Below are 72,089 nucleotides of genomic sequence, written 5' to 3' on the forward strand. Positions count from 1 at the left end.
AAGTCTGGTTCAATTTTCTATCTTTTTGGCTGATTTTCCCTATAAATAGCTACCTAAAAACTCCGTTTTGATTCATCTACAACTACCAATTCTCACCAACTCTCATCAAGAATATCTTGATTACTTTCTTTCTCGCTCTTTTCTAAACTAGTGTAGGGAATAATTTCAAGCGTTAACTCCCTTGCTTGAACTCCACTGTGACCATACACTACAGTACGGTGGCGTCCAAAGGGAAAGAAGATAGAGTAAAAGAGTCTCCAACAAGTTTTTTAGGAACTTGTAAACCGTTCACGAGGTGAAGGTTACACCCCTTAACGATCCAAGAGATCGTCAACTCCATAAGGTCTTGAACCAAATAAGGGTTTGGGGATGAAGGTACAAATCCAACCTAAAAGAGATTGAACCAGCCCTAATAATAGGCCTCTACTTTATTCTAATCGTATTCATGTGCGCTTTCTAACTAACATGCAATCAATAGGATTAACCCTAAATCTGTTTATCTATGTTGGTTGAATATTAATGCACAAATAAAACTATTATTGGCGATCACTTGAATTATAATCAAATTTACCCTAAACAAGATTATTAATTATCTTATTAAGCGTAATTACAGGTACAAATTCCCTTAAAACATGCATAAAAGGTGTGATCAAGCAATAACAATAAATATAATATATCAAGCAACATAATAATAATCAATAATAATATTCATAATCATCAAAACAATAATCATAATAATAATAATCATCATTATAAAATTATAATCATAATCAAAACAATTATAAAAATCATAATAATAAATTATAATTAAGATAATCATGTTAAAGCATAATAATAGCAAGATCCTAGGCATGATACTAACAAGATTAATAACAAACCCTAGCATGTCACTAAACAATAAAAATCAAATCTTTAACCCTAACATGATACTAGAAATCATAAATATTAGGAAGAACATAAACGACATCATACTTTTAATCATAATTAATATTAAAATTACCCTAGACATGATACTAGGAATCAAAATAACAATCTAAGCATGAACTCTATATCATAATATCAATAAAAACCATTAAATTACTTACTTTGATGCCTCGTACCTCTTTCTAATAACAAAATACACATGTTAGTAACTTCAAGGAAAATAATAATCAAACTATTAAATTAAATAATTGAAAGAGAGATTTGGGACCAAACCCTCAGAAATTAAACCTTTCACGTCTAGGGCGAAGGCAACTTCGAATATGGCTAGGTGTTTCTAGATCTGATGAATGCGGAATTTTTATATTTGAGAAAAGCTAGTTTAGAAAAGAAAGAGAGAAAGAGAAATCAAGGAAATCTTGATGAGAGTTGGTGAAAATTGATTGTAGATGAAAATTGGTTGTTGTTGGTTTTAAAATAAGAATTGATGAAAACTGGTTATCGAAAACGGAGTTTGTAAGACGTTATTTATAGACAAAATCAGCCAAAAAGATAAAATATCAAAACAGAGTCTGGCGCACAAAAAATTGAACCAGCGCCAACGCTGGCTATTGGCGCCAGGTGCCAAGCGTAGTGCCAGGCGCTACAGCTGGCGTTTGGCGCTGATTTAGAAAATCACGCGTTTTCTTAAAATCAGATAAAAATTGTCGTACAGGAGGATAAAATCGTATTTTTCTCAAAAAATGCTCTTTGATTTTAATTAAAATTCTGAAAAGTCAACAAAAGTCAATTTATCAATGCTAATTAAATTAGGAATGAAAAGAACCTTCTAGAAGAATCTAGAAGACTAAAATCATTCCTAATTGCATTAGGAATGATAAATCATATTAGGCCCTCCCCTAGATCATTGGGCCGCACATAAGGCTCACACCGGGCCCAGTTTAGTAAATTGGCCATAACTTCCTCAATATTCATCGGAATTGGGTTTATAATATATCGTTGGAAAGCTCTTGTCAAGCCCCATCCAAATACACTACTATTGGACCCATATCATGGACCAACCAAACTAAATTGGCTGTTTTATTAAAATAAGTTTTCAAAAACAGAGAGAAGAAAAAAGAAATTAAAACTATCCGCAACACTAAACTTTCCACACTTTCGCTTCATTCGATTATGATTCAACGTGAAAGGTACTCATCACTGTGTTTGGTTTTGGGGAGACATAAATGGGTGTCTACAACTAGCTTTTCTCAAAATAAAAAATTCCGCATTCGCAAGACTTTGATACACCTAGATATTCGAAGTTGCCTTCGCCCTAGACGTGAAAGGTTTTAATTTCAGAGGGTTTGGTCCCAAATCTCCATTTCAATTATTTAATTTAATTGTTGTTTATTATTTTCCTTGAAGTTACTAACGTGTGTATTTTGTTATTAGAAAGAGATACGAGGCATCCAAGTAAGTGCTTTAATTGTTTACATTGCTATTATGATGTAGAAAGCATGCTTAGGTTGTTGTTATGATTCCTAATGTTATGTTAGGGCGTTTTGATCTTCCTAGTATCATGTCTAGGGTAACTTTAATATCAAGTATGATTAAAAGTATGATGCCTTTTATGTTCTTCCTAATATTTATGATTGTTAGTATCATGTTAGGGCTAAAGCTTTGATTTTTATTGTTTAGTGACATGCTAGGGTTTGTTATTAATCTTGTTAGTATCATGCCTAGGATCTTGCTATTTTGCTTTAACATGATGATGATGATTATTATTATTATTATTATTATTATTATTATTATTATTATTATTATTATCATCATTATTATTATGATTATTTTTATAATTGTTATGATTAATTATGATGATTATTATTATGTTGCTTGATGCTTATTTATTGTTATTGCTTGATCACACCTTTTATGCATGTTTAAAGGGAATTGGTACTTGTAATCACGCTTAATAAGATAATTAATAATCTTGTTTAGGGTTAATTTGATTATAATTCAAGTGATCGCCAATAATAGATTTATTTGTGCATTAATATTCAACCAACATAGATAAAAAGGTTTAGGTTAATCATATTGATTGTATGTTAGTCAGAAAGCGCACATGAGTACGATCAGAATAAAGTAGAGGCCTACTATTAGGGCAGGTTCAATCTCTTTAGCTTGGATTTGTACCTTCATCCCCGAACTACCAGTCATGGTTCCAGACCTATTGGAGTTAACGATCTCCTGGATGGTTAAGGGGTGTAACCTTCACCTCGTGAACGGTTTACAAGTTCCTAAAACTTGTTGGCGACTCTTTTGCTCTATCTTCTTTCCCTTTGGACGCCACCGTACTTTAGTGTATGATCACAGTGGGGTTCAAGCTAGGGGTAATGCTTGAATTATTCCCTAAAAAGGCCCAAGTATGTCCATGCCCCATTTAGCAAAGGGTATTGGGTTGTGGATGGCCGTCAGGTCTGTAGCCGGATGATGGATGAGCTTGCCAAACTTTTGGCACTTGTCACATATTTTTACCATTTCCATTGCATCCGACTCCAGAGTTGGCCAGAAATAGAGGCGTAGTAACCCGCTTGCAACTCTTTGATGACTTCTTTACCCTTCTCTTGGGTAACACACTTCAATAGAGGTTACAAAAAACCATTCTTGAAGAGTTCTCCTTGTCTCAGCTCGAAGTTTGCCGCTCATTTCTTTAGAACAGACGCCTTTTGGGGTGAATCAGGGAGCGTGCTGTCTGTAAGATAAGCCCAGATGTTGTCCATCCAGGTTGATTCGGTTGAGAATTCCAATGGGGTATTCATCAAATATACTTCTTTTTTCCATGACCTTCCAGAAAATTGACTGAGGCGTTTCACAGAAGGCGGATGATGCCAGTTTGGACAGAGCGTCCGCCTGATTGTTCGAAGACCTGGGCACTTGACTTAGATGAAATTCCTCAAGTGTCCCAAATTCATTTTTGACCGCCTACAAATATTTTATCATGGCTGGGTGAGTGGCCTCGTATGTTCCATTGACTTGGAGTACGACCAGTTGTGAATCAGAGCAGGCGTCAATTTTCTTTGCCCCTGCCGCCTTGCAATACCGGATGCCGTCTAACAGGGCTTCATATTCGGCCTCATTATTAGAAACCTGGAACTTGAACCGTAGTTCATATTCATACTTATCTCCCTCAGGAGATTGACAGATAATTCCTGCACCACAGCCGTTCGTAGTGGAGCTCCCGTCCACATACACTTTCCAAACCTGACTGGTTTTGTCCGGAGCAACCGGCCTTGTCATTTCAACAATAAAGTCAATGAATGCTTGCCCCTTTATTGCCTTCCTTGGTTCATAAGTGATTTCCAATCCTTGTATTTCAGTTGCCCATTTGAGCATTCGTCCAGAAGACTCCAAGGTCGTAAGTGGCCGCTTGATCGGTTGGTTAGTATAGACTAATACCGCATGCGCCAAGAAGTAAGGTTTTAACTTCTTGATGGCCACGTAAAGGGCGAGGACAAAATTTTCAAGCATGGGGTACCGAAGCTCTGCGTTCCTAAGAACATGGCTAATGAAATAGACCGAGAGCTGGATATCGTCTCTTTCAGTTAAGAGAACGACACTGATACATGAAGAGCTTCTCTTTGGGAAAAGGGTTAACAAGCCTCGACAAAGAGTGCAGATGAGTTTTTAACTTTTGAAAAGCCGCCTCTGCGTCATCCCCCCATTCAAAGTTGGTCTTCTTCCTGACTTCCTGGAAGAAGTAGAGGAATCTCCCTAAGGCCGCTAGACAACCTGTTAGCTTTTGCACTTCTTTCACAGTACGGGGCGACTGCATGTCGATTACCGCCTGTATTTTTTCAGGGTTGGCCTCTATTCGCCTTTGGTCAATCAGGAATCCGAGAAACTTCCCAGACTCAACACCAATGACACACTTTTTTGGATTTAGCATGACCTTGTGCCTTCTGAGTGTGGCGAATGTTTCTCGGAGATGTAAGTTGATCCGCCTGTTGTTTGGATTTGACTATAATGTCATCAATGTACGCCTCTACATTCCTTCCAATTTGATTAATGAAAACCGTATTAATCATTCGTTAGAAGGTAGAAGGCGCATTCTTCAAACCAAATGGCATCACAGTATAACAGAACAACCCCTGATCAGTGACGAATGCCATCTTTTCTTGATCTTTTTTCCATAGGGGGATCTGGTGGAAGCCTGAATAGGTGTCCATAAAACTCATCAGGGCATGTCTGGTTGTTGAATCGACCAGACTATCGATCTTTGGCAGTGGATAACTATCCTTCAGACATGCTCTGTTCAGGTCAGTGTAGTCAACACACATGCTGACGCAGGTGCATGGAACTTAGTGGAAGAAGTGGAAGACATGCCACGTGTCATGACACGAAGTAGAGCTAAGCTCCTTGGAGGTCACCTTTCGGGGCTAACCATCATCACACTTGAAGAGAAGAAGCTTATCAATATATGATGCAGCTACTTCATTCAGCCATATCTCCTTCGTTACAAAGAATTTTTAGGTGATTCAAGTTGGAGGTGAAAGTAAAGTTCAAGAGATTTCCAACGACTAGTCACATGCCAAATTTTAGCGATAAACGAAGAAGTTATGAACATTTGAAGTTGAGCTGTCCAGGAGCAGGGGAGTTCGACCGAACCTACACTGTGGTTCGCCCGAACTCGCAGGCAGTTTCAGAGCTGATTTTTGCATCTTTGTAGGAGTGGCCGAACTCAAAAAGTTTGACCGAACCTACCCACAAGTTCGATCGAACTTACCCAGAGTTCGGCCGAACCTTTTCCCGTTTTTTCTGCCAGTTTGTGCGAACTATTTAAGTTGTTTTAAGACGTTTTTGCATATTAATTTTTGTTGAACTTTGTAATCAAGAGACTTTCACTCTCTACCATAATCTTTGTGATTATCTTGCTTTCTTTGTGATTGCATCTCTTGTAATCTTTGTGGTTACACCTTAATCTTAGCTTTACTTGGTGTTGGCTTTGATTAAGACCCCTATTTCATCTATCTTTGTGAATTTGAGATAGGTTATCTTGGTTTGTTGGTTTGAACTTGTTGTTACTTGATTTCTCCTCCTTTTTACTTGTCTTTTCTTGGTTATTTCATATCACATGCGCCAAGTTCCATTCGGCTTTCTTACTAACACAATGTTAGCCACCCACTCAGGAAAATTGCATGGCCGAATGAACTTGGCGTCCTGCAACATTTTTACTTCGGCGGCTGGCGCCTGACTTCTTTCCTCGCTGTGGTTTCTTTTCTTTAGCCGAATGGGCTTCTTTTTGGGATCCACGTCGAGTTTGTTGACAGCGAGATCCGGGCTGATGCCTGTCATCTCTTCCACTTCAAAGGCAAAGATGTCTTTGAATTCTTTCAGTAGCAGGTGCAGGTTCTCACCCAGCTTAGAAAATGCAACCGTCCCCACCTTAACCGTCCGTTCTGGCCGACTGTCGTCCAGAGGGATATCAATGTGTTCGCCAGCAGGCTGGGGACGGAGGTCATCTGACCGTTCCCCGATCAGTGATTGCTATTACTTTTCTTTTTTTACCACCACCATCTGATCAATCTTTCTTTTCTTACCGGCTAGTGGGGTCGAATGATCTTCCTTGATATCATCAAGGTCGATTGTCTGTTTGCCTCGACCGGCTGCTGCGGCCGCGGGCTTGATGTCCGAGAGGTAGCACTCCCGAGCCGTCTTCTGGTCCCCGTTGAGGGAACCGACTGTTCCATCATCCTTCTCATACTTGAGCAGCATGAGAGTAGGAATGATGACGGCCTTGAACTCGTTCAGAGTGGGTCGGCCAAAGATGAGGTTGTAGGCAGTGATCTCTTCAATCACTAGGAAGCGGATGGTCATGTGTCGACCGCTTCCCTTATTTCCTAGGCGGACGGGCAAATCAATTCGTCTGACTGGGTGCACAAGTCCTCCCCCAAACCCAACAAGTGTGTGAGAGACCTCCATCATGCTATCCGGTTTGTACTTGAGGTTGGATAAGCATTTGAGGTTGATGAGGTCAGAGGAGCTGCCTGTGTCAATCAAAATTAGACCAACCAGTTGGTTAGCCACTTTGCATTCAATGACCACAGGGTCATCATGCGGCCGACGGACTTTGCCTCTGTCCCTTTCGGTGATGATGACTTCAAGGAAGGCGGATGTGCTTGCTGCCTCTCCCTCTTCAACAGAATTGACCATCTTTCTCAGATGGTCCTTGGTGCCCCGAATGGTCAGGCCACCCCCGACGAATTCTCCAGCTATTGTATATACCAGATCTTCATCTGTTTCGGTATTAATAGTAGGCTGGGAGTCTTCTTCTTGGACTGGCTCGGATTCGCCTTGGAAGTCACTTTGGACTTCACATAGGAATTCAGCTGTCCTTGTTCGGCCAGATGATCAAGCTCCCGCTTGAGACTAAAGCAGTCGTTCGTGTCACGGCCGACATCCTCATGGAAGTGGCAGTGTTTGTTTTTGTTTTGATTTTCAGCGGAACCTTTCATAGGAGTCGGCTTCTCAAGAGTCAGCCGATCCTTGATCTCGAAGAGGATGGAGCAGCAGTCTTTGTGGAACTCGTACCTTGGAACGTACGACTTCCACTCTTTTTTCTTCTTCTGGGCCGGTTGATCGGAGTTATCAACGACCCAGGTCTGTTTTTTCTTTTTGCTCTCTTTTGCTTTAGAGCCAGTTGAGCAGGCCGACTCTCCTTTTGTCGGTCGGACTTCTTTGAGTTTGACTGTTTGCTGGAGGAGAAAAGTTTGGTCGCCTGTATATAGGCTTTCGCCTCTCGCAGTGCTCCTTGCAAAGTGAAGATTTGTTTGCGGACGAGTTCATACTTGAAAGTAGACCCGTCCTTCAGACCCTTAAAGAAGTCTGTGTAGGCGACCTCATCAAACAGCCCATGGATCTGGATTCTCACCAGATTGAACCGCCTGACATAGGAATGCATCCCTTCTCTATCTCCCATTTGTACATTGCCTAAATCAAGGCTTGTCTTTTTGGCAGGGATGTTCATAGAGAAGTTAGAAGCAAACAAGAACGCAAGCGTCTTGAAGTTATTGATGCAACCAACCGGAAGGTTGCCAAACCACTATTAGGCTATGCCCTTCAGGGTGGCTGGAAAGCAGCGACACCATGCGGCATCATCCAACCCCTGTAAGTACATGAGGTGGGTGTATACTAGCAGGTGGTCTTCAGGGTTGGAGGTCCCATCATAGGTCCCAACCAACACATTCTTAACCTTGGCCGGCTGTTTGGCTTCGACTATTTCCCGGGAGAATGCAGAGGGTTGACCTCCAAGGTGTTGTAGTCTAAGCTGCCAGTCCATGGGCTGATAGCCACATGTCGCCTGGCCTCCAAAGAAGGCAGGCTGAATGTATGGTAAAGAAGGCGGCTGGTACAATGGCGGAGCCATATACTGGGCCGACTATATCACACGAGGGCCAGACTGAACCCGAGGGCTGCTTGCTGGGGTCTCATGTACAGATTGGGAATACCTCAATTCTGAAAGCTATCATGGTAGGTTGACATAGAGGTCGACTCTGATAGTTGGGTTCTCTTCTGCTCGATGTAATGTCGAGCATCAGAGAACGTTTTCTTGCTACCATCCGGCTGTAATTGCCGAATGGCTTTTCTTGTACCCGTTTCTGGGAAACGGATTCTGGAGATGTTAAATTAAGGCCGAGCCTTCTCCTTAGGGGCAGGATGAGGAGTCGAATGGCGGTCCCTGGCCGACTTTTGTTTGCCAGTAGACAACTTCTTGGTGGCAAGCTACTTGATTTCACCCCTGAGACCGCTCACGAGTATCCTGAGTTCGCCTCGGGTGACTGTGGTTGATCTTGTCGCCTGGGAAGGATCAATCGGTTGCCCTGAGGGCTTTCTTGGCTGTCCAACAGTCTTGCTTGGACCCGCCTGATCATGGTGACGCACCCGCTTTTATTTACTGCAGATGCGTCTAGAGATGAGGGACCCGTCACGGCCCAGGTAGGTTTCGACATCAGCATCGTCCCCTGAATCATGGTCCGTCTAGACCACTATGTCTTCCAGAGGCCGATTGGTCTCAGGAGTCGGAACAGGTTCTTGTGAAGCCATCTTAGAGGTACTCTCCCCACAGACGGCGCCAAATGTTTCGGGGTTTTTTGTGTCCCTCGGGAGAGTTACAACACTAAGCCTGGATCCAACAAGGGGCGCCTGTACCTGCAAAACAACGGAGCACCGAATGGTCGGTGGTCCGCCTCCGAAGATTAAGTTAGTATAGATTCGGAGTGAAAACGTGCGGAAAAGAGGTTATCTGCTTGGATTCCAAGCTCAGGTGTACTGTTTCTTGAGAGTGACAGTTCAGACAATGATTGGTATTCAATCAAGGTTATGTCATAAAAGTTGTAAAAAGATCTGATCCCTATAAATGAGGGGAATGTTCCCTATTTATAGGGTCCTAGGAATGTGTGCCCTTTCTAGGGTTTGGTGCCCTAGGAAAGTGCACGCCGCTTTTGCAGGGACCCCTTGGGATTTGGGCCTTGAAAGCCGCCATTCCCAGGGGGCTAAATCTGCCTGCCACGTGTCACCATCTGGAAGATCCAAGGTGGTGCCCCTTCCAGTGACACGTGGCTGGCTCAGATTGGGCCAGCTGGTCGGGTAAAAATACCCAAATCAAAAATCATCATTCAAACCCTAGAAGTCTTACTAAGAGGCATTGGAAAGTTCGATAAAAACAAACATTAAACTATTATACCATAGCTAAGTGGTCTAAAACAAGTATAACTTATTACAACCCAAACTTAGTATAAAACCTAAACTAAAAGTATATTAAGTGACAACAAATACAAATAGTCTTATTCTATGATACATCCTCACTCGAACCAACCCGTCTTACCAACCTGCAAAAGTAAATAGGAAACACAAGAAAAAACTCCAAAATCATATAAAGTAATTACGACTCCATCCCATAAAATAAATAATTTATTTTGAAAACATTTTTTGTATGTTTAATAATAAAATAAATGAATATAAGTTAAGCACTCACACAAGTAACAAATGACATAACCAAGCAAATTTACTTATAACTTATATATAAGAAAGGGAAAGAGAACGCTAGTAGGTCGGGACTAATCCCAGAGTAACCACCTACTTACAAGGGTTGTGCATCACCTTGTGTTGGCCAAGTATATTTTCAATTCTTTGCAAATAAACACTTAATCATGGAATTCACATATAATAAAAGATTATACTTATAAAAATGATAGTATCCAAGTCACTTTTTAAAAGAAATCAAGTATCATAGTACACTGTATAAAATCGTCGTATCAAAACATCATATTCGAAAGGAAAATTTGTCAGAGACAACCTTTTATAAAGCAATTTTTGTCTGGGACAACCTTATAAATTTTTTTTGCCAAAATCAGACCACTTTAAAAAAAAATGTAAAGGGAGACCAACCTCCACTTTCAGGCCATTGACCACCGGATTCTGGCGTTGACTCCCACGTGACTAGCACGTGATCCTCTTTTCTTCTAATTAAACCCACCACCACTAGCAGCCCCAGACATTCCCTGCCCCAACTTTTGCTCCACCACCCTCCACGGTGACCGATCCACGCGACACCCAGCTTCACCACTCTCCAAGGTGACCCACCCCTTCCTTTCCCACTTCCTCAACCTTCTCCTTCAATTTCTCTGGAAAATAGACAATAACAAAGAAAACCCATCAATCAAAAACAAAAAAAAGGGGCAAATTAAATAGAAACAAATTTCGGGAACATATCAAAACCTCGAATTGGGATGAAAGGCATAATAAGATGGGCGCAATTGGTGGCAATATGATGAGAGAAAGTAGTATAGAAGAAATTTGGTATATAACCAACTGTACAATTACTCTTGTGAATGAATTCCAGCTCCTAATATCATCAATTTCAAGTAATTTGTGAAAATTTTATTGAAAAAATTGAAGGGAATTGAAAAAAATGAATGATGTATACCTTAAAAACTTGTATGGGAATAAAATTAAGAATTATTTGGCGTGGATGATCGTTTCCCTCTTACCCCTTTCTTTCCCCCTTACCCTACGCCCACGGGCTCACGGCCATTGCCGCTGCCCGAGCTCATGGGATCGAGTCATGGTGGTGAAAGAAGGGGATGGGGTTGAAAGGGTTAGGGTTTTGCTGGGACGTTTGGCGGTCACGCGGCAGGTAAAGGGGAAGGTCGAGGTAAGGGGAAAATGGAGGGGAAAGGTCAGCAAGGCGTCGGAGACCGCTGGCGTTGCCGATCGCTGGCAGGGTGGCGGCAGGGAAGGTGGTAAGGCTGGTGGGGGGAGGGGTTTTTATGTGACAAAATTGGAGGGAAAAGGGTGTAATTAGAAGAAAAAGAGAAGCACGTGCTAGTCACGTGGGAGTCAACGCCGGAATTCGGTGGTCAATGGCTTGAAAGTGGGGGTTGGTCTCCCTTTGCAAATTTATTTTTTTAAGTGGTCTGACTTTGCCAAAAAAAATTTATAAGGTTGTCCCAGACAAAAATTGCGTTATAAAAGGTTGTCCCTGACAAATTTTCCTTCGAAACAACATATACAAAGTATAAATGCCAAAGATAAATCAATATTATCATATGTGTAGATACTAGTAGTAGTAAAAGTATTATCATTCACTTTAATAAATAGCCTCCGATCCTAAAACCTTTGTTTTCAATCATCAATTTTCATCAATTCTCTCTATCACCCTTTCTCATCAAGAATCTCTTGATTACTCTCTCTCTCTCTTTTCTAAACTAGCCTTTTGCATACAAAATTCCGCATTCACAAGATCTAGAAACACCTAGCCAAGTTCGAAGTTTATTTCGCCCTAGACGTGAAAGGTTTTAATTTCTGAGGGTTTGGTCCCTAATATCTATTTCAATTATTTAATTTAATTGTTTGTTTTATTATTTTCCTTGAAGTTACTAACGCGTGTATTTTGTTATTAGAAAGAGGTACGAAGCATCCAAGTAAGTGCTTTAACTGATTTTATTGAAATTATGATTTAGAAATCATGTTTAGATTGTTATTATGATTCCTAGTATCATGTTTAGGGTAATAACTATAATTTCTAATATCAAATATGACAATTGTGATTCCTGTGATGCTTCCTATTTCTTTCCTAATATCATGTTAGGGTTAAAGCTTTGTTTTTTATGTGTTTAAAGACATGCTAGGGTTTGTTATTAATCTTGTTAGTATCGTGCCTAAGATCTTGCTATTATTATGTTTTAACATGATTAAGATTGTTATTATTATTATTATGATTATGATTATGATTATTATTATGTTGCTTGATTATATTTATTATTATTTCTTGATTACGCCTTTTATGCATGTTTAAAGGAATTTGGTACTTGTAATCACGCTTAATAAGATAATTAATAATCTTGTTTAGGGTTGATTTGATTATAATTCAAGTGATCGTCAATAATAGTTTTGTTTGTGCATTAATATTCAACCAACATAGATAAACAGGTTTAAGGTAAACCTATTGATTGCATGTTAGTCAAAAAGCGCACATGAATACGATCAAAATAAAGTAGAGGTCTATTATTATGGCAGGTTCAATCTCTTTTCGGTTGGATTTGTACCTTCATCCCCGAACTACCAGTCATGGTTCCAGATCTATTGGAGTTGACGATCTCCTGGATCGTTAAGGGGTGTAACCTTCACCTCGTGAACGGTTTACAAGTTCCTAAAATTTGTTGGCGACTCTTTTGCTCTATCTTCCTTCCCTTTGGACGCCACCATGCTTAAGTGTATGACCACAGTGGGGTTCAAGTTTGGGGTAATGCTTGAAATATTTCCTACACTTACCATTACGGTAAACAGGGAGAACCAAAACAAATAGGAAATACGGATTAGCAAAATATGCTAAGTACGATAAGTGCAAGATAATGTAAACTCAATTTATTTGCAAACATGCTTTGAAAATCAATTCCAATAATTAATCCAATAAATTCCAAACTCATTATTCCAAAATCAATTTTAATGATTCAATAATCAAAATAATTAATAAAACCAATTCCTTTAAAAATCCAATTCCTTTATTAAGAACCAATTTCTTTTAATTCAATTCCTCACCCAAATGTGCACACCCCTCCAAGCTAGTCTCCTTATATTACAAGGTTATTCTTGAGGAAAGACCCGGTCATACAAAGTACAAGGCCTTATCAATAAACCAAATCCGTATAGTGGGATTACCAACATGCTTTTAAAGCAATAATAATAATAATAATAATAATAATAATAATAATAATAATAATAATAATAATAATAATAATAATAATAATAATAATAATAATAATAATACGCATGTAGGGCAGGAACGAAAAAGATAACCTAGCGAGTAAACACCCCGCTATTTGAGATAATAATAATAATAATAATAATAATAATAATAATAATAATAATAATAATAATAATAATAATAATAATAATAATAATAATAATAATAATAATTCAATGGTACAATAAATCTTTTAATATCCAATAGTTCCAATATAATTCAAAATCTTTTTATTAATTCCACATGCTTTCAAAATCAAACCTTGTAAATAAATACTTGAGAATAAAATCTCATATTAATTAATAGCTTTTCAAAATCAACAACTCTTCCTTGAAAAACCTTTATTTAATTCAAAAAACCTTTTAAAACCAATTCCTTTATTTTAACACGATAATTAATCCAAACCATTCAAAACATGAATAAAAAACCAATAATTTCAAAATACTTTTAACTCTTCCTTGAAAAACCTTTATTTAATTCAACAAACCTTTTAAAATCAATTCCTTTATTTTAACACGATAATTAATCCAAACCATTCAAAACATGAATAAAAAACCAATCATTCAAAATACTTTTATTAAGATCATAACCTTCAAACATAATTTATTTAAAAATCATAATTCAAATCAATTTAATTCAATCACCAATCAAATCATGTAAAACATATTATTCAAACCAATCAATTTCAAAGGTATCTAGCCACCTAAACGTACCTTGATCCTTGTTAGAAAAACCACACAAAAAGAACCTCAAGAACCTTGATTCCGAATATCAATCAATACATCGTACTTTCAAAGTTCAATCACGAATACACCTTGCAAACACTACTAAAAAACAAGCATTTAACGACGGAAATTTTCCGTCGAAAACATCCCGTTTTCCATCGGAAAACCCGTTTCCGACGGAAATTTCGTCGAATGGTTGTCGGAAAACCTTTTGTCGGAAAATGGGCCTTTTCCGACGGAATTTAGTCCGCCGGAAGTGATTTAAAGGCCTGAAATAGTCCGTCGGAAATGTACAATGGACTGTATTCCGCCGGAAATTTCCGACGAAAATTCCGTCGGAAAATGCTTTTAAAAAAACAAAAAAAAATGCCTACCCCCACCAGATCCTCCTCAAGGACCTCAAGAGAAGAGAGGAATTCAAAAGTAATCCGAGAGTAAGTAGGAGCATGAAGGCTTAGGAATTCCTCTAACCCCAAGTTTTGAGCCAAAAATCTCACATCATCGTCGATACCCAACAAAGTAGTCGCCAACAAATCATAGAATCTAGTAGAAAAGAGTGTCCGAGTTGAAATCTTTGCAAATTTCTCCCAATGCTCTTCCTTTGTGAACTCAATTTCATAAGTCTCTGAAATGTGGGAAGGAGCAGGAACCACCTCTTTATAGGTAAAGCATCTAGCTCTCTTAGCTCGTCGGAGAGGAACCATTCTACACACATAATTGAAAAATGCTCTAGTGAGTAAGGACAATGAGTCACAAGTATGCATCATGAGCAACAACACTCCAAATCATCATAAAAAACAAACTATGCACATTAACATTCCCATATCAATATAATCAAACTATAATTCCAACAAAGGTGGTGCCAAAATTATGGTATGGTCAAGCAAAATCATCAAACACAAGTTCATATAATCACCAAAATTTCATCATTAACACAACAAATGAAGTAGATAGTAGGCAAATGCATACATTAAAGAGGCTATAACCAAATCAATCTAAACACTCATCAACAACCAAGGTAGAAAATTTATCATAAGTATCAATAGAAATGAAGAAATCATACCTTAGATTGATGAGAGTTTACAAAGAAGTGGAACACAAAGCATTAAAAACACAATTATGCCAAATTGCAAGCAACAAACCCCAAACCAAAGGGATACCCAAAAATCCCAACTTCAGGAAAGAGAAAATCACAATGAAAGTGTTAGAGTAGGGATTAAGAGTAATAAACAACTAGATGAAGTGAAAATGGTGAAATTTCAGTAGTAAAATAATGAAGGAAAATGGTGATGATGCTTGAACAATAACCAAGTAGAAATGAAAAGAAAATAAGAGAGAGAAAAAGAGAGAAGGTCGGTGCGTTTAAGGGGCATCAGCAGGGGGTGCACGACCGCGCCTTAGTCGCCCGCACCCGCGCCCTTCTAGGTATGCCATCTTCCGAATCCCTTCTCGTGAGCACATCGGTGAGTACAAGGGAAATGATCATGATAAAGGTGGAGGCAAGCAGTTTCTAAACCCCAAGAATGTGGGTTCAACACAAGATTTTATGAGCCCACCATTTGAACCCACCAAACTTCAACTTTTAAGCATACTTCCAATTCACCAACTTGAGCACTTTCTCTTCAAAATAGGAACCAAAATTGTTGGAAATCCAATCAAAACCTCCTAAAAACACAATCAAGAAAAGAAATCAAATAAGAATAGAAACAACAAAAAGAAAACAAAAATCAAGGAAAATAGAGAAAATGGTTAGAAACTCGGGTTGCCTCTCGAAAAGCGCTTGTTTAAAGTCATTAGCTTGACATTCTCCACCCTTTAAGGTGGATCAAAAAGATTCATATCATGAACAACCCCCACACAAAATCCATCATAGTAGCGCTTGAGCCTATGACCATTGACTTTGAAAGTTCTTGAAAAATCCAAAGGAGATATTTCAACCGCACCATTAGGAAAAACCTCTTGAACAAAAAAAGGACCACTCCAACGAGACATTAGCTTCCCGGGAAATAATCTCATCCTAGAATTGTAAAGGAGGACCTTGTCGCCAACATTGAACTCCTTCTTCACAATGAGTTTATCATGCACTTCCATAGTGCGAGTTTTGTACATGCTTGCACAATTATAAGCATCCAATCGAAGTTCTTCCAACTCATGGAGATTATATATGAAGAACAACTACACTAATCAACAATCAAACATCAAAACACAATTGATAATCTCTCAACACACCCTACACAAAGCATAGAGTAAGTTGAGGGTCGAACCACTAGGAATGGGAAATGAATGCTAAAGTCAAAGCTAAGCTGTTTCGAATCAATAAAGTGAGGTGTGTGTATTCAAAACAATCCAACAATCTCAATGAAATCAAGTTTAACAAGCACTAGGGTTAGGATCCGCATGTACTCGGAATGGACATAGCTAATTGTGATTGGAGATGACTAAGTCAAGTGTTGCGAGGGAAAATCAACTAGCAATCAAGAGAGTAAGGTAGGCTAATCTCATAGAGGTCAAGCTAGCGCCAACTACGAGAGACTCTAACTAGGAACCTTGCAAACCTACTCAATCGACAAAAGCAAGCCACAAATCAATTTTCCGTATCAATGCAAGCTTACAATGCATTCTAGTGTAACAAATCAAAGTTAGCTACTCTTCAATTAATCACACACATGCACTTAATCATCAACCAATTTAATAACAACATCAACTCCATCAATTTCCCCCAATAGCATCAATCCATCCCTCATACATGCTTCACCATTCCCCTAGCAAGAGAACTACTCACAATCCATTGAAATTAAGATCAAAGCTAAGCTAATCAACAATTTCATTATCATCACATAAATAGAACTAATTCAATCACAAATTCAATTCAAACTTGAAAAATCAACAAAGCAATTGAAATGATAAGCTAAAAATTGCATTAAAGTAAAAGAAATCCTTACAAACTTGCTTCAATTCAATGGAGGAAATGCTAGAATTAACAATCTTCAATCATCAATCAACAATCAAGAACTTCTCTCTCTATAATCTAGAGTTTCTCTCTCTAAAATTCCAAGCCTAATTTAAGAATTAATTCTCTAAAATCTTCTCTAATGATTCTCTAATCATCATCCCTCTAAAAATAGAAAGAAAATCTATATATAGTAAAACTAACTAAGAGAAGTTAGTTAGATCGTCCCCAAATAAACCCATACAGGCGCAGCCAACCATAAGGAAGAGCGCGGCCGCGCAAATCTGGGTACAGAACAGGGACCCAGACAGGCGCTCCCGCGCCATAGTCGCGTGCGCCCGCGCCTAGGAGCAGGGCAGCCTCCTTCCCTATCATTCTAATGCTCCTCGTACGTTCCACTTAACGCTCTTGATAAACACGGGACCTTGTAGTTTCTAAACTCCATGTTTGCGGGTTTAAGACTAGAAATCATGCCCCCACGGCTTGAATGCACAGCTCAAGGACTTTAGGAACTTGCACTTCTCCATGCTTGAGCTTCAAATGGAGAACACTAGACATCCTAATCAATGCAGAACTTGGGAATAGGCCTCGGGAAACTTGGATAACGACCTTAACCTGAAAAATAAAGGAAAACAAGCAAATAAAAGAGAAAATAACAAAATAAACCAAGAAATGCATAAAGAAAGAAATCAAACTAAGAAAATGCAAACTAAAAGAAATAAAGAGTAAAATTAAGGAAAAGCTAAGTAAAAGAGCTCTGGAATAGAATGAAATTCATCCTAAAAAGAACCAAATGAGTGCCATAAATGACACTCATCAAATTCCCCTTCCCAATTTAAAGATGAAAGTTATTTTATGGAATCTTCAAGGTGCAAATAAAAATGATTTTCTTCTTGATGCTTCTCAAATTATTGATAATCACAAGCCAACAATCTTCATCTTCTTAGAAACGAAGAGCGATGATATTCGTGCTCGACAAGTCATGTTACAACTAGGGTTTCATGACTTCAAGGCCATTCAACCAACTGTAAGGCGCAGTGGCGGACCCAGGAATTTCCGACTGGTGAGTCACAATCGATAATCAAATATGTAAAAAAATTTTTTTACCAAACAACCAAATAATAGTACTAAAAAATACATCCAAATATTCAAACAATACAAAATACAACCAATAGGCAGCATCCTTTTCCACACTATACTCAAGCCAAGTCCAAGTACCAAACCACTTAGCACAAAAGCGACGGTTTTTGCCAAAAATAGAAGTTTGAGAAAATACAAAGTCTTTGGGCTGACAAGGCTTTCTTTGAATGTAAATTCTTCTCACTAAATCTCTATCATCTTTATGAAATTCACTCATCTTTCTCCTCTTTCCTGGATCTTGTGGAAGATTAGCAAATTCATGTTCACTTAATCTTTCATCAAAGATTGGGGCATTAGGAGAACATTGGTCTTGTTCATTTTGAGGGGAATTTTAAGTTGAATAATGAGATGGAGATGAATGTTGTTCACTTTCTTGAGGTTGAGATATAGTTTGTTCATTTTGTGTTGGATGTGGAAGAGAAGTTGGAGTAGGATTCTTTTTAGCAAAAAAGCTAGTAATGTTTTGCATTTCATTTGGAATGCGTTTTCTCTTCATTCTGAAATTACAAGACTAAAATTAACAAACTAATAACTAACAAGCTAATAAACACCCTAACTACTGTTCTCCGTGTAATAACAGTTTAAACAATTTACAGCAACAATCACAAGAAAAAACTTAAGAATGATTTAAGGTTTATGTAACCACAATTCAGACACAATGTTTTACAATTCCTGAATCCGCCTAGTCTATACGGAACTTCCAGCCAAATATGCGACTAGAACCACTAACCAGTCCACACTGTAATCTAATTATAAATTTATAATCCTCCTTACACTAATAGCTGTCTTATACAATGTCCGGCATCAAATAAAATAATAAGTTCAATTTAACAGTCAAAACACAAATAATGCAAATTCAATGAACATTCATCGTATATACTAATTTTAAGCAACAAGTAATGCAAATTTGATCAGAAATTCACACAAAAATAAAAGAATAAATTGATGATTACCTTGCCAGACGACAGACGCTGATTGAGGCGAGTAGGCGGAGCAGCAGGGCCAGCACTGGAGGCGACGAGGCGTGAGCCGATGAGCGAAGAGGAAGCGTTAACTACAAATCAACCAAAGTTTAAACCAAAGTTTAATAAAATTAACTAATTAGGCTGAATTAAATTGAAGATAAGAAATTAAAAATAAAAATTAGAAATCAACTTACTAGTGAATTAGCAATTGCGTCGAAGCGATTGCGAAGAGGCGAAGAGCAGTGACCACGGAGACGGAGCAGGAAAGCATCAAGCAGGCAAGCAGCAGAGGCAGAGCAGGCGACTGGAGGGTGGCTGGGTGGAGGCAGTCTGGTGAAGATGAAGCGAAGAGGAAGTCAAGAGGCGAAGAGGGAAGAGCAGCTGAGGAGGCAGTGGGCTAGGGCTTGAGGAAGTGGGAAGTTAGATTTTTTTTTTATTTTTTTTTTTAAAAAAAAAAAAACTTAAAATTTTTTTTGGGCCCTGGTGAGTCATTTGACCCACCAGGCACAAGGCCCAGTCCGCCACTGGTAAGGCGTGGAGGAATTTGGTTGTTTTGGAAAAACACGGTTGATCTTCCCTCTTACTCTTATGATCCTCATCGTTTTCATGCCTTGTTTCATTTTAAAAATGGAGCTCCTGAGGCCCTTATCACCGGGATGCATGCTCCAAGCAATCCCTCTGATCGTCATAATTATTGGAACGAAATGGCTGAGGATGTTCTTCCCTATTCTACCCCATGGTTGATGCTCGGAAATTTAAATGAGGTTACTTCTCAATCGGAGAAGTCTGGTGGTCGTAGCTTTCGTCCCTCTCAATGCCATGATTTGAACAATTTCATGGATAAAGCGAGTATGATCGACCTTGGCTTTAATGGCAATCCTTTTATTTGGAATAATGCTAGGGATATCATTGATCACATTTGTGAGAGACTTGATCGAGCTCTTGGTAGTGCAAAGTGGTTGGAGTCCTTCCCCAACACTAAGGTAATCCACCTTCTAGGAACTCACTTTGATCATTCACCAATTTTAGTTTGCTTAAATAATTTTACAAAAAAGAAAAAATAATTTAGGCTCAAAAGGCAAGGATTAATTGGAGGACGTTTGGGGATTTAAATACAAAGTATTTCCATGTTATAGCTTCAGTAAAAAAAAAATCTCGTGGCAAAATTGTGTGCTTAAAAGATAAAAATGATAATTGGGTTTTGGATCAATCTTTACTAAAGGATATGGCTTCAGATCATTTTCAAGATTTATTTTCATCTTCTATCCCTACTGATTTTATCCAGCCTCATTTTATCCCTTCTCACAAAATAGATGCCTCTACCGCTTCACATCTTGCTGCCATCCCCTCTTTATCTGAAGTAAGGAAGTGTCTTTTTAGTATGCAACCAATGAATTACCCTGGTCCCGATGGCATTCAACCAAGGTTTTTTCAGTTCTATTGGGATGATTTGGGAGGCATTCTTCATAAATTTTGTGTTGAGTGTTTCACTTCTAGAGCCCTTCCTTCACAAATCAATTCTTCCTACATTTCCCTTATTCCCAAAAAGGCTCAACCGGATTACATTACGGATTTTAGGCCAATTGGTCTTTGTAATTCAATACATAAATTAATGACAAAGATTATTTCTTCTAGAATTCGTCCTCTCCTCTCTTCTCTTGTCAATCCTGTTCAATCAAATTTCATTCAAGGGAGGGGGATAGAAGATAATATCATAGGGATTAAGGAAGTTGCCAATCTTTTTAAAAAGGCTAAGAAAGAGAAACAAATCATGGTTTTAAAGCTTGATCTTGCTAAAGCTTATGATAGTCTTGAATGGAGTTTCATCGATGTTACCCTTAGAGATTTCGAATTTCCTGACTCCTTGGTTGATCTTATTATGGCTTGCATGACCACTCCAAAAATATCAGTTTTGTGGAATGGTCAAATAACCAATGACTTTTCTCCTACTCGGGGAATAATACAAGGAGATCCAATTTCTTCTTATATCTTTGTTCTTTGTTTAGAAAGATTATCTTTGATGATTGAACATGCTGTGCACTCAAAATCTTGGAAGCCTCTCAAAATTTCTAGGAATACATCCCTTTCACATCTTTTTTACGCCGATGATGTATTCCTTTTTGGCCACGCTTCTTCTAATTTGGACAATATCATGAGTGTTATCAAAGAGTTTGGAACGCTTTTTGGTTTAAAGGTCAATACGGTTAAGTCTTCTATCATTTTTCCTCCTTCAATGGCATATCAAGTCAAACAACAAATAGCCTGTTCTTTCCCTTTCAAGATTTCTTCCACCTTTGGTAGATATCCTGGCATCGAAATCAGTCCCAATAAGCTTAAAGTTTCACACTATTTCAACCTTCTTCAAAAAAAAAAAAAAAAAAAAAAAAAAAAAAAAAAAAAAAAAAAACCTTGGATAGAATCAAAGGATGGCAAGCTAAGCTTCTCAATATTGCTGGTAGGAAAACCTTAATCAAATTTATTCTAAACTCCTACCCGGTCTATGCTAGGCAAACTAACTTGCTTCCTATTTCTATGATTCATTCTCTTGAAAAAAATTGTAGAAAATATTTATGGAATAAAGTTGATAGATCAAGGTACATTCCAAGGACTAGTTGGTCTACTGTCACTAAACCTATGGCTATTGGAGGATTGGGGATTTGGCGTTTATGAGAGTGGAACATAGCCTTTATGGCTAAGTTGGGGTGGCATATGCTTACTGACCATTCTAAAGTTTGGGTTAGGATCTTTAATGACAAATATCTCCATCGTTAAGCTCTTTTCGATTGTGAACCAAAAACCTATCACTCCCCTATTTGGAGAGATTTGTTGAAAGGAAGAGTTGTTCTAGCCTCGGGAATGATTATTGGTATAGGAAATGCTGAGTCAACCTCCCTTTGGTATCGCCATTGGATTGGTAAAAAGCCCCTTTATCATTATCTCAATGGTAATGTCCCCCCTTCCAAAGCTCATTGGGCTATCTCTAATATTATAAGAAACAAAGCCTGGTTTCTTGATGATATTAGGCATCTCCTTCCTGATTCAATCCTTAATCTCATTCGCTCAACTCCTATTTCCACAAACTCGGATTTGGAGGATTTTATAAAGTGGGCACCCTCTAAGGATGGGAATTTCTCGATCAAGTCTGCTTATCATCTTCAATGTTCCTTATCTCATTCTAGTGACATTCGCCAAGCCTCTCAAAATTCCATATGGAAAAAGATCTGGAAAATAAAGACTCCTCATAAGTATAATATGCTTTTATGGCATTGTACTCACTCTATACTTCCAGTAGCTGCTTCCCTTTCCATCCTTATTCCTGCCATTTCCCCCACTTGCTGCAGATGCAGTTTATTTGAGGAAACTCATCTTCAGCTCTTCAAAGATTGTATCTCTTCTTCCATCTTGTGGAATTATAGTCTACAAAGGCTTCCGGTTCCAAAAAATTTTGATTTCTCTTCTTTTTAAAAACTTGGATTGGGATGGTTGGATATCTTTTAATTTATTTTACTCTGATAATTGGAAGATGATCTTTTGCACTTGTCTTTGGCATATTTGGAAGGATCGAAATGCTGCTGTGTTTGAGCTAAAAATGTTTCGGCCAATTCATACTTACGGCAAATTCTTTGTTGACTACCACACAAATGCTCATATTCTGCAGGGGAAAGGAAAAATGGATGCTAAGGATCGGTCAATCTCTAACTGGATTCCCCCAAGAGAAGGTTTCATGAAATTAAACACTGACGAGGCTTGGAAACATTCAACTTGCTTCTGGTGGTGGGGTTATTCGTAGGAGCAATGGTCATTGGTTCTTTGGATTTTCTAGTAAGTATAATGCTGTCTCTTCTCTGGCAGCTGAGTTATTTGCTATGCGTGAAGGTCTCAACATTGCTATTGAATTCAGAGTTAAGAAAATTGAATTGGAAACTGATTCTGAGTACCTTGGAAAGCTTTTCAACTATGTGGATCATGTTCCACATAATGAATTATATGCTTTGATCAATGATGTAGCAGAAATCTTGAGGACTAATGGTAACATTGTTATTCGCCATGTTCCAAGAGAAAGAAATACTTTGGCTCATAGCCTTGCTGCCTATGGCTTGGAGATCAGATGAACCTTGGCCACAAAGATCATTTCCTGGTTCCTCCATTTGCAAAGCACATCTATGATGGAGCCTCTTCTTCATTAGGGTAGTTGTTTTTCCAGTTGGTTCTCGTCGGTGTGGATGTCTCCTTTTGGTGTTGATGATGTTGAAGTTAGTGTTGTTCATAATCTACTAGAACTAGTTTGCTTTACTTTGTTTATTTCTAAGTGTATGTTTGTATTATAATTATCTCTCTAGTTCCTATCCTTATGATAGTGATACTAATCGGATTTGTACTAGGTGTCAGAATCAATACTCCTATCCCAGCTTAATGTTTTGGACTTGTGAAGTCTGGGCTAATAGGATATTGGCTTTTGCTGTAAAATACTTTAAGGCTTTTATAAGATCTTCGTTTTGTGTTAAAAATATACAAGACTTTTATCAATATTTTGCCAGTAATATAAGATCTTCGTTTTGTGTTAAAAATATACAAGACTTTTATCAATATTTTGGTGCTTTTTGGAATTAGTTACGTAGTAAAATAAATTTCATCTTATAAGTTTTGATTTATTCGACTTATTTTTGATTGAGCTTTAAGGCGAATTATCTTAATTAAACAAATAAATACTTATTAAAATATCAATATTTATATTGTCTTAAAAAAAAAACCTTATAATTTTGTGAGGAAAAAATTATTGTACTTATTTTGTTTGGGATAATCAAAAGGTGTTTTATTTTTGTTTCACTGATGAAAGGTCATATTATTCTTCACAATTTTCGCAAATTTTAAGATACACCATGGTGCCTATACTTTTGAACATTTAGTAAAAAAAAATCTGAACAATTGCAAATTTTGAACATGTAATAAAAACATTTGAACATCGCATATTTTGAACATGTAGTTAAAAAATCTGAACAATCGCAATGCATCACGACTATACTTTTGAATATTTAGTTAAAAAATCTGAACAATCGTGAATTTTGAACATTTAGTAAAAAATCTGAACATTGCAATTTTTGAACATTTAATAAAAAAATCTGAACAATCGCAATGCACCACACACAAATACTTTTGAATATTTAATAAAAAAAAATATGAACAATAACAAATTTTGAACATTTAGTAAAAAAAACGAACAATCGCAAATTTTGAATTATTACGAGTCAAACAAATTTTGAAAGAAGTTTGTCTGACTCGTAATAATTCAATAGTTTTATAATATAAACTGAACATTTATTGTATAAAAAATGAACATTTCTTTAAAAAATATGAATATAAAAATTGCATGTTTATGTTCAGTTTTTGTGACGGGTTCATATTTTTTTTTTTTACTAAATGTTCATTTTTTTTGTAAAATGTTCAAATTTTTTTACTAAATGTTCAAAAGTATAGATGTGGACCGGAAATTTCAGAAAAAAATATAAAAATACCCGGTAAAATTAAGCCGGGTCAGCGGGTCGTCGGGTCGGGTTAGTCGGGTCAGGTATTTTTGAACACCCCCAGATGTGGTGCACTTATTTCTAGGTGCACATATACTAATTGCACAATTTTTCCTTTTTAGTTTGGTTTTGTTTGGACCTAATTTTCTTACACATAAAAGCTCATATGATTTTGAGGTGAATTATTAAATGAACCTGATTCACACTAATTTATTAAGAGCCGCTAATATTAAAGAAAATATGGTTGTTTTATTAATAAATAACAAAGGTCATTATAATAAAAATAAGGTCAGTATATTGAAATAAACTCATTTTGGTAATATATAGGCAGATAGGCTATAAGAGGTTAATTTTTTTAATGAAATATTTTATATACTGATCAACATGAATAATAAAGGTCACTATGTTAAAATGAGGATCATAACGTCGTATTCAAATTCACAATAATATTAAACGTTCTTTAATAAAGGTTACCACCTTAAAAATAAGGTTACTATGTTAAAAATAAGGGTCATTATGTTGAATATAATGTCAGTTACGTATGTATAAATCTCGGGTCCACAATAATATTATTTTGAACCAGGTTCACGCAAGATTTTTTGATGATTTTAATCGCATCAAATTATAATCTAATTCAGGGTATCAACTTTTACTTAGATTCTCTTCATCCTTTATTCTACACTTCCGATTTTCTGTTCCAAAGTAACGAAGGAAACTAAACAAAGATCGTTCAAAGATCAATGCCCTTACATGTATAAAATATTTTGCTTAAGATGCAAGATTCACAGTACCAGGCAGTCTACATGAACAATTGCATCATACAATCAGATTAGACATGATTTGCATAGCCATGGCCAATTGTTATTTGCCAAACACGACAAAGCAAACAAAATGACTTCAAACAGCTTGCATAATGTCAAGAGTGTAAAATCATACAGATCGCAAACCTTTTTATTCCCTGTAAAATACATTTTATATTGTAACCAATTGAATATGCATGAACTATCTACGAGTTCATATCACATCTGATAAATAATAAAAGCATAAGTACATCATTGCTCATAACATGAGCCTGGACCTGTAGGTGGACGTCGAGCATAGAAGTTAGTAAGAGGAGCAGCTTGAACACCACGCATGTTCAGGAGGCATCTGAAGTAATGCAATCGGGGTAGTGCTGTTTTGTTAATGTTTTCTAACGTTGTAGCTTCTCTCGTACTCCATAAGCGTTCTAAATAAAAAGGTTGGTTGACAATCAGGAGAAAATTAGGCAGAAGCATATACACGTATAATTCAAACTGCAGCCACTACCCTGTCAAGCGGGGCAGAATTTATGATATTGAGACAATGGATGAGCAATCTAGCAAGCAGATTGCTTTATACACAGATTATGACAGCTAAGGCAATGAGACAGAGACAAGACTAAGTTAGAAACCTATACGTCGTTACCTTTTGGAAGAACAGAAGAAACAAATCAAAGTTAAACCAGTTAATTTACTTACTGCACAAAAACCACTGAAACAAACAAATGAGACTAGGACCGGGTGTAATTTATTGACCCAGGCTTGTAAGTGAACTACTTTCAACTGCAAGTACAAAATCTATTGGTGGTCCCTCAAAACTTCAAAATCCCATGATAAAGCCATAAATTATGTAAAGTGATCCAATATATTTGGAGATGGGTTTCTGCGAAGTAGGATGCCTCAATGCTAGCAACACAGATGAGAATTTATATCTAGCTACAGGCGTGGCAAAATTGAATGGTGACGTAGGACACCTTGAAGCTAGAGTAAGACATTAAAAACAGTTAATATCAAAGTTACAGTACATGTGAAAAAGTAGACTAGTAGGTGGGATGACCTGAGAAGGCTGAGATCCAACCAACCCAAGTAACAGGGTTTGGTTTGATTTAGAATATTAATCCATGTTCATTTAAGGCGCTATAAACTACACGGTAGTAAAGGAACTTAACAAAACTACTTTCTTTTGGTCTGGTTTTAGGGTTAAGTCCTTAAAAAGACAAGTTCACCATCACTATCACCTTCATCTTCACCTTTGGCAATTCTAGGAGACTTGCCATAGTTTAATCTATGACCTTCAGACCTTCAGATCACAAAGAGCGCCTCAAGTTTAAAACTAGCTAGCTCACGCTCTAATGATAGTAGGGGGCTGTCCAGCACCACATCACAATTATTAATTTATTATTGGCATAAATGCCATCATCTCAAATCACGTCAAAGGTCAATGCCGAGTACTTTGTTGCCAAATAATTCACAAGGAGTAAGAGAGGGGAATTCCAAACTGGTCAGTATGATCAACACACACCAATTTTTTTTTTCTTCAAAAGATGTGATCACTAAATGTACCTGCAGCAGCAGCAGCTCGTGGCCATATTGTTTGCTGAATATCTGAAGTATCAGCTGTCTCACCCCACATGCATACTTCTCCTCCAAGAATCATCTTTTGCTGAGTAACATTAGTAATTCCCTCCAAGGGATCTGCCTCATAAACAGGTTGCCAAGGGACGTCTAGATGATCAAGGTACCAAACACCTTGATTGCTAAATATACATCTAAATCCTTTAGCCACAGCCTTGGGACAGATTCCAGAAACCAGCCTACCACCAATTTGCACTTGTTACATAATTATAGTCAATCAAAATATCTTATAAAGTAACAAGACATAAAACTCTAGATTTGACTGAGATGCAACTTTACCAGTTATGCACAACTGTTCTTGGATTCAGCTTCGAGGGGAATGATCTGAATGTTTCTTCCCTGAAAAGAAAATATCATCGATCCAAATCAAGTGTTTCTCATCCAATATGAAAGCAAAGAGTGACACATGCAATCTCATCACACGACTCGAAAAAACAAGTTGTGGAAGCACACAAATGAAACAGAATTTGTCGGCAACTTGTGTAATATTGTTTTTCATTACAAAGACGAACTTCCATGCTTAATAACTGATGTTAACTTATGTCATGACACTTCACACATATGCAACCTTATTTCCTTTTTTCACATCACCTTTTGTCATGCTGTGGGGTTGAAAACAGAAGTTTGGTCTTAGACCATTACTTTATAATTACAAAGAAAAAAAAAAAAAAAAAAAAAACAATGGTCTTGTTCTTCAATAAAAAGACGAACGTTTTGAAATGATGAATCTAATACAAAAGGTTTAACATAGTAAACAACACACGTAGGGAATATGATCACACTAAGAAAACCTTTACTTCGTCAGCCAAACCAACAAACAAAGCATATTAAAGAACTTTTGTTTTATTTTATTTTATTTTTTTATTCTTAAACTTGTTAAAGGGAAGCTGCCTCATTCTTATCTTTCTAGATATGCCTCTCGGCATCAGAGGTAACCACATAGGTTGTGTCATATGCTTGTGAATAGGACTTCTGATGCTTTGTTTGACACCCATGGACAAACATTTATGTGTAGATAACTAGATACACAAATACTAAAGATACACATACTAGATATACAAAGAGGCTTACCAGTTGACAGGTGTCCGATTGTTTGAAATAGCTATTTCCTGAGCTCTTAGCACAAAATATTGGTAGGCGTCATTATGAGTCATGTTATGGTCTATTAACCTGCATTTAAAAAAAATAAAATAATAAATAAATAAAATAAAATAAAAAATAAAAAAAATTATGATTACCATGGGAAAATTAGTCTAATGCCATGGTAGAAAAGTATATATTACAAAAATAAATACAGGAAGAGGGATAAAGAAAGAGAGTGGGATGAAAGGAGGGAAGGGGAGAGAAAGAAGGCACTGCTTGTCTTAATAAAGTTTAAAACTTCATTTCCCTCAACAAATGACCACAGACAAAGTATTGGTATCCAGACAGATTTAGCCAAGAATAAAATGTTGATCAAGACGTAAGAAATTCATCATCGATCTAATTTTCCTGGAAATTTATTCCTCAAGCTTACAAGTACTACAGCCCTTCTGGTATAAGTGTTTCCATAGCCTTGCCTTTATATTATTCAAATATATCAACCCATCAGATAGTGCCAGGTTTCTCAACAACTATTATCAGAATCTTTGTACAGATATTTTCAACAATAATGAAAGACAATCCTACACTGTTTCAAGAAGCAAACTGGGTTCCAAGTTAACAAAACATTAACAGGTCTGTGACTCTTTACATGCATATCATTAGTCTCAGGAATTCACCACAAAACTTATGTGTACAATGTAAATAACAAGGGTGGTCAATCTGGGTACAGTTACAATGATGAGTTTCTCATTCAGTTTCCAAACTTCTGGACAACCCCACAATATCCTGAGAATAATACAGTCTAGAAGGTACATCTGCTTGCACTCTTATATCTAACTTAGCCTAATTCCAGAGAACTTGTTAAAAGGGTAGAACATGTTTCAACTCCTGGAAAGAATGGCTAAAGAGTAAGAGAATTTCTTAGTAGTCAACGGCTTCTTACCTCTGAAAATAATTGTTATATTGTTCCAACCCATCAAAATTAAGAATTCACCAAGATTTTACCAAAAAAAACCCTTCATATTAGTTGTACTTTTCTAATTTTTATTTATCCACACCATATACATTAGAAAATCCAATCACAAATTATTCCTATACTAACTTTGTCCATGTATCTTATTTCCAAACACTCTGTAGTATAGTAGTATGTAACTCATGTTTCCAAACAACAGGACCATTATAGAGAAAAACAATACATTAACACCACCACAACTACCAACAACACTATATTGTAATATAATAGAGAGTGAGGGTGAGAACACTTGAACAAGAAGAGAAAACACACTTTACTGAAGAATAATATATAACGGCAAGCAAGTCATGAAAACTTATATCTACACATGATGGGAGAGAAAAGTGTTGGAATAGTGTCATTTAATCAAGAGGCATTTCTCTAGATAGTTAGTCTAAAAATTCAATCATAGAGTATTAGTTAATTCAAATATTCAATTATATTCAGTGATTGGAAACGTTTGGCTAGAACAATGTATAAAAAAGCTCGCTGAAGCGATAAGGGTTATGCAGCGCCTAGGTGCGCCTGCGCCTTAGTGCGCCTCTTTGAAGTGAGGCACAATATATAAACTGTTAAAAAAATTGGCAGAAATTTGCTTCAGGTGCGCCTCCGGTGTGCAATTAACGCCTTGCCCATGCCAAAATAAGCGCTTAACCCCTATCGCCCAATCTTATATGGTATAATAATAACAATAATAATAATAAAAAATAAAAAATAAATAAAAAAAGGAAGTACATATGTTTTCTATTTTCCTATCAAAGTAAAAGCCCTAATCCTAAACATCTAGTCATGAGTTTTAGTGGGGATATTAAATCTTACTTCTACCTTAAACCTATGCGAACAAACTCATTGGAGATTCAATATTTGTTGTGTGGACACCCTCACACTGTAATTTAACGGATTGGAGAGGAAGAACTATATTGTTATTATTCATTAAGTTCATAATCAACATGTGCATAAATCTTTTGTTATTTTTTTCGCAAAATTGTATTTTTACATCAACTAACAAAAGGTCACTTGGAAGAAAGGGTCATGCTCAATGGCCCCACATGTAAGAGCAGGAGATCCCCTCCACCTAACTTGGGATCAGCAACAAAAACTTCAAACCAAGGGTCATATCCTTAATAAGTTGAGCGAGGGCCGCTTTCCCCCCCCCCCCCCTCCTTTTTCAAATCTTCTTGGGTCTACTTCTTTCACTTAAAATTCCTTAAATTCTTCTAATTGAAGCATCTGAATGTATCCTACTCCCCCCTCTAAACAAGTCCTAGCATCTAAGCCTCCTCTCTCACATTTCGTCTTCAATAAAGATCAACACTCCGTATGTTGTTAAACTTTGTTCTTAATTCACTATCTTCTATCAAGGTCCCACTATCCAATCATAATGCCACAAAAGCTTAAATTGGACTATCAAGCGTAGAGGATGAACTGACAGAAATTTATGCACTTGGAAAGAAAGAAGTCAGCAATATTGTGATGGTGAGAGCTTAAAAAGTTACAAGCGTCAAGAGCTCAAGTTCCTTTTTTCGGGCTAGGTTGTATAGCTCGAGTCAAGTTTTAGGTTCCCTATGCACTTGATTTATTTTTTTATTTAATTATGTTGTGATTAAATGTAACATGATTTTGACCTTGGCATAGTTTTGAACCTCAGCAGGTACATATCAAATATTTAACTTGCAAAACCTGAATATCCAAAGTTTTAGAAAGCTAATATGTGCCAACATAGAGAGCTTAAATGGCTGCTACAGGCAATTATAAGCCAATACAGCACAATATAACATTCATAAGACCTGGACCACAATCCATTACACACCACAATGACGTATGCTTCTGTGATGTATAACTAACCTGGCCATCCTTTTTGTACATTGGTAGTACCTTTATGGTATTATTTTTGTATCTTTTATTGTTAGTCATTAAAATGTACAGAAAATTCTAGATATTGACACCATTAAAAAACCGGAAGTAACGGTATAATTCAAAATTTTACACTACGGAACAGGAAATTGTGACAAAAGGGAAAAGAAAAGTACTATAACGAAAGTATACCATTGCTTTATGTGTGCTGTAGAATTCCAACACTCTGCCAAAGATAAAACACACAAATTATTTGATAATAAGCAGACACCACAATTGGAAAAGTTTTCAAAGCACAACATTCCTATAAGCAATTTACAACCATGAATGCCAAGATTTTTTTTTTTTTTTTTAAAAAAAAATTTTAACTGAGGCTGTGAACAAATAAAAAGGTCATGAAACATCAGAAAAGAAACCTATCATAAACCCAAGAGTAGAAAAAAAAAAAAGGGATTACTTTCTTATTTTGTTTAGACAAAGAGTACTATTCATAGATTGACATAAGAGTCCTTCTTGAACATATCACAGGGGAAAAGTAACAATTGCTGAGTTCTAATGTCTAAGCATTACCTAGTAAATACAATGGATAATCTCCTATTAGAAGGCGATATTGATTATGAGACCAGTTTCCATAAATTAGAAGAATATAAGAGTATAAGAGAAGGAACCTCTTCATAATTCTATAAGAAGTCACCAGTTCACCACCATAAGATTCTCCTGAAAAATTTTCTTCAACACCTGTTAAAATCATTTTTAAAAGAAGCATTGATACCTGCCTTAGGTTGATTCCCAAAAAAGGTTTAGATTAAGAAACACCTCACCAAATATCTGTACAAACATAGCCCAAAAGCTTGCAGTCCCACTCAGCAAAGTAGTTTCACCTATACCATAGGTTATCATATGTTCTCATTGTCAAAATTGGAGGCTATGGAGTTTCTTACATCGATATTGAAGATCATAAAGGAATGGGCACCTATAACAAAAGATTGACAAGAACAAACTGATCTACTTTGCAATTTGATGCTTCTGCATTATACAAAGTATTTGTGTTTTATCCTTAAACTTTTGGGGACATTTAGTAAGAGAAGTAAATCCCTTATTAGTTTCATAGGATGTTAATTCTTAGAAGTGAAATAACAAGTCATTTTGAGAATTCTCACCAGCGCGCACCAGCACACACCAGCCTTTGATCCTGGGCTAGGCGATGGTCTGCTGCGTGCCAGTAAGCACCTAAGCCTGGTGGGCGATGACTTATGGCGCACCAATGAGCATCTAGGCCTGCTGGGCGATGATTCAATGTGCACATTTGAGCTAGGCCAACCCATGGTGGGCGATGATTTTGTTGTGCGTTGCAGCCCCCTTCATGGGCGATGATTCAACCCTCGACCAATGGCTCCGGACTTTTTTGATCGCATTTGCACGTCTTTCCGGCATGAAAATAAGGATGTTTTGGCATTCGTATGTCTTGTGGGCGATGAAGTATCTTCGGAACCTTCTATCATTATTAAGAATGCTTAAAAAGTGACCCATCTCGTCATTTGCTGAAAGCAATGTTGCCCGTTACTTAGTAAATTTTGACAAAAAACATCGAGAGGTCATAACTTGATCCTCGGGTGTCCGAATCGAACAATTTTTTTTTTAACTAAAGTATTTTTCAAGATCTTCGCAGCTACGAAGTCCGTAGGAGCTTCGGCCCAACGAAATTGCGAAAAAGGGCCTCTAGCATGGTGAAAATGCCATTTTTCTTATTACGGTCTCACTTTGAGGCATGGCTTGGAATGGTGTCGTGCTCGGATCACCCTATAATGAGCCACTGGGATGGGCGATGATATAATTGACGCTTTCTAAGAGCCCCTTGGGTGGGGAATGATAAGAGATAGTCTTTTGTATACGATTTCGTATAATTATATGTATTCTTTGTACTCTTCTGCATGAGTAACAGGTGTCTATGACATCCTCCTTCCGCATGAGTGACAAGTGTCTGTGACACCCTTGTTTTGCATGAGTGACAAGTGTCTTTTAGCTCATTTTGAGGCAAATATTTCTCTTTATATAGCCAAATTCTCATACATTTCTCATCCACATTTTCATTCTCAAAAGATTTCTAGTGAGAGAAAGTAGTGGAGGAAGGCGTTTGTAATGCGAGTCGGTAGAAAGAGGCTTGTACGCTCTTGTTTGGAGGTAGACGAGGCGTTATTCGTGGTTCAACATTGGCAGGAGTTCCATTTAGTTAAAGGACGCTTTCTATTAAGGTACGCCCTTGTTCTTTTATGTTTTCTTTCTTTAATGGCTTCATCGTCAAGTTCCTCTAGCATTAGACTGCCATGGCGGGTTAAGCAAGGTGAGCGCGCCGTGGAAGTAGCAAAAGATTGTTCTGCTACCTCTGGCATCCCTTATGCTGATATGTTGCCGGATTTTCCCCGCGGGTCTCCATACTCGTCATACGAGGAGGACTATGGCCTTCTCAGAGGGAGACGGTTTATTTGATAGGCACCTTGTAAATGGTGTAGTTACAATAATGGAGGCTGCGGAAAATCAAGGCAATGAAGATCGCAATCACCAAGGCAACGTACAACAATATCAACCGATTGGGGGAGGCTTATAGGCTTATGGGTTGAGGGCGGTGTTACGCACCACCTAGACCAATATTCACGGTGTGTGGGGTACGCTCCTAATGACAGGGACACCCCCGCGACTCCACCTCCGTGTATTTAGAATTATGGAAGCAGGGAATGCGCTTTCCCTCTACCCCTTTGTGAGGACTCTATTACGGGAATACAACATAGTCATTTGCAATTTAACGCCCAACTCTTGGCTAAAAGTGTACTCCATTTTTGTGGTGTGTTCCATGATAGGTTGATCGCCAACTCTATGGAGAAACTTATTTACGTTGATCCCCTCCAAGGATAATTTTGGTACTGGTTTGTGGACATTTCGCATCCGCTATGGTTTTAAAGTGCTGCGAGATCAAAGATCAAACGTCAAAAACTAGCGTGGTCAGGTTTGCTTATTGTCGTATTAGGGATATCCCATTGGTTCCGAATTTAGGGGAGCCCAACTTGAGTTTGAATTACGACATTCCTCCAATGACGAAGAAGGAGGTTGTAGTTACGCTTTGTCTAGAAACTAGGGTTTCATGATCAAAGGCGACCTTGTTCAGTTACCCATGACCTGAATACTCGACAAGGCCTTTCTAGAGGATGAGAGGAAGCTTTGTTTAGTAGGCCTTGGCTTCCGCTCGTAGGGTATAATGAGAGGGGGTCTTTCGCACGCATTATAATTACAGATGCCTTTGCGTTGTTGACTCCTAAATCTCTTCCAACTTTTGAGCAGCCCTTGGATTCAGAGGCGTTGAAGAACCAGAAAGTCTTGGCCCCGCAAGCTGCCGCGGTGAGGATGCAGCTAAAAAAGGGAAATGCCTCCCCCCACCTTTGGAAAGTTTTCTTGGCTGACTTTGAATGCATTTGGTGGTTTGAATCTGTAATTTTTGCAAAGGACCCACGGAAGAGTTACTTCAGCCGCGGTCGAGGTACTAGGGCAAAGTTCCACTATTGCTCCTAAGGATCAGGAACGTCAGCCTTCAATAATGCAAGTAGGCAGTGACCAGATGGTGCCATCCCCACAGCGTCCGTCAAGCCCTAAAAGGAAGAGGCGCGATGATGGCAGTAGTTCATATAGTAGGGCCTCTTTTTGGGACCTCCAAAATTCGGGTAAGGAGGCGAGTGCCGAGTCAGCCTTAAGTCACCTTTATTCGAATGTTGACGCGGACCACTTCAAGGACTTGGATCACCAAAGTGAATTTAAGATCATGCAGCAGTCGTGGGCTGAGGTTATTGACCCCCTTTTTCCTTATTATCTTTTTTTCCTTTTTTTTTTGCGTTGTGACTAACATGCCTTCACTACAGTATTTGGTACGGGCCGCCGTGTTTTCTTAGTATGGGCTTAATGTGGAACGCCTAACCCAAGAGAGGGACTAGGTCATTCAAGAAGTCACCTCGTTGAAGCAGCAAGTTGCCGACCTAGAATCGCAGCTTAAAGAGATGACACACCTTAAGCAACAGGCTCTCTAGAGGGTGACCCAGATCAGAAGAGAGCGGAAGGAGGCTAGAGATAAGTTGAAGACGGCCGGTGGATTTGAAGTCGACAAAGGAAAAGTTGGCCATTAAGGGGCAGTTGAAGACGGCTGGCACTCAGCAAGAGATGGCGAAGGCTTGGCTCTTAACAACAGACGAGCAGGCCCACATTGCAGAGTGTGTTGAAGCCAATGAGTTAGGGCAAGAAACGAGCGTTCGTCGTTTTCAAGCTGCCTTTGAACTTCTTCACACAACTCTCGAGTTTGGGCCTCTCTATGACAAGTACCAAGAAATCCGCCACAGAGAGCTTGATGAGATGATGAAGAATTTCTCGGTTTGTGATGAAGAACAAGATAGTTAAGCCCAAGAGCACCCACCGACTAGTAACCAATACTAAGTGGGCAATGATCAATACCACGTGCTAAAAGCAAACTATTTTGAGGAGCCTCCTACTCTTATTCACACCATGACGAGTTCCCTCGTTTTATTGCTTTTCCTTGTGTTCTTGTACTTCTTTATTTCCATGTAGACTTGCATTTGAAGTAATATCAATGAGAAAACAAACTGTGTTATGGCTAATTTATGTTTATTGTTATGTTTGATGCCTTTTGGGGCTCGGATCATCGCCCATCCAAAGGGCTCATCGGCCCCAAGGGGTGTTAAACACATATCGCCCACCCAAGGGGCTCGGCTGCCCCAAAGGGCGTCAAACATAACAATAAACACAAGTTAGCCATAACACAGTTTGTTTTCTCGTTGATATTACTTCAAATGCAAGTCTACATAGAAATAAAGAAATACAAGAACACAAGGAAAATCAATAAAACGAGGGAACTAGTCATGGTGTGAATAAGAGTTGGAGGCACCCTCCTCATAATAGTTTGCTTTTAACACATGGTATTAATCATTACCCACTTGGTATTGGTCGCCCGTCGGTGGGTGCTCTTGGGCTTGACTACCATGTTCTTAATCACAAACCGAGAAATTCTTCATCATCTCATCGAGCTCTCTTTGGCGGATTTCTTGGTACTTGTCATAGAGAGGCCCAAACTGGAGAATTGGGTGAACAAGTTCAAAGGCAGCCTGAAAACGACAAATGCCTGTTTCTTGCCCCAACTCATTGGCTTCAACACACTCTGCAATGTGGGCCTACTCGTCTGCTGTTAAGAACCAAGCCTTCGCCATCTCTTACTGAGTGCCAGCGTCTTCATCTGCCCCGCTGGCCAACTTTTCCTTTGAAGACTCCAAATCCGCCAGCCGTCTTCAACTTATCTCTAGCCTCCTTCCGCTCCGATCCGCGTCACCCTCAAGAGAGCCTGTTGCTTAAGGTGTGTCATCTCTTTCAACTGCGATTATAGGTCGGCAACTTGCTGCTTCAACGCGGTGACTTCTTGAATGCCTGGTCCCTCCCTTGGGTTAGGCGTTCCACATTAAGCCCATGCTTGGCAAACGCGGTGGCCTGTACCAAATACTGTAGTGAAGGCATGTTAGTCACAACGCAAAAAAATAATAATTACAATAATAAGGAAAAAGGGGGTAAATAACCTTAGTCCGCGACTGCTGCATGATCTTAAATTCACTTTGGTGATCTTATATTCACTTTGGTGATCCAAGTCCTTGAGGTGGTCCGCGTCAATGCTCGAATAAAGGTGATTTAAGGCTAACTCAGCACGAGCCTCCTTACTCGAATTTTGGAGGTCCCAAAAAGTGGCCCTGCTAGATGAACTACTTCCATCATCGCGCCTCTTCCTTTTGGGGCTTGACGGACGCTAAGGGGATGGTACCATCTGGTCATTGCCTTCTTGCATTATTGAAGGCTGACGTTCCTGATCCTCAGGAGCGGTAGTGGAACTTGCCCTAATTCATCGACCACGGCTGAAGTAAATACATTCAAAGTCAACCAAGAGAACTTACCGAAGGTGGGGGGAGGTATTTCCCTTTTCTAGCTGCTTCCTTACCGCGGCAACTTGCTGGGCCATGACTTTATGGTTCTTCAACGCCTTTGAATCCATAAATCCGAGGGTTGCACAAAAGTTGGAAGAGATTTAGGAGTCAACAACGCAAAGGCATCTATAATGATAATACGTGCAAAAGACCCCCTCTCATCATACCCTGCGAGCGGAAGCCAAGGCTTACTAAACAAAGCTTCCTCTCATCCTATAAAATGGCCTCGTCGGGTATCCAGGTCATGGGTTTAACTGAATAAGGTTGCCATTGATCAAGAAACCCTAGTTTCTAGACAAAGCGCAACTACAACCTCCTTCATTATTGGAGGAATGTCACAATTCAAACTCAAGTTGGGCTCCCCTAAATTCGAAACCAATGGGATGTCCCAACTACGACAGTAAATAAACAAACATAAACTGACCACGCCAGTTTTTGACGTTCGATGTTTGATCTCACACCACTTTAAAACCATTGAGGATGCAAAATGTCCACTAACCAGTACCAAAATTATCCTCGGAGGGGATCAACGTGAACAAGTTTCTCCAAAGCCTTAGAGTCGGAGATCAACCTATCATGGAACACACCATTAAAAAGGAGTACACTTTTAGCTAAGAGTTGGGCGTCAAATTGCAAATGGCTATATTGTACTCCCGTAATAGAGTCCTCACAAAGGGGTGGAGGGAAAGCGCATTCCCTGGTTCAATAATTCCAAATACACGGCAGTGCACCACGGAGGTGGATTTGCGGGGGTGTCCCCGTCATCAGGAGCGTACCCCACATATACTAGTCGGTTACACCATATTTCTCGGCCATTGACCGTGAATATTGGTCTAGGTGGTGTGTCGCCCTCGACCATAAGCCTGCAGGCCTCCCCCAATCGGCTGATATTGCTCTACGTTGCCCTAGTGATTGCGATCTTCATTTCCTTGGTCTTCCACAGCCTCCATTATTGTAAATACACCATTTACAAGGTGCCTATAAAATAAATTGTCTCCCTTTGAGAAGGCCCCAGGCACCTCAACAGGGCCATAGTGCTCCTCGTATGACGAGTATGGAGACCCGCCAGGAAAATCCGGCAACACATCGGCACAAGGGATGCCGGAGGTAGCAGAACAATCTTATGCTACTTCCACGGCGGGCTTACCTTGTTCAACCCACCATGTCAGTCTAATGCTAGATGAACTCAACAATGAAGCCATTAAACAAAGAAAGCATAATAGAACAAGGGCGTACCTTAATCGAAAGCGTCTTTCAATTAAATGGAGCTCCTGCCAATGTTGAACCAAGAATACCGCCTCGTCTACCTTCGAACAAGAGCGTACAAGCCTCCTTCTACCGACTCGTGTTACAAACGCCTTCCTCCACTACTTTCTCTCACTACTTTCTCTCACTAGAAATCTTTTAAGAATGAAAATGTGGATGAGAAATGTATGCGAATTTGGCTTTATAAAAAGAAATGTTTGCCTCAAAATGAGCTAAAAGACACTTGTCACTCATGCAAAAGAAGGTTGTCACAAACACTTGTCACTCATGCAGAAGGAGGATGTCATAGACGCTTGTTACTCATGCAGAAAAGTACAAAGAATACATATAATTATACGAAATCGTATACAAAAGAATATCTCTTATCATCGCCTACCCAAGGGGCTCTTAGAAAGCGTCAATTATATCATCGCCCATCCTAGGGGCTCATTATAGGGTGATCCAAGCAGGACACCATTTCAAGCCATGCCTCATAGTGAGACCGTAATTAGAAAAATGGCATTTTCACCATGCTATAGGCTTTTTTTTCGCAATTTCGTTGGGCTGGAGCTCCTACAGACATCGTAGCTGCAAAGATCTCGAAAAATACACAAGTTGAAAAAAAAAATTGTTCGATTCGGACACCCGAGGACCAGGTTATGACCTTCCGATATTTTTGTAAAAATTTACAAAGTAACGGGCAACATTGCTTTCAGCAAATGACGAGATGGGTCACTTTTAAGCATTCTTAATAATGATAGAAGGTTTCCAAGACACTTCATCGCCCACAAGACACACGAATGCCAAAACATCCCTATTTTCATGCTGGAAAGACGTGCAAACGCGATTAAAAAAGTCCAGAGCCATTGGTCGAGGGTTGAATCATTGCCCATGAAGACAAGGGGCTGCAACGCACAACAAAATCATCGCCCACCATGGGTTGTCCTAGCTCAAATGTGCACATCGAATCATCGCCCAGCAGGCCTAGATGCTCATTGGTGCGCCACAAGTCATCGCCCACCAGGCTTAGGTGCTTACTGGCACGCAGACCATCGCTCAGGCGAGGATCAATGGTGCGCGCTGCATCATCGCCCAGCAACCTAGCAGCCTGCCAAGAATCATCGCCTAGCAGCCTGCGAGGCACCATCGCCTAGCGGCCTGCGAGGCACAGCAACCTTAGGCCACCATCGCCTAGCAGCCTGCCAGGCAACATCAACACGAGGGTTAGGCTAGACTAAAAAAAATATTATTATTAAATTATTGTTATGAGGATGTTACTCGAGCACAGTCCATGTCACCGAGCCGGTTGATTTCATTCAATCCATGTCTTTCCGACAAACTCCCAAACCGCATTATGCACTTTACGACTTTGTCGTGGTGCTAATGTTTGGACCCCTTTTGGGCCCACGTTCATTAAATACAGAAATTACCAAAATGCCCTTACTTAAACCCTAAACAAAAAATTCCATAATCATGCACAACACGCATCCCGAGAAACCTTAATGTGGCCCAACGAGGTCTAATACGGCCAGAAACCCTAATCCTTACCCTAATCAAGTTAGTTAATATTCTCCTATAAATACTAATCTACACAGATTAGCAAGGTAATTAATTTTTTCCCCACTCTCTCTCTCTCTCTAAAAATTTTTTTCTCTAAACACAGTTGATTGACTTCACCGTCGGAGGGCTTTCTCGGGAACACCCTCCCGAGGTAGTTGACTTTCGTTGTTTTGCAGGACTCGGTTTGACCAGGCGAGCAGGCTCCCCCACAACTCAGATCCAAAATTCTTTTACGGAAACAACAAGGGATTCTTTTAACAATTTTACTGAGCTATCCCTCAATGATAAACTCACCCTAAGAAAACTTGCTATTTACCAAAAGACTTGTCCCTCCTTGCACTCGTCTTCCCTTTGCTCTTAATTTCTCTCGAAACTCTCTATTTGTCCAACTACAAAGCTCAATGTTGTTATGTAACCTAAAGGTTGTTCCATTTCTTGCCTTGTTGAGTTGAAAGCTATCCATATCATGTGTTATATACTATTTTATTACCCCATCAGCAGTTATGTCCATTGTTAAAGCCATATCCATATGAATACAAATATATCACATATAAGAAAGCCATAAAAGTTTCAACTTTAAAGTCATATGTAATCACTTTTAGGTATAAAGTCTCTCTCAAAATGACAAGTTTAAATGCATATCTCCATGTACACTCTAAACAATGTCCCAGAACTCTTGGATATACATTCTATAATAATGAATTGAAGCTTTTCAACTTCTAAATTTAAACACAATGGTAGTAAAGTGTGACATAACACTTGCGAGATACTGCTTCCACAAAATCCTTTAATGTTATAGCAGTAGGAACCCCAAGGCTGACTTCCTTGAGTTCTTTCTATGATACCAGCAGCTTCAACAAGACAATTTACAAATCCCATATACAACTAGCAGCAAGGGCTACCCACCCCATCAGATTCATCACCATCAAACGCAAATCTGAGGGCTGGCATGTACTCTGTTTTCCTACTCTTTAAAAGACCACCTCAAACCATAAAGTTTGGCTGCTTTTCTGTACTCCACAAAAGTCACACTATCTTTCTATTGGTGTTGGGGAATGCACTGATGTAAACAGAGCAGACTTTTTACTCTTATTGGTAGCGTAAATTAGTATTAAGAAATTTACATCCATAGTGACTTGAGCCAGCCTGAGGTATGGATCAGAAGGTTAGCAGCGGTATAATCATATCCAGTAAAGCGAAATTGATTCTAAAAAACACTTGGTAGCACTTAATCCTTATCCAAATTCATATCCAATTTAAGTATAAAAAGATTCTTGTGTTCCTTGTATCATATTTCCACTAATCTACACTAGTTAAGGATATGGCAGCATACATCCCTTAGCGTAAAAGCCAAATCCACATGGAGTTGCAGTGGTTCTTGTGGTCCTACTTTAACTATAGGAAAAATTGACTTTTGCTACCACTAAAACACACCACTTTGATTTTTGCTACCCGTCTAAAATTTTACTTTATTTTACTACCACCTAAAACCTAAAAATTTAGATTTTGCTACCACTTAACAATTTCGTTATTATTTCCGTTTGTGGGGCCTACTTATTTCACCTTGCTTCTATCACCTTAACCTCCACCCCACATATTCATTATGCTTCACCACACCTTCACCCACACAAATCCACCAATAACTCCCCTACCAACGCCACCTTGCAGCATCATCAAGTTGTAGCTCCCCTACCAACGCCACCTTGCAGCATCACCTGTTCAAACCAAGCAGCAGCCCAGCCACCAACAAACCAACGGGGCTGCCCCAATTACAACCCCGCAGCTATGCTCCTACACATACTTGACAGCAACACTACCCACATCGACCACCATCACCGTTGCACCAAGTCTTATCCCTCAATCTCATTGCCATCGGCAGCCGTTAAACACCAACAACAGAACTCCTACTTGGCACTTGCTGCCCCATTTTCAACTAATCCTCCACCACACCTCTCATAACCACCTCACCAATATCAACCCACAAACCAACCAAGACAATCACGACAGTACTATTTTTCCACCGCGCTGCTCCGCCGTTTACACAACCCCAACGCAACAAGCAGCACCCGCAACACAATCACCTCGCCACAACCCCCACTCCAACCACTACCTTTTATTTTATTTTATTTTTTTTCTTGCAATTCAACTATAATTGGTTACTCGATTTTAATCGACCTATTTCAATTTAATTCAACTTAATTTAAGATTTGAAAAAATAATCTTCAAATTAATTGGGATTTGAAGAGGACGCTTCTTTTAATAGACCAATTTCAATTCGAGGCTGAATTTCTTCAATTAATCTAATGGCTGAGAATCTCAGATTACTTGGTGCTTGGTGATGATGTTGCCGATTGATGGTAATGATCGGTGTTCGTTGATGATTGTGTAGTGGGGGTTGCCAAAGAGTGGGTGGTGCATGTTGCCGGAGAGTGGTTAGGGGTTTAGGATGGGCTGCTGTGAGGAGGTTCGTGGAGAGAGAGGAAGAAGAGAATGGAATGAGGTAAGTAAGTGGGGCCCATAAACGGAAATAGTAACAGAACTGTTAAGCAAAATTAATATTTTTAGGTTTTTGATGGTAGTAAAATAAAATAAAATTTAAGATGGGTAGTAAAAATCAAAATGATGCATTTTTGTGGTAGCAAAAGTCAAATTTTCCTTAATAATAATTGCTAATGGATCATAATAATAGAGATCAATAGTATTAGATCTCAGACTTGCAGTTTTGTAACAGATATAAAAGTTATCTCCGTCCATCTAAAATTCACCCTTTGTATACAATAACCACGAACCAGAAAAATCAACAAATAAAAAATAAAAAAATATATAAAAAACAAAGCTCCTACCTATACCTCCAAGAGTAAAATAGCTCAAAAATTATGAACATATAGTTCAAAATTGTGAGCATAGAATTCATGACCTTTGAACTACGAACAACTTTTAACAGCATGTGAGACTTAATAATTTTGTGTACTAGGGCTTTTACTTTCTTGGGTACATAATATTAAGGCAAAACTTTTTCTTTCTTTAATACTTCTCAGTTTGTTCACCTTTGAAACTTTTAAAAGTCGAGTTGTATCTGATTAATATTTGATGATGATTGGATTTCTTCTTAATTATTTCTTACTAAATGTAATATAATAATTTCGAAATTGAAAGACAAAAAAATGGATGGAAGAAAACAAAAGGACCCTTTTGATGGATAATTGAACAGAATCTAAGACATCCTGAAAGGTGATGTCAAAGATTTTTTTTTTTTTTTTTTTTTTTTATAATAAGGTGGTTTTGGACGAAAAGAATATAAAATTAAATAAGCCGGTTTTTTTTCAAAATTTCAATAACAAATTTTCCTAGAATCTTACCCACGTTTGGCCTTTCAATTTTGTGGTGAAACTAAGAGTGGTAATTTTGTCCCAATCTACCACTTAACTTAGCTTCAAATTATAACAAAAATACAAGATATTTAAACACCATCTTCCATGAAGAAATTAAAAAATTATAGTGAAAATGAGTGAGTTTTTGCATCACCTAGTCAGAAAGAAAAGGCATGATACGAAAACGAGCATAGAGATTTAGTGCTATAGTGATAGTAAATTAAATTAACCGAATAAATTTTGTGAAGATAGACACCTTTCCTACCAATTTATTTTTTGAAAGACATTAAAGAAGAAATAGAAGTACATTTTGTCTTGAAAATCATTTACTTGATCGATCAAGGATTCTTATCTATGGCATAATGTATTATAGGATGCTTTAAAAGTATACCTGTATTAACCTCATCGCCTCCCAAGTGGAATAGCTCAAATGGAAAGATTTTTCCCATATCTGCATATTACAAATAGTAGTCGTTAAACATATCGCAAAAACAAAAAAAAAAAAAAACAAAAAAGGGACTAGCTATAGTAATGTAGCAACAATTTCTTTAGTATGGAAGATAGATAACAATAGCATGTAATTCTAAACTTTCTACAAGGTCGTTTTTATTTTTTTACTATATCACTAAATCTGTAATAACTATAAGTATGGATAAATGCTGGCTCACTACTTACGAGTATTTTAGAATTACAGTGGAACTAAAGAAAGGAATTGTACTCCTCCAAAAAAAAACAGGGAATTGTACATGTAATAATGTTTTTTTTATTGGAATTTAAATAATTTTGGTTTTCTTTTTTTAACGGGAAATTTTAATGAGGTTTGAGGGTCTATTTGATCAGTTTAGTTTTGATAAAGGTTTACTCTGTGATACTCTTCAAAAAAAAAAAAAAAAAAAGGTTTATTACGTGATACGAAGATCTGACCTGTCAAAATACCAGAAACCACATCAAAAGTAAAGTTTTTGGAGACATCAAGTGGCTCTTTACAGGAAGAAGAAGGCCAAAGATCAGGATATCCAACACCCCTGCATAAAAAAATTATCCCTATGAGATTAAGATTGGAGCTAACCTATAGAAGTACTCAATATAATAAGATTCACGAAACATGAGCAAACAAAACTCACGAAATAACCTACGGTGAGGAAGAAGTGAAGAATTTTCATGTTTACTAATTCTATCAGTTTATTACAGCTTTAGCTATCAAAAATAAAGGAACAGCTTCAAGATAATCAGAAATCGACATGCATCAAAAGTAGTTTAGAGAAAATGCAAATATACTGCAAAATATTTACTTGTCCCTGATGAAAAACTCTGAGCTATCAGCACAGAGCCACAGACAGTCGGACGAAAAACATGAGCAAACACTAACTCACAAATCACAATATAACACATGGTGTGGAAGAAGGGAAGAACAAATACTAATCATATCAGCTTTTTTTTTTCTTTTTTTGAAAAGATATTAATTATACCAGTTTATTACAGCTTTAATAACTAAACGAAAGGGACAGCTTCAAGAAATTGACGTGCATAGAAGCAGTTTTGAGCAAATAAACAATATACTACAGAATACTACCTTTCTCTAATGGTCACATTGATAGAAAAAATTTCCAGGGGCCATTTTTTCAATCAAAAAAAATTTAAAAACCAAGCATGGGATGAACACAGGCAGAGCTACGATTTAATTTTCCATAAGAATAGAGATTATAAATAAAAAACAAATATTTTGCAAGTAAATTAATATCTTGGGTAACTTTAACAGAAAAGGGATTTGCCCTTTTGAGCTAGCCAATTCTACAGATTCTTAAGCTTTTTCATAAACAGAAATTAAAGGGGCGCACAAGGAGATTACATACCATGATTCCGCATGACCAGGAACATCTATCTCTGGCATGACATGGATGCCTGACACAAGTGCAAGTATCATAAGGCAAAGCCATACAAAAAATTAAAAAATATGCATATATACAGACATACAGCACACGCAAAGGCCCTTTGCTTAAAAGGTGCTAGGCACTCCAAGAAACAAAAGGTTTCTGTCTTTCTGAGGTGCGAGGTATGACAAGGTACGCAACTCTTTAAAAATGTTGTTTTCTTGGAGGATTACATTTCAAGGAGCAGTGCAAATAGCAACAGAAATAGGAGGGAGAGAGAATAATCAAAGTAATAAACGAAGGGATAAAGAATAAAGGGAAGGGTGCTCCATTTTCCTCATAGCACCCAGCATTGCTCAAGATAACGAGGGTGGTACCTCGCTGTCAATTAGGCTAAGGCAAGCTACAGGAGCTTTTTTCAAAAAAAGCCAAGGGCCAAGAAGATCATCCACGTGCAGGAAGTCGACACACACTAAAATCTGGCATCTAATTATATTGTTTAGCACAAAATGAAACAATTTTAAGGCAGCCCATAAAAGAAAAAGAAAAGTGATACTTCGAGGATAACACAAGATATATAGCAAAAGATATATCATACCTCTTGTTTTTGCAAAGCTGCATGTGAGCCATCACATAGATGCAAAGGTTGAAGGAGAAAATTTCAGTCAGTGAATGTAGAATCAAGCTTTCACAAAGTCTATAACCAAACAGGGAGGGGGTGAGGAGGGAAGAAGAATGTCGGACAGGTAGATCATAATGATGCCAAAAAGATAGGTGATTACAATGAACAATAGCAGCAAAATGAATAAGGACAATCAAAACATCAGCAATACAGCATGCCCCGTAGATCAAACCTACTAGGGAAAAGTAATCAGATCTAGTTCGTAAATTAAGGATAAACCGGTACCATATAATACATAGTACTCAGATCAAATCATGAATGACATTACTGACATGTTTTTTATAGGGTATATTGGAAGATATAGTAGGTTTTCCTGGATTTCGTTTACCAAGATCCCAAAAAGAGGACCAGTTTATCCCAGGAATATATCAAATGCATAAATTAAGGATAAACCAATAACATATAATACATACTACTCAGATCAACTTATGAATGACATTACTGACATGTATTTTATAGGGTATATTGGAAAATATAGTAGGTTTTCCTGTATTTCATTTACCAAGATCCCAAAAAGAGGACCAGTTTATCCCAGGAACATATCAAATGCATAAATCCTGTACCAAACATACTAGTCAGATCAAATTATGAATGACATTATTGACATGTTTTACAGGGTATATTGGTAGCTATAGTAGGATTTCCTTTACCAAGATCCCAAAAAGAGGACCGGTTTATCCCAGGAATATGTCAAATGCATATTTACCGATCCAATCCGGCCTAAACTTGGAACCGGACCTGAAAATGTAGGTTTAATTTGTTCCACTTCAGTCCCATAAAATCATCGATTCCAATTTCCAGTCTGGACTTGGCGCACAGGCCTAAAATACTATTTACCTCCTAAGTCTTAATTCAACTAGCAACGGTGCATAAGAAAAAAATAATAATAATAAATTGCTCATGATTTTTATCGATAAAAAGATGGCTTATGCCAAGGTAGTGAAGGTACCAAAGGATGTACTTTGGTGGGAATTGACAAATAAGGGTGTATCACATACAGGAATATCAACATTATTAAACATATGTACGGTGGAATGAGGACAAACGTTAGAATTGGTTCAAAGGGTCCAATGATTTTCCGATTAAGACCAGAATACAAAAGGATCTACAAAATTATTTTCTCTTGGCAACAATTATGGTCTTATAAACAAGAAGAAATTCACACAAAAAAAGTGTCATAGACTCATGTATGTTGTTGCAGATCATATTTTGTTTAGATGGATGAGCCTTGAACATGTGCTAAGAATACGTTTGCACGGTGCACACAACTATGGTAACAGACAGGAGCTTTGAGGAGGCACAGTTAAAAATGAAACAGAGCATTTGGTGCGCAATTTGGCATGGAAGACACCAATCAAGGTGTTGTAAAGCTAGAAATCAGTGAGTACTTCATATATTTGGGATCTATATTTAGGGGAAAAAAGGCAATGTCGACCCAGATGTTCTGCACATATTCAAGTTTGACTAGCTCATATCCAGAGCAAGCACCTAGAAATAGAGTGTGAATCTTTCTCTAAAAGGGACAAAGAAATCTTCTAGGATTTCTGTTTGGTGGGCATGGTGGCTTTACAATACTCATCCGAATGCTGGGATTTTTTTTTTTTTTTTTTTTGAACAAATAGTCAAGAGTGATTAACATGGTACAAATGCTTATTTTGAGATAGGGGTGTGTTGAACATGATGAGATAGAATCCACAATTAACAATTCGCACTAGTGCCAAAATGACATATTTTTAAAAAAAAAAAAAAAAATTAAGAACACATATTTACGCTAAGGGGTGGTTATTGGACAAAGTAACCAATGGGTATAAGGTTAATGTAACAGGGGGTATTTTATACTTAACTCCAAAGTATTGGATTTCTATAACTCTCATTTCCTTAACACCCTCCTCCTTTTCCGTAAGATGTCTTACTTTGGAATGGGAAAATAAATAGTTTCTTGCATTGCTTACCATTACATATTACTCCCTCCGTCACATAATACTTGACACAGTTCCCATTTTCATCCGTCCCAGAATGCTTGACACGTTACTAAATATGGAATGTGACCACTAATAAAATAATATTTTTCCACATTTTCTCTCCCCTCACCTACCCCACTCCCACCCCACTTGTTTTCTTGTAATATAAAAATACAAAAGAGAATCGTTTTTACAATAAACAAATGTTTTAAATAAACCCACTTGTAGTTTTCTTAAACTATGTGTCCACTCCAATGTCCCAAGTATTATGAGACGGAGGGAGTACTACATACGTCTTAATTTTAACATAAAATCCAATGCAATTTCAACAACATTTAGGAAAAGATATATTGAAAAACATTTGACAAACGTTGCAGGGAAAATGACTAACATTAAGAGACTAAAGTTCCTCGGTGTTACAAAGAAAATACTTTACAAACTAAACAAGAAAGGTTGTCATTATTTGAACTTAACAATTTATAATGAAGGCTGAAGTGAGAGCTTACTTGACAATTTCATAAGCATCCTCAACTGTGTACCGCTCCCACCTTGAGTATGAACCCTTCCACAAATTTGGATATGAAGGAGTTTCAAGAGGAAAAGACTCCTCATCCACGATATGCCAATGAAGAACATTCTACTGAATAAAATTTTAAACATTAGGAACCAAATGAAGCAGCAAGACAAGACAGCTTTTGTCAAATACACCAAAAAATAAAGAAAAATAAAAAAGAACCAACAACAAAAGAAAAGTTGACAAGAAGCAAAGCTTACAAGTTTAGCATATGACATGGAATCAATAATTTGCTTAATAACATCTATTGGTAAATAATGCCGAGAAGTATCTGCAAGAAAGCAACAACTGTAAGAAAGAGATAGTGATAGATAACAGATTCAACCAAGCCAATTACTTATTTAATTGCTTTCCTTTTCCAGTTTCCATTAGTGGCAGCTCAAAGAACATTAGACATTATTGGGATAGCAAACTGAATCTAAGGCCCAAAAATACCCAATTGAAATCTTACAGATTCCTTTAGATATGGCTTAGGCTTACCTATAAGAAGTCCTCGGTATGCAAACCTCGGTTCATCTTGAACATACCAAGGAGCCTTCATTACTTTTACAGTCTTTGATTCATAATGAAATGTGCACAACTGGCTGAAAGTCTGCATGACAATATTAAAAGGAAGGTTCATGAATTTAAATAGAAGGAGAGAGACTGGGAGAGTGGGAGGGATGTTTAAAGTACCAACATGATACTGAAGAGGGGAATAATGAAATCTGATTAATGTAAAGGAAATAAGAAGAAAGTGTTCTAGATGAACTTTCATCAAATTATGGGAGAATAATACTTCCTAAACTTTTTCTAATTCCATCTTTCTCATTTTATGTAGAAAAGATACCAACAAAAGGAAAAATATATCCCGCTTCCATTTGATCATTAGATTGTTTTATATTGTGTGAAACATCCCATGACAATGCACTAAGTACATAAAAAGAGCCATCACATCCAAGTCAACCAAAGGAAGTTGTGTTTGTTGAGTGGCTCAAGTCTTCATTTAGGTCATGCTTGGATTAGGGAAAATGAATTAAGGGGTAATAAAAGTCAAACTATGAAAAACATAAATGACTAGAGGTAGCGTTGTGGAAGATAAAGTGTACAAATGAAATAAAGTTGTTGTGACATGAGAAAAAGAAAGAAATGAAATAATCATTACCCTCATACCCTAATGTAACTATTACCACCAAAATGAGGGCAATAGTTCCCTTTTCTTTACCTCTCACCACACCATCACTACATAATCCCCTTACAATCACACCATTAATCTCTCCTTTTCTTTATATTCACATTCATTTTCTTAAATTTGACTTTCATTACCCTAGTAATACATCACTCTCAATCCAAGCATGCCCTTGAAATGTGAGTATGCATGTGAGTTATTCCAAATTGGAGAAGATGCGATAAAACTACCACCTTATGAAGGAGTAACTTCCGTTGTCAAATGGCTTTGATGGAACCTCACTTAGACTTTCAATTTGTAAATTATCGAACTCTCCTTTGTGAGAGCAGCCGAGAGTCCGAGACTACACCCGATCCAAACGACTCGAAATTTAACCCAAACCGTTGACCCAAATTGACAGGTCTAGCCAAGACACACATACAGATACAGACCATACACTCATACAGTAACATCAACAAATATTTTATAATATGGTACACAAGCAATATGAAATGCAGTTTTGAGCATATGACATAGCTCGGCAAAAAAGACATATTCACATAATGCAATAATCAATTTCAGCCCGCACAATCACACCCTTGCAAAAAATATACTACGTAGTAGTCGAAAATGACATTGCCTACAATCCTAAATGCGTACTCTCATAGGCGCTTATTGATCCATAGTTGCAGCATACTACAATGTTTACTGTGAAACAACTACACCAATTAAAAATTGATTTGGCATTTTAAAAAAAACTCCACTTCCCAAGCAACCCTTTAAACTCAGAAACACAGAGAAGTTTGACATTCCATGACATTTTACAGTCATGGCATAACAATTACAGTTCGGCATACGAACGACTTAAGGAGCGAAAACGGCCTAATCATTAGCACTTAAAAGCAAATTCATAGCCACAAAAGTACTAAAAATCCATACCTCCAACGCCCGCAATGCACCATACACAGTATTGGCCTACAAAGCAAGCAAGAAATGCAATCAGCCCTTCTACTTCTATCTTAATAATCACTCTGAAAATCCTCAATCGTTGAAGTAAAAATCAGAGGAAAACTTACCTCGATTTCAGCAAATCCAACAATTGAGTGATTATCTCTCCCAGAAATCCTCAAAACATAGCTCTCATCCACTCCAAATTGAAGCTAACAACATCAAAATTCAACAACATCAACCAAAATTCCAACCAATCAAAACTCAAAACCTTATAAAAAAAATTCAAAACCTCTTCATCAGAAGAACGAACAACGATCTGAACAACACTGATATCAAAAACCGGCGTCCGAAGTGATCGAAATCCGGCAGGAACAGTCGTTGCATGTGAGAAGATGATGCGTTTGTAGCGGAGAAATGCGGCGGAGATGATCGGAGAATTGCCGGAGAAGGAGAGAGAAAGGTCGGGATCGACGGTGAGAGTTTCGGCGCCGGAAGTGAAATTTGCCGGCAATGGCCAAATGTAGGTGAGAGAGTCAACATCGTCGGAAAGTGGAGAAGATGACGAGAGAGAAAGTAGTGTGGTGGTTGTAAGGAGGAGAGAGAAAATGACGGCGGAGGTTGACGGAAGAAGCATCGTTAATGGCGGTTTTTTCTGTGTCTGATACTCCGATGTTTTTTTGGATAATGATTGGTGTGACTGTATGTGTGAGTATAATTGTACAACTGGATTGTTGTGAATTTGAACAGTGTAAGATATTTCAATTTTACCGGCTTTTGTTTGTTTGACTTTTTAATTTAAGATAGGATTGTTTGTTATATTCGTATTAGAACTTTTGAAGTCAAATCAAAAAAATGATAGAAAGATTGGATTTTTCACCAAATGTTTCTAAGTTATTTTTTTATTTATACAAGTTAAGAGAAACGCGTGTATAATATAAGAAATTAGATGAAAAAAAATAATAAAGTGGTTTTATATTTTATGGGGAGTGAGAACAATTGAATATGTAAATTTATGTGAAAGAAAGGGAGCGATTATTATTGGGTAGTTATGATAGGATTTTTTTTTTTTGGTAATTTTGCAATTTGAGAAGGGCAATTTGGGAATAGTGAAATTTATCACCTAAAAGCCTCTTTCACTTTATATATAGGACAAGCTGTGAGACACACGCAAATTGCGTGTGCAACATAAGAAATTAATATGCATGACTCGATTCTTTTTTTTTTCCTAAAATATTATCTACCTTATTCTAATAAAAAAAAATATTAGTGGGTTTATAAATTGATGAAATCATAAAGGTTAAAAGGTAAGATATGAGTACATTATAATGTTCATACAAAATATGATTTCCCTCAAAAAAAAAAATTAAAAAAAAAAAATTAAAGGGTGGTAGTTTTTTTGTTTTTATTTTTTTTTAAATAAATGGTAGTTATATTTTTTAAATTATGGTAGTTTTCTTTTGAAAATTATAAAAGATGAAAGGGATATTTTGCAAAAGTGAAATTTATCACCCAAAACCCCCTTTCACTTTATATATTACTATAGATATTTATAAAAAAATTTAAATTCACCATATACACAAGAGTTTTATAAAAATTTCGACAGTTAAATCTGGTTGTCATGTTAATTATATCACGTGATAGCATGTTATTGGTTATCTTTTAAATTAATTTAATGATTTATAAAATAAAAAAAATTAAATTAAATTAAAAAAACAAAAACCACCTCTAACCCCGTGCCCCTACCAGTGAGCCAACTTAGCCCAGCCACATATCCACAGCCGCCACCCAACACAACTTCCCACCACCGGCACCTAGATCGCCTCTTCACCGCGCTAGCGCCGGCAATCCCTTCAACCTGACCCCTCCCTCTTCTTCACCCGTAAAAACTCGTCCTCAATTTTTCACCTTAGCCAAACATCAGTAAACCACCCCCAAAACACTGTCACCAATAGCCCAGCTGGTCCCCTCCCCCACATTTGTCCTTCGCCGGCAGGCCAAGCCCCCTCCTCCACATTGCGTCGCCACCTTAGCAAAAAATAACCACCACAAAACCCTAAAAATCCTGAAATCGAAATCCTAAAAATCAAAATCAAAGGTTTCGATTCTAGGGCTTCGGCAAGATGATTCAAGGGTGGAGGTGACAAGGAGAGGGGCGGTTTGGATTCGCCGCGCGCGGCCGTGGACCGTGGTGGGGAGGGGAAGGGTTTTCGAGGGAGAAAGCATGTGGTTTGAGTTCACCGATGCCGATTTGGGCGGAAGGGTGTCAGGTTTGGGGTGGCGCTGATCTGGGGGTTCAGACGGTGTGAGGCATGTGACGATGATGGGGTTGCGCTGGTGGTGGCGGTGGTGGCTTGGTGATTTTTTTTATTTTATTTTTTGATAGTTAAATGTATAATTATTTTAAAATTACAAAAAATTAAAAAAAAAAAAAAACAACCAATAAATGCCTGCCACGTGGCATATTTATCCTTAATGACAAATGGATGCGTCCATTAGTCATTTGGAATTTACTGACATTTTTGTTTAATTCAAGGGTATATGGAGAATTTGAGAAATTTCATGGGTATATGGTGAATAAAAAAAAATAACTCGGGGCATTTGGTGAAAAAGCTGTAGAAAGATTAATATTGTGGTTGTAGTTTAGTGGTAAGAATTCCACGTTGTGGGAGACTTAGGCTCGAGCATGACTCGGGTTTTACCTAGTTATTTTTGTAGTTTCTATACTTATATACACTTACATTTAAACTCACATGCTTAGAGGCGCACGCAATGCGTGCACAATTCTTTTGCCTTCTATTACGTAAAACATTTTCTTATAAAAATGTCTGCAATTTTTTTTTTTGAGACAAAGTATATTTATTATTTGACATGCATAAATGATATTGTTCTTAGAGATAAAGTTTATTTATGATTTGATATGATAAATGATATTGTTCAATTACTTTTTTTTTAACCCATACATAATGTTCTCTCTTCGACCCATAAATTACTATATAGTAGAAACAAAAATGTCATTACTGACATGGCCACGTATGTAGAAAAATTATTACCTAAAAAAGATACTCACCTTTTCCTTTCATACAATACTTACAATATTAATTGTATTGTCTAAAACTAAAAATAACTCATTATTTTTTTTTTTAGAAAACAACATTTAAAGGCATCATTGCTAAATTCTCCGGTTTCAAATTTAGGTTCAAAGGTTAGTAAGAAGTCCATCAGTCCCCAAGAGGCAAGAGCGTTTGGTTTTTTACATTTATACATATTTAACTTGTATGTGAATGTGAAGAACTATTAAAAGCAATGGTAAAATTATTAGCAAAAGTTTAAAATATATAGGAGATTGAATTTATAAGTTGATAATAACACATGGTGAGAGCAACTCACAATTATATTCTCAATTGAAAAATAAGCTCAAAACACCGTAGCAATGTAATAACAATACATGCAATTGGTAAGTCCATATATCTTTGAATGATGATAAATATTAATTCTAATTAAAATTCACTCAAAACTAAGAATTTAAATATTTAGAATAAGCATAAAAAAAAGAGTAAAAATGAAAACTAAGGATTTGTTTGGCATTGTTTTCTGTTTTCAGTTTTTTGTAGTAATAACGATAGTAATAGTAATAGACTAATAGTAATAATAATAGTAGTAATAATAATACTTGTAATAGTAATAATAGTAGTAGTAATAGTATGATAGTAGTAGTAGTAGTAGTAGTAGTAGTAGTAGTAGTAGCAGTAATAGTAGTAATAATAGTTGTAAATTGATTGACTTTGCAGATTTTTTGTTATTTTTATAATAATAATAATAATAATAATAATAATAATAATAAGAAGAAGAAGAAGAAGAAGAAGAAGAAGAAGAAGAAGAAGAAGAAGAAGAAGAAGAAGAAGAAGAAGAAGAAGAAGAAGAAGAAGAAGAAGAAGCAGCAGCATGTATATTGCTACTACTATTATTCCACTAGTAGATTTGTAGAAGAAACACTCTCAACCTCGAGAAAAAAAATCCATGAAAAAATAATTACAGAGAAAAATAAAAAGTTCCAAATTCATAACAATAACCTCTTCTTTTACCCTCTCTGCAAAAGGCAGAATCACCATTTTGTATACATCTCATCAGTTTCTTTACTCAATAAAACTTGGTCACCATTAACAATGGTGATAGTAAGAAGATTAAAAAATTGCTCGTATTCGAAAATTTACGATGGCGATAGTACCAATTATAAAAAAAAATTCCCATGGAGTTTTGGTTAATGATGAGGGAAGAATTTCCAAATATCCGAAGTTTCTTTACTCTCAATGCCAAAGTAGTTTCGAGTCCTACCACACGCATACGCTTCATGTTCCGCTACATTGTTGGTAACGTCGAAATCTAGCTTGATTGAGATTGGGACATGTTCTTCCTTAGGTGATACTAATAGGACTCCTATTCCAAATCCTCTCTGGTTTGAGCCTCCATCGAAGTATAATGTCCAAGTATCATCCTTTGTAACCATTAAGTCTTCGTCCGGAATGTCGTTCTCATGCATTGGTGTTGAGTCTTCGATTGGGAAATCTGCTAAGAAGTCCAAAACCACAGATCCTTTGACGGCTTTTTGAGGCATAAACCTCACATCAAATTAGACTAAGTTGACTATCCATCTGGATATTTTCCCGCTGAGTGTGGATTTCCCAAAGAGATAATTAAGGGGATCTATTCGAGATACCACATATACCGCATGGACGAGCATGTAGTGTCTTAGCTTGGTTGTGACCCACACTAGTGCGAGGCACAATTTTTCAAGTGGTGTAGCGTAGTTCATACTCGAGCATCTTGTTATTTAGATAGTAGATGAAGTTTTCTTACGCGTGCATTGCTCCCATCGTTTCTTTAGTAACTATTAGGCATAGGCGAAGAGAGATTCCTGGATGTGCAGGTGCTAATACATGAGGATTAGCGAGATAGACTTTGATCTTAGCAAACGCTTTTTGACATTCTTCGTCTCATATTACCGACACGTTGTTTTTAAGCTTCTTGAATATTGGTTCACATATCGTAGTGAGTTTAGATATGAACCTACTTATGTATTGCAACCGGTCAATTAATCCTCGAATCTGTTTCTCAGTCTTGGGCGGTGGCATTGACATGATTTATTTAATCTTGGTTGGATCTATCTCTATTCCTTTAGAGCTAATAACATAACCTAAGAGTTTTCCTGAGGTGACTCCAAAAGCACACATGGCTGGGTTTAGCCTCATATTATATTTCCTTAATCTTTCGAAGAAATTTCTTAAGGCTATTTGATGTCTTGGATATCGTCCACATATACTTCAACCTCTTTATGCATCATGTCATGGAGTAAGGTAGTTGCTACTCTTTAGTGAGTGGCACCCGCGTTATTTAACCCGAATGGCATCACTGTGTAACAGTAAATGCCCCAAGGTGTTATGAAGGTGGTCTTTTCCATATCTTCTTCGGCCATGAGGATCTGGTTATACCGTGTGTACCCATCCATAAATGAGAGAAGCGCGTGATTGGCTGTATTATCTACTAGAATATCGATGTGTGGTAAAGGGAAGTCATCCTTTGGACTTGTTTAGACACCTGATTGTGTCTTCCCGTAAACCAAAGCCAGTGATGAATACTTTTCACGTCATTGAATATCAAACGAGGTGAAATGTTGAAAATTCTCGTGAATTCTTCTGTTTTCTAAAGTGTTTTAGTAAAAATCATTTCTTATTTTGAAAATCATTCATTTCGCATCATATTTATGAAAAACGTCTAATCAAGTTTAGTTTAGTCCATAATTTGGGTCCAATAATTATATAGTTGGAAGGTTCTTGAAAATATCTTTCCAACGATATATTATAATCCTAATTCCGAGTTATATTGAGAAAGTTATGGCCAAAATACTAAACTTGGCGCTAAACGAGTTTTATATACGGCCCATTGATCATGTGGATGGTCCATTAATTATAATTGTATTCCTTAAGTCGTTAGGATTTATCCTAATCTTCTTGAAGATTATTTTGATCTCTAAAGGGATTAGGATTCGTAATTATAATTATTATTGATTTTGAAAAGATAAAGAATTCTATTTGAAATAAAACAAGTATTAAATTCAGTTTAATAAAAGATAAGTAAGGACTCTAAGTAACCCAATTCCATTGGAAGAAGAACTCCGTACAAAAAATCTATCGTAGAGCTACTATCACGCTTGATAGGTCCATCGCGCCGCGATAGAGCCATCGCGTCGCGATAGCCCTGTCATGTCGCGATGATGCTAGTTTTACTCCGAGTCAGATTCTGACTCTTTTCTTATCGTTTCGGTCAATTTTTCTCTATAAAGAGGGTCAATTTCCCCGTTTTCAAATCATCAAAAATCATCTATTCTCTCTTATTCTCTCTAAGTTAAAGCTTATTCTTTGTCTCTATTCTTTTTCTAAGTCTAGCCTTTACAAAGAACACCATACGTCCATCACGAGACTTAGACACACATAACCAAGCTCGAAGCTGCCTTAGACCTCGACGTGAAAGGTTGATAGTTTTGAGGGTTTGGTCCCAAATCTAATTTCAATTCTTTATTATAATTGTTTGATTTAATATTTTCATTAAAGTTACTAACGTGTGTATTGTTTTGATAGAAAGATGTATGAGGCATCAAATTAAAGTAAGTAATTTGATTACTTAATTATTCTTTTGATATAGAAATCATGTTTAGATTATTATATTAATCCCTAGTATCATGTTAGGATGGTTTTATTGATCTCTAGTATCATGATTAATGCTTTGATTTTTAATGTTTAGTGACAACCTAGGATTTTTTATTAATCATGTTAGTATCATGCCTAGGATCTTGCTAATATTATTATGCTTTGATGAAAATGTTGCTTTGATGATGATGATTATTGTTGTGTCAATATTATCATGTTGCTTGACATTATTGTCATTGCTTGATCGCACCCTCTCTTGCAGGATTAAAGGGAATTTATAATTGAAATCACGCTTATACAGATAACTAATAATTTTATTTAGGCTAATATGATTCTAATTCAAGTGATCGCCAATAATAGGTTTGTTTGTGCATTAATAATCAACAAACATAGATTAAACAGGTTATGATTAATATATTGATTGTATATTAATCAAAAAGCGCACATGAAAGAACAAAGTAGAGGCCTATTTAGGGCGGGTTCAATCTCTTTTAAGTTGGATTCGTACCATCATCCCCGAATATCCAGTCATGGTTCAGGATCACTATGGAGTTAGCAATCTCTGTGATCATGAATGGTTGTAACCTTCACCTCGTGAACGGTTTACAAGTTCCTAAAACTTGTTGGCGACTCTTTTGCTCTAGATTCCTTCCCTTTGGACGCCACCATGCTTAAATGCATGATTATATTGGGGCTAAAAGTTGGGTGACTTGAAATATTCCCTATAGTTTTTGGCGACTCCAATGGGGAGGATTTCTATTTTAATTCCAAAAATTTATTTTGGCAATAATTTAGATCAAGTGGATGAGACTTCAAACGTTTTAAATATTCATGTGCGTAATATTGATTAACATTAATTGCTTAAGAATAAAAAGGTACTCATTAGAAAGACCATCCTAATGCGTCAAAAACATAGGATTTTACACGTAGGAAATTTGGGAAATACCTTTCACAACTAGAATAAAAAAATGCTACGAAAAATCAAAAAATCCCATAAAGCTTCCAAGGCATGTAGGAACGGTCGCGAGACAGCAGCATCCATCGTTGTTCGATGGATTTATCGCAACACGATGGTTTCATCGCGGCGCGATAGAGTCATCGCTGTGCGATGGACTCTGTTTTCTCGCGCCGAGTTCTCCAATACCGAGCCAGAAGTCTGCCTTCTTGTTTTGCCTGATTCGAGTACTGTTTGATCGATTTTACTTCCTGATTGAATTTATTCCTTCTTTTCCGAAAACGATATGTGTTTTACATGTGAGTGATGTGACTTTAGCCCTTGGGAATTCATGCTCCACCTACCCAATCGAACACTCTGTGCAATGAAGGGTACATCCGAGTTTGTGAATTCACCAAACCATGGAAGAAAGTTTAACTTGCGAGGTCCCATCCATAAGCGCCAACCCTTCCAAAGGTAAGGCTAAAGTGCAATGCATCCAGACTCATAACCATGGACCCTCTTTGACTACCATAATCCTTGAACTTTAGAGAACTAGATCCATGATTAGGTTGCAAACTCATTGCATCATATTGTGGCTATTTGACTATTTGTGCATCTCTTGCTTGTGCATAACCTATGTGTGATTAGGCTAAATAAGTCTAAATAAACTGATTAATGACAAAAAGAATTTGCTTGAATAATTAATTAATTAAATTGGATTATTAAAGTCTAATAAAATTTTACTTAACATGACTTAGCACGACTTTAGGTTCACCCTTTTTTAGTAGAATATTGGAAACAGGTTCAAACTGATGTTTCATCTATGACGCGGAAGTTTGGCTTGTGACGCGAAACATCAAGGTCCATCACGACGCGATATTGATATCGCGCCGCCATGGCGCTGACGCTATGTGACAGTTCCTGCAGTCATGCGACGGTCCAGGTTCTTGCTCAGGTCTTCACGTCGAGTCTAATCATTTTATTAATTATGTAACTGAAGTCATAATTTGGTCTTTAATCAAGTTTAGGCACATAGTTCTATGGTCTTACACAAGTGTCAACCATGTCAATTTCACTCACTTATAAATAGCACACACCTTTTATATGAGTATTTCACCATTACCATATCTAAGAGTCTTGCATGTGCGGTCATTTTATAAGGGGGGTATGTCGGATATTATATCCTCTCAACATAACTATGTTGTTTCAAACCTTAACTTGATTCCTAAAATATGCACCCATTTTTTGTTTTTTGTCTTTTAAAACAATAAAAGTCAAAGCCAATTTGAGTCAAGTCATTAAGTCAATGGTTTAATATTACAACACTTGGACATGAAGAGAAGGACGTTTAATCAAGGATAACATGTTCGTTCAAGTTTTACTCTTTAATAAACCAGTTTGGCACAGAAGAAAGTTTGTGATCATGGCCACTCAACAAGAAGTTGATGAGATGTGGCAGAACATCAGTAATCTTACTGAGATGATGAAAACTCTTCCTCTTCAAGTCAACGATCCTACCAGGCAACTACAGCTAGAGCGCATGGAAGAGAGTCTTAACAAAATCTCTAATTACTACAAGTTCTAGGTAATTATCTAACAAGGGATCTGAGTGGACAAGGAACTTCATCCGCAAAATTTCAATGCCAATGACGTCCCTAAGTTCAAGCCAACTGATAACCCTTACTTCCACTTGAGAGCTTTCGAGACCATAATGAGTATTAAGGCATTCGATGAGAAGATCTTTCCTTCACTTTTCTCATTATCACTTGAAACTGTTCGTCAACAATGGTTTTTCTCTTTAGACAAGGAGAAGACTTTTTCTTGGGAAGCTATTACAAACGCTTTCATAAATAGGTACAAGTGCAACATACAAGTCGAGATTGACCATATAGAACTCGAGATACTGAAACAGAAGGAAAACGAAGGGTTTACTTCCTTCTTCAACAAGTGGAGGAAACTTCCGTAAAAATGGTCGAGATTCCTATTGAAAAGGAATCTTTACGAATGTTCATCAAGAACCTCCAAGATAAGTATTCAAGGCACTTGAAATACCAAAACAACTTAAATACTTTCAAGGCCGTCTACAACATATGTATCAATATTGAGGACGACCTTGCAAAAAAAAAAAAAAAGCTGCTAACAACAACAATAAAATGGCTGAAAAGGAAAGAAAAACGAAAATCCTTCTTCTTCCAAAAACCACCCACTCAAACAATGTTAGCACCTTTGACTTGAATGAGATCCTTGCCATGAATAATCAAGGACAAAAGAAGTCATTTAGAAGAAACTTCACACCTATTGGCATGGGTTATGATACGGCATTCGATCACCTTCATGTTAAAGGACTTATAACTCCTATTGGACCTATGGGCGATCCACTAGTCGAAAGGAGGGCGGCTAGTTGGAACCCCAATGCACACTATAAATACAATCAATCTAAGGCAAGGGCTATCCTATTGAGAACTGCTGGAAGTTGAAAGAAGCCATCCAAGATCCAATTGACAACAACAAGATTCCATTGCCTCCTGCTAGCAAGATGCCAAGCATCAATACTGCTCCACTTTCAAACTTCTTGGCGATTTCTGATGAAGAAGACCATATTGATCCATCACTCCTCATCGGGCCGATTGAGGAAACTCATGCTATTAAAGAAGAGGAGGAAACTTTCTTCGATGTAATGAGTGACTTTCCCCAAACCAAAGAACTCGCCTTTAAAAAAAAAGTATATGTCCTCATAAATACGTTAGGGGAGTTAATGAAGCTACTCCACGATACCATCATGCAAATGAAATTGGCTTAAAATAGGCGCATCGTTGAAGAGATGATGCCCACCGGAACCACTGAAAGAAAGTCATTCACTTTTGATGTAGTCACACCTCCCAAAAGGAACGATTAATTATATACAACTATTACGACCTCATATGAAAATATCTTAAAAATGCTCTTCGAGAGTGGAAAGATCAAACTTCTTGAGCTAAGACCATTTGAATCACTGAAAAGGACGGACATATTCTATTGTCAATACCATCAATCTGGAGGACAAACCATAAATCATTGCTTCAAATTTAAGGATCTCATCCAAGGATTGATCGATAGTGAAAGTCTCGTCTGAGCTAATCCATGAAAAAATGTGAGTGTCAATGGAGTTTGGGAAAGTGATGACAAAGATGTCTACCTCAAAGACATGGAAGACCCCCTACTTTCCACAATTCATCCCGTCGATGACATTTGGGATAAGGAAGATTCATCTATAGATGTTTTTACGAGATCAGGAAGAATGCAACCTCCAATCACAAATCAACCAATCCCTACTACTCAACAAGTCCCAATACCACTCATAGAAGATAATGACGTTGTCAAACAACTTAAAAGGAATAAGGTTGAGATGAATGTATGGAAGCTATTAGCTAATTCTCACGAGCATAGATTCACAATCATGGATGCTTTGTCTAAAGTAGGGATAGATTCAAACCTCACCTAAAGGATTAGCTAATTTTCTCATTAGTGATATTCCTAGTCCCATTAACTTAATCACCTTTCTTGACAAGGATCTACCTTTGGAAGGTGACAACCATGAAAAGGCCTTGAATCTCATTGTGATTTGAAAAAGGATGAACGTCCCAATGACCCTTGTAGATAATGGGTTGCTAATCAATTTTTACCCACTCCAAACTACAAGAATGCTATGAATAAAAGATGAGGACTTGTCTCCCTCTAGACAAGGCATAAGAGCCTACAACAACACATGTCGTCAACCTATTGTTGGGACGCCCTTGACTTCATGACCTTAAGGGTGTCCCTTCATCCCTCCATAAACAAGTTAAGGCTATAATTGGAGGAATTCCTGTCACGATCGATGCTTCCCCCATGAGAATCAAAGCGGTAGATGAACCGATCATAAATGTGGAACATGATGAAAACGATGACGACTTATGGGGCTTTAATGTTGAAGAGGTCTCTTTAATCGAGGAAGATGAAAATACCCTTCTTCGCTATGATCTCCATTCAAATATGACAGTTAATGCTATTCTTAGAAGACAAGGACACTTTCTTGGAATTACTCTAGGAAAGAAGAATGGAATAGCAAAACAAGTGTAACTAACTACATGGCCTCCCTAAGTTAGCTACTTTTGGACTTGGTTTCGAACCGACTCTAGAAGATCTTAAGCGAGCCCAGAAAAAGATTAATGTGTGGAGAAACACTCGTACTCAGAAAAGAGCAATCCCAATGGATCATTACCCTCTCACTTTAAATGGACAATTTATAAAAGAAGGGAAGATTATCCATGCCACGAATTCCCTGAACCATTTATTAAAGATGGGATAAGACAACCAGGGTTTGAAATATTTTTGGATTGCAACTTCTTAGATGATCCCAACTCCTATCCAAAAGGAGCAAGCACCTCCATGCTTCGACTTTAATGACATGGGTCTCCTTTTTGGCTATGAGCTGAAGAATGAGGCTAAGCGTGTTGATGACAATTCCGCGCTCATCCAAACGGTATTACAAAGTGAAAACTTTGATCCTTCAAAGCTCATCACTCCGGAAGAAGGATTAGTTCAAGGATGGCGAAAGATCGTGAAGGTGACTACACCAAGTGGAAGAAGAATCTCCATAACCATAGGACAAGTGATTAGGGGATTTTTATCCACCAATCAGCATCCGACACGTGGGCCAGCCAGGTTTCGCCACGTGTCCTTCATGTAGGCCAATAGGATCCTGCCACGTGTCATCAAGAGATTCGTCCTCCTTGGACCAATTGCAATGTGACACGTGTCCACCCATGCCAAATGGGAAAACCGGCCGAAAAGGCCCAATCATTGTGGGAGGCCCAGTCAGCCTTAGGTTTAACCTAAACCTAGTACTGGCACGCATCCCAAGGCATATAAATATGCCCATTAATCCTCATTAAGGGAGATTACGCACATTTAACACTCTCACCTAGAGAGACCCAATTACTTTTATTTCCGCATTAATTACTCCTTAATCAAGTACTAACTTGACCGTCGGAGGCGGATCTCCAATCGTCCGGAGCATCCGTTTGTTTTGCAGGTACAGGCGTCCGGTTCCAGTCTCAGAATTGTAACTCTCCCGCAGGACATCAGAAAACCCCGAAACATATTGGCGTCGTCTGTGGGGAGAGTACTTCTGAGATGGCATCCACGTCTGTACCGACTCCTAAAGAGAGGCGTCCCCTGGACGACCCTCAAGTTCAGTTGGACCATGATACTGAGGAAGAATTTGAAGTTGAAGCTCACACAGCTTCAGACGGGACCCTAAGGGCCCGACGCACCCGTCATACCGAAAGGAGAGAACGGGAAGATCTTCAAACTGGACTCAGTGATCCAGCCGGCGCACCGCCTGTTCAGCAGCAGCTGGCTGATGGGTCTGCTCCCATTACAAGAAACGAACTCATGACCTTCATGAGGGGCTTCAAGGGAGAGATTCAAGAGTTGCTCAACAAGAAGCCGCCTGCTCTGGCCAAGGAGCAGTCGGCTAAGAAACCTTCCTCTTTAGGGAAGAGGAAGCCTGTTCAAGGGCGAGAGGCGACCCCTCATCCTAACTCTAGGAAGTGGGAGCCGCCTGTCCTTGATTTCACAAAGTACCGCTTTCCTACTCCAGGAAAGAGGAAACCTGTTCGTCATATTCAAGCCTGTTCAAGGGCGAGAGGCGACCCCTCATCCTAACACAGATGCTTGGCTATTGCTAGAGCAGAAGAAGAATGACCGATTGTCAGAGTCGGCCTCTACTTCAGACTTCCAAGACAGTCTACGCAATACCTCGATGAGGTATACTCAGTCGCATCATGAGAGTCAGTCAGGCGGTACCTCCCGTCAGTCCGACTTTCATAGTGACCAGGCGGTACCAAACTTACCATTTGTACTGCAACAATAATATTTTTTACAAGCACCTCTGTATGGAGGGCATGCAGCAAAGAATGTCCAACCTAGGGACTGGCAGCTACGGTTGCTTAGACTTGGGAACAACCGTCGGCCTTCTCCAAGGAAATTACTGAAGCCGCTCAGCCGGCCAAAGTGAAAAATGTATTAGTAGGCGCCTATGACGGCACTACTAACCCAGAAGACCATTTGATGGCATTCACCAACCTGATGTACCTTCAAGGGTTGGATGATCCCACTTGGTGCAAGTGTTTTCCAGCGACTCTCAAAGGAATCGCAAAACAATGGTTCGGCAACCTGCCGACTGGTTGTGTGAATAACTTCAGGACGCTTGCTTACTTATTCACCTCCAACTTTGCCATGAACATACCTGCGAAGAAGACGACCCTTGATTTAGGAACGATTCAGCAGGGCGAGAAGGAGGGGCTTCGTTCTTACATCAGGCGGTTTAACCTGATGAGAATACAGATTCAAGGGTTACCGGATGAGGTAGCCTATACTGACTTTTTCAGAGGCCTCAAAGACGGGTCGACATTCAAATTTGATTTGGTTCGAAAGAGGGTGGCGACTCTTCAAGAGGCCTTGATTGAAGAGGAAGCCTATATACAGGCGACTGATCTTTGTAGTACGGGAAAACAGTCGGACGGGAAAAGGTTCGACAAAAGAGAAGGACGACAGAAACAGTCGTCGAACAAAGATGAGAAGAAGAGAAAAGAGGTGTGGGCGGCTGATTCCTCTAAACAGCCGGCCCAGAAGAAGAGGAAAGAATTCAAACCATACTCCCCAAAGTATGCGTTTAACAAGGATAGCCAAGCTATCCTAAAGGAAATCAAGGGACGGATCTCAATTGAGAAGCCGGCCCCCATGAAGGGTTCTGCAAGCAACCGGAACCAAGAAAAATTATGTGATTATCATGAAGATGTTGGTCATCACACCAACGAATGCATCAGTCTCATGCGGTATCTGGACCGCCTGGCTGAGCAAGGCGATCTTGACTCTTATGTCAAGAAATCTACGGGGAACACTTCCTCGAAAAAGCAGTCGGCCAAAAGGAGTCAACAGGCCGACAGCTCTGATACAGATGATGCAGTCGTCTACACCATTGCAGGCGGCTTCTCAGGAGGCGGCCCCACTATTAGGGGCAACAAAGACAATATCAGGCGGCTAGACGTAAATTCCGTTCACCAAGAACGGCCCTCCAAATATTCATTTCCTGAGATTGTCATCACTGAAGAAGATCTAGGAGGGGTAAGGGGGCCGCATGACGACCGTATCGTTATTGAATGTAAAGTGGTCAACCAGAGAGTTGGCCGAATCCTTATAGATACCGGAAGCTCCTCAGATCTTATCAGTAGCAAATTTCTGTCAAAACTCAAATATCAGACTGATTGCATACATCCGGCATCTCACCCTTTAGTAGGGTTTGGAGGAGGAGTCGTCCACCTAGTGGGACGAGTGGATTTACCTATCCGCCTGGGTGAAAAAGGGGAAGGACGACACATGGTAGTCCGGTTTCTGGTAGTAGAAGAACTCTCGGCCTACAACATGATTCTGGGACGACCAACCCTGAATAATTCCAAGGCTGTTATAATCCCATCTCTTATGTTGCTCAAGTTTGAGAGGGATGATGGAACAGCCGGGTCCCTAAGGGGAGATCAGAGGATGGCCCGAGAGTGCTATCTCTCGGATATCAAGCCCACTGTTATGGCCGCTGGGTCAAGTGGTGGAAAAACTGACCTTGACAATGTCAAGGAGAGTGCGCCTGTTCAAGAAGCAGGCGGCAAGAAGAGAAAAACAACCCAGACGGGGGCCGCAAGAAAAGACAGAAAATAGCAATCATTGGCAGAGGAGCGGTCGGATGAATTTCGCCCTCAGCCGGCTGGTGAGCATACGGACCTGATCTTAGAGGACTCGCGTCCTGACCGAACAGTTAAAGTTGGGACGACTACTCTGAGAATCCTGGGTGACGACTTTCACAAACTATTGAAAGAATACAAGGACATCTTTGCATTCGAAGTCCACGAAATGCCAGACATTAGTCCTGACCTGGCGGTACATAAACTGGCTGTGGATCCGAAAAAGAAGCCGGTAAGGCAGAAGAAGCGGAACCATGGCGAAGAAAGAAGTCAGGCGGCAGCCGCCGAAGTTAAAAAATTACTTGATGCAGGGTTCATTCGGCAATGTTACTTCCCAGACTGGGTTGCAAATGTGGTGCTTGTTAAAAAGCCGAATGGCACCTGGCGAATGTGTATAGACTACACAGACTTAAACAAGGCGTGCCCCAAAGACAGTTACCCTCTGCTTAAAATTGATAACCTGGTCGACTCAACAGCCGGCCATGCTTTGATGAGCTTTATGGACGCCTTCTCTGGTTTCCATCAAATTCCTTTATGGAAGAAAGATCAGGAGAAGACGGCCTTCGTCACTGATCAAGGGTTATACTGTTACACGGTCATGTCGTTTGGTCTTAAGAATGCCCCGACCATCTTCCAGCGAATGATAAACATTGTGTTATTTGATCAGATTGGGAGAAACGTCGAGGCATACATTGATGATATGATTGTCAAGTCTAAGCTTCAGATAGATCATCTGTCGTACCTCCGAGAAACTTTCGCCACACTCAGGCGACACCATGTCATGCTCAATCCCAAGAAATGTGTATTTGGAGTTGAGTCTGGGAAATTTCTCGGATTCCTTATCAATCAGAGAGGAATAGAGGCGAACCCTGAGAAGGTGCAGGCGGTCATCGACATGCAGTCACCTCGTACCGTCCGAGAGGTTCAGAAGTTAAAGGTTGTCTGGCGGCCTTGGGAAGATTTCTAAGCCGATCAGGCGACAAATGCTTATACTTCTTCCAGGCCATCAAGAAGAAGGCAAGGTTTGAATGGGGGTCGGATGCTGAGGCGGCCTTTCAGAAATTGAAAGTTCACTTGCATTCCTTGCCGAGGCTGGTCAGCCCTTTGCCCAAAGAAGTACTCTACATGTACCTGGCCGTCTCTAATCATGCGTTAAGCGCTGTTCTTCTTGCTGAAAGAGACGGCTGTCAGCTCCCGGTCTACTTTGTCAGTCATGTACTGAAAAATGCCGAGTTGAGGTATCCCTTAGTGGAGAAATTTGGTCTTGCACTCTTCAAGCTGTTAAAAAATTGAAGCCCTACTTTTTGGCACATGCAGTCGTCGTGTATACAGATCAACCTATCAAGCGGCCACTGACCACCATGGAGTCGTCTGGCCGGATGATCAAATGGGCCATAGAAATACAGAGCCTCGAAGTTACTTTCGAGCCTAGAAAAGCAGTGAAGGGGCAAGCCTTTGCTGACTTTATTGTTGAGATGACTCGTCCCCCTGATTCTCGAGATCTAGACCAAGTCTGGAAGGTATATGTGGACGGAAGCTCTACTTCAAATGGTTGTGGAGCAGGCGTCATATGTCAGTCGCCAGAGGGCGATAGGTACGAGTATGCTCTACGCTTCAGTTTTCAGGCCTCAAACAATGAGGCAGAATATGAAGCTTTACTAGCCGGAATCCACATGTGCAAGGCGGCAGGGGCACGAAAGATAGACGCCTGTTCCGATTCACAATTGAAAGTGAGTCAGTATAATGGCGAATACGAAGCAACCCATCCGGCCATGATCAAGTATTTACAGGCGGTACGACAAGCAGTCGGATCCCTTGAAGATTTTCATCTGACTCAAGTGCCGAGATCAGAAAACAACCAGGCGGATGCACTTTCAAAATTAGCATCATCCGCCTCTTGTGATACTCCTCGAACTGTTTTTTGGGAAGTAATGGAGAAGAGAAGCATCGAGGAAGACCCTATTGGAATCCTAGACTGAAGCTCAACCTGGATGGATCCAATCAGGGCATATCTGACAGACGGTACCCTGCCAGATGATCATCACCAGGCGGCTGCGCTGAAAAAACGGGCAGCCAGTTTTGAAATGATAAGGGGAGAACTTCACAAAAGAGGGTACCTTCAACCCTACTTAAAGTGTGTTAATCCAGAAAAGGGACGAGAGATACTAGACGATCTTCACTCTGGTTACTGCGCTTCCCATATAGGCGGTAGGTCGCTTGCTCAACGGACAAGGCGGAAGGGCTACTTTTGGCCCACTTTAGAAGCAGATGCAATGGAGATGGTGAAAAAATGTGACAAGTGCCAAAGGTTTGGCAAACTAATTCACCGTCCGGCTACCGACCTCACTACCATTCATAGCCCACTACCGTCTGCTAAGTGGGGCATGGATATTCTGGGTCCCTATACGCCTGCTACAGGCGGAAGGAGGTACATACTTGTTGCAGTCGACTACTTCACTAAATGGGTGGAGGCGAAGGTCGTAAAGGGAATCAAGACGAAGGATGTAATTTCATTCATCTGGAAAAATGTCATCACTCGGTTCGTGGTTCCCATGTCTATGGTTTTGATAATGGTCCCCAATTTGAGACGCATGTTCTTAAAAGCTGGTTGGGTGACCAAGGAATTGCACACCACTTTGCATCAGTCGGCCGTCCACAAGCAAACGGCCAGGTAGAAGCCTTTAATAAAATCATCTCGGACGGTCTCAAGAAAAAGATTGAACGAGCAGGCGGCCTATGGGCGGATGAATTACCACATGTTCTCTGGGCCATTAGGACGACTGAAAAAGGGGCGACTGGAGAAACTCCATCCCTCCTAACTTATGGTGCGGAAGCTGTTCTTCCAATTGAACACTACGAGCCGACTCTTCGAGTAATGCTATATGACGAAGAGGCAAACTGGGAAGCCATGCGCCTGACATTAGACTCACTCCTAGAAAGGAGGGGCAATGCTGTCTTGCGCCATGAAATTTACCGCCTGAGAATGACCAGATCATACAACAAAAAAGTACACAGGCGTCCACTCAAAGTGGGGGACTTTGTACTTAGAAAAATGGAAGCAGTTGGTAGGGCTAATGAGTCTTGCAAATTAACTCCCAACTGGGAAGGACCCTACCGAATCTATGAAGAGGTCAGGGACGGTACCTACCGTCTGGAAACACCAGACGGCCAACCGTTGCCTCGAACCTGGAATGTAGATAATCTTAAGAAATATTTCTTTTGAATGATGTAAATAGTCGAGGGCTACTTAATAAAAGTTTGATGTTTCATTCAATTTTGTACTAAGAGGGGCATGCCTACTGACAAACAGTCGGCTACTCTCCATGTTTAATTTTCATTCTTACTTAAGAGGGGCACACCGCTTGTTCCACACAACCGGCTACTCTCCCATAACACAGTTCACCAAGAACTATCAAAGGCTCATGGCTGAAATGATCAGACCAGGCGCCAAGCCAACTGATCCAAATATAAGTTTAATTCGACCTGTCCCAACATTATAGCAGGCGTCCGACGGCATCCATCCGGATGAAATTCGTCGCAGAGAGCAGCTCCCTTTTGGGTGGAACATTGTTCTATAAAATCATTACACGACACCTATACGACTGTCTAACCAAGACAACCACGTAGCCGTTTCCCGGATAAGGATACCTCTCACTTAACTGACTAATCAGGTCAAACAAGTGTTCGCAGTAACCATCCGTGTCAACCAATCGACTGAACTACTTGGGATAAGAACAGTCGGTTTCTTATGAGTTAATAGCCAACAAACATTGGCGAATAAAGGGGAACAACCGGTACCCACCGCTTGAAACCTCTACTACTCAGTCACTCGGCGACTAGGTAACAATCATGTTTACTTGGTCACTCCTTAAAAATTTAGTATGAAACTAAAAAGGTGTTCATACAGCGCCTGTTCACACTAGATTAAATGTGGCGGGGAACAGTCGGCCTGGACCGACTAGAGTCTCTAGCCTAAAAAAAAAAAAAAAAAAAAACAAACAAGGCAAGTAGGAAACCACCTTCCTACTTGGTTGAAGGGGATCCAGTCTTTAAAGTGGCCGACTGATCGCTTAGCCTGGAAACAGACAACCAATCGTCCAGGGGCATAGGTGGCGTGACTAACTACCTTGTACCTGTCCGCAACTATCAGCCATAGTTGGATATCAGAGTTTCGATACTTAGCAAAGTCGAAACAAATTCGAAACGAAACAAATTCGAAACATTTTGGCAAAAAGGCGACCTAAAATAATGGTCGCCTGAGTTATATTAACAGCCGGCCAGAAGGACCGGCATAAATATTCATACCCCCGGCCCCTTGGCCGGGTAAAAGATAAAAAAAGAGGCCGGTCATTAAGACCGGCAAAATATTCAAAACCCCGGCCCCCTGGCCGGGTAAACAGAAACAAACGGCACGCAGACCGTAAAAAGAAGACATAAAGCTTAAGAAGGGGGCAGATCTTCAATAATAGCAGCTGCCGCCTGGTCAGCACTCTTTTTGCTGGACTCGGCTTCAGCTGCATCGTTCTTCGATGCATCCACCCCAAGCGGCACAAGCGCCACTACCGGCTCCTCCTCCTCCAACGCCTCGTCCTCAGTAGCCGCCAGGATCTCTTGATTATATTTATCAGAACACTGGCGGTACGTTTTTTCCCATGAGGAAAAGTCGGCATTGGGGAAGAGGCGGCCCCAGGTCAAGCGCTGGATCTCAGCAGAGTCTTCCATCATCTCTCGGACCAGCTCCTTCTTTTCTTGCTCGGCCTTTGCCGAGAGCTCCTGAGTAAGACTCTTCTCCTGGGTCACCAGGCGTTCCTTAACGTGTGCCAAGGATTTCTCCAAGGTGTCGTATGAGGACATTTTTTGGCGAAGAGGTCTCAGCTCGGCCTTGAGATTGTTGATGGTCGCCTCCAGCTCATTATTTTTCTTCTGGGCCGCCTCCAACTGAGCCTGGATAGCAGAAGTAGCCTGCGCCTGATAATAAAGAATATCAGTTGTCAAAATCTTATTTTGGGCAATTTGAAACATTTCCTTATCACAGTCAGAGGCGGCCATAGCTTTTGCAGCCTTTACCTCTTTGTTCTTCCTGTCAAGCGGCTTGCGAAGGCCGTTCACTCGGAGCAGGGCCTAAGTAAAAGGGAACAGGCGTCAGTTTTCAAATAAAAAACAGGCGTCCGGGAATTTAAATAACCAAAAATATGCTAAGTATACCTCAGCAAGGACCCCTGCAATCCCGTCTAGGTCAAGGGTGCCGACACCCCTGACCGCCTCCCTCTCAGCCGGAGGGACGACTTTGATCATAGACTTGGCCACCTCGACCAAGTCTGGCTCCTGAGGGCCGGCTGCATCAAGCATAAACAAACGGGTTAGACCTAGTAAAGAAGGGAGCAAGTCTAAATTCACAAGGACAGCTTCATACTTCTAAACGGCCTGATTGGAGTTTTAGAAGGAGTGGACGGCTGTTTCTCAGCCGCCGCATGTTTCCTGGCAGTACCAGGAGAGCTCGCAACAGTCGTCCTCCGGGTCTTGGAGTCCGGCTGTTGGGAAGAAGAGGTTCTTGGAGTGCCCGTCTGAAAAAAAAAAAAACACTCGGTCAGTATATGCATAAACCCAACTCCAAAAAGAGAGTGAAAGGTTCGGAGCTCACCAAGGGCGCCCCCTTGTTGGGGGAGTCGGTTGAGGATTGTTGCATAATAGAGGCTCGCAACATGGCCACCGCAGTCTTGGAAGCGGTGATCTTGCTCATGGCGTCCGCTACAAAGACAAGATACCAAGTTAATAAAAAGATAAACAGTAACTCATGGCAAAAAAGAGTATTCGACAGGCCGACTACCTCTTGAACACCGACTGCTAAGGCCACAGGCGGCCAGAAAGTACTCGTCATAGAGCCATTTGAAGCTCGGGACGCAGTGCAGGGGTACTTGCTCTCGTACCCCTGTAGTAGAGTCGACCCTCGACTCTACTTTAAAGAGTCCTTTATCCAGGATCTCTTTCTTGGATTTGGGGGGAACAGGCGGCATGCTGCGGCCTCCTGCAAGAAGAGGCGGATTCCTGTTCCACCTGTTGAAGCGCTTGTTCAGCTCTGTGTCTGAACTTTCAATGATAAGGAAGGTGCTTCGCCAATCCTTCCACTTGTTTTCTTTACCTCTTGTCATGAGGTAGCCTCTGTGGCTCGTCAATTGATACCAGCCGGTACCGCCTGCCTTAGGGGTCCGGCTGAGGTAGTTCATGTGGGAGAAAGCCTCGAAGTTTGGCTCCACCCCGTGCAGTTCGCACCCGGCCACATAGCCGAGTACGTTGACCCAGGAGTTTGGGGCTAACTGTCATAACCCCAACTCATACCCATCCAAGATCCGCTGAACAGCCGGATGTAGTGGGAAGCGCAGCCCAGCCCTGATGGCCGCCTCGTAGCAGCCAAAGCAGGCGCTATC

At 39.0% G+C, this 72,089-nt stretch overlaps 2 protein-coding genes across 2 annotated transcripts; one reads left to right on the forward strand and one right to left on the reverse strand.

Annotated features, from left to right (window-relative positions):
* The first annotated feature begins 19,101 nt into the window (after positions 1-19,101).
* Positions 19,102-23,479, forward strand: LOC110696651. Its single transcript, XM_021874005.1, has 2 exons — positions 19,102-19,967; positions 22,643-23,479. The coding sequence occupies exons 1-2, from the start codon at positions 19,641-19,643 to the stop codon at positions 22,772-22,774; spliced, it is 459 nt and encodes a 152-aa protein (XP_021729697.1). The 5' UTR covers positions 19,102-19,640; the 3' UTR covers positions 22,775-23,479.
* A 1,753-nt stretch (positions 23,480-25,232) lies between these two features.
* On the reverse strand, positions 25,233-51,097 carry LOC110696652 (beta-hexosaminidase 1-like). The gene is made up of 15 exons (XM_021874007.1): positions 50,559-51,097; positions 50,395-50,478; positions 50,258-50,293; positions 48,652-48,763; positions 48,372-48,442; positions 48,104-48,234; positions 45,553-45,569; positions 44,937-44,985; positions 44,008-44,108; positions 43,475-43,534; positions 31,083-31,116; positions 28,013-28,111; positions 27,221-27,280; positions 26,870-27,120; positions 25,233-25,734 (listed from the first exon to the last, which is right to left on the reverse strand). The coding sequence occupies exons 1-15, from the start codon at positions 50,901-50,903 to the stop codon at positions 25,559-25,561; spliced, it is 1,626 nt and encodes a 541-aa protein (XP_021729699.1). The 5' UTR covers positions 50,904-51,097; the 3' UTR covers positions 25,233-25,558.
* Positions 51,098-72,089: the final 20,992 nt, after the last annotated feature.

Source organism: Chenopodium quinoa, unplaced genomic scaffold (genome assembly GCF_001683475.1).
Source record: "Chenopodium quinoa cultivar QQ74 unplaced genomic scaffold, ASM168347v1, whole genome shotgun sequence".
Lineage (NCBI taxonomy): Eukaryota > Viridiplantae > Streptophyta > Magnoliopsida > Caryophyllales > Amaranthaceae > Chenopodium > Chenopodium quinoa.

What these genes read in the sequence shown, in the direction of transcription:
- LOC110696651 (XM_021874005.1), top strand. Translation starts at nt 19,641, where the DNA reads ATGCATGCTCCAAGCAATCCCTCTGATCGTCATAATTATTGGAACGAA. An exon ending in AGTCCTTCCCCAACACTAAG is followed by an intron (nt 19,968 to 22,642) that starts GTAATCCACCTT and finishes CATATTCTGCAG; the next exon opens with GGGAAAGGAAAAATGGATGC.
- LOC110696652 (XM_021874007.1), bottom strand. Translation starts at nt 50,903, where the DNA reads ATGCTTCTTCCGTCAACCTCCGCCGTCATTTTCTCTCTCCTCCTTACA. An exon ending in AATCGGACACCTGTCAACTG is followed by an intron (nt 27,281 to 28,012) that starts GTAAGCCTCTTT and finishes TTTTCTTTTCAG; the next exon opens with GGAAGAAACATTCAGATCAT. An exon ending in AGAACAGTTGTGCATAACTG is followed by an intron (nt 27,121 to 27,220) that starts GTAAAGTTGCAT and finishes AATTGGTGGTAG; the next exon opens with GCTGGTTTCTGGAATCTGTC.